At 39.4% G+C, this 58,931-nt stretch overlaps 8 protein-coding genes across 10 annotated transcripts; 4 read left to right on the top strand and 4 right to left on the bottom strand.

Moving 5' to 3' along the window:
• Window positions 1–14,760: 14,760 nt before the first annotated feature.
• LOC130176113 (transient receptor potential cation channel subfamily M member 1) lies at window positions 14,761–25,300 on the top strand. The gene is made up of 24 exons (XM_056387007.1): window positions 14,761–14,968; window positions 15,288–15,412; window positions 15,496–15,667; window positions 16,024–16,198; window positions 16,288–16,411; window positions 18,126–18,198; window positions 18,317–18,417; window positions 18,749–18,925; window positions 19,042–19,176; window positions 19,310–19,360; window positions 19,487–19,627; window positions 19,723–19,752; window positions 19,849–20,141; window positions 20,293–20,521; window positions 20,703–20,825; window positions 20,937–21,068; window positions 21,168–21,296; window positions 21,391–21,642; window positions 21,755–21,929; window positions 22,634–22,654; window positions 22,746–22,890; window positions 22,993–23,198; window positions 23,472–23,604; window positions 23,702–25,300. Exons 1-24 carry the CDS (start codon window positions 14,803–14,805, stop codon window positions 25,074–25,076), a joined length of 4,683 nt encoding a protein of 1,560 aa, XP_056242982.1. The 5' UTR covers window positions 14,761–14,802; the 3' UTR covers window positions 25,077–25,300.
• Window positions 25,301–25,402: 102 nt separating this feature from the next.
• On the bottom strand, window positions 25,403–28,724 carry LOC130176111 (ras-related protein Rab-8B-like). Its single transcript, XM_056387004.1, has 8 exons — window positions 28,254–28,724; window positions 27,593–27,653; window positions 27,436–27,496; window positions 27,262–27,339; window positions 27,034–27,123; window positions 26,855–26,920; window positions 26,712–26,762; window positions 25,403–26,602 (listed from the first exon to the last, which is right to left on the bottom strand). The coding sequence occupies exons 1-8, from the start codon at window positions 28,375–28,377 to the stop codon at window positions 26,510–26,512; spliced, it is 624 nt and encodes a 207-aa protein (XP_056242979.1). The 5' UTR covers window positions 28,378–28,724; the 3' UTR covers window positions 25,403–26,509.
• A 142-nt stretch (window positions 28,725–28,866) lies between these two features.
• Window positions 28,867–30,729, top strand: rps27l (ribosomal protein S27 like). The gene is made up of 4 exons (XM_056387006.1): window positions 28,867–28,987; window positions 29,645–29,753; window positions 30,221–30,331; window positions 30,474–30,729. Exons 1-4 carry the CDS (start codon window positions 28,982–28,984, stop codon window positions 30,500–30,502), a joined length of 255 nt encoding a protein of 84 aa, XP_056242981.1. The 5' UTR covers window positions 28,867–28,981; the 3' UTR covers window positions 30,503–30,729.
• Window positions 30,725–34,035, bottom strand: dnaja (DnaJ heat shock protein family (Hsp40) member A). The gene is made up of 8 exons (XM_056387003.1): window positions 33,880–34,035; window positions 33,312–33,454; window positions 32,609–32,783; window positions 32,377–32,481; window positions 32,058–32,285; window positions 31,723–31,953; window positions 31,495–31,595; window positions 30,725–31,373 (listed from the first exon to the last, which is right to left on the bottom strand). The coding sequence occupies exons 2-8, from the start codon at window positions 33,441–33,443 to the stop codon at window positions 31,158–31,160; spliced, it is 1,188 nt and encodes a 395-aa protein (XP_056242978.1). The 5' UTR covers window positions 33,444–33,454; window positions 33,880–34,035; the 3' UTR covers window positions 30,725–31,157.
• Window positions 34,036–35,452: 1,417 nt separating this feature from the next.
• Window positions 35,453–40,483, top strand: acsbg1 (acyl-CoA synthetase bubblegum family member 1). 2 transcript variants are annotated; one of them, XM_056387655.1, is made up of 14 exons: window positions 35,453–35,741; window positions 36,275–36,330; window positions 36,498–36,766; window positions 36,887–36,975; window positions 37,156–37,276; window positions 37,356–37,436; window positions 37,521–37,670; window positions 37,806–37,982; window positions 38,207–38,349; window positions 38,496–38,729; window positions 38,815–39,032; window positions 39,205–39,344; window positions 39,659–39,905; window positions 40,010–40,483. In XM_056387655.1, exons 1-14 carry the CDS (start codon window positions 35,695–35,697, stop codon window positions 40,084–40,086), a joined length of 2,049 nt encoding a protein of 682 aa, XP_056243630.1. In that variant the 5' UTR covers window positions 35,453–35,694; the 3' UTR covers window positions 40,087–40,483. The 2 variants fall into 2 exon arrangements, with proteins under 2 accessions (XP_056243630.1, XP_056243629.1); XM_056387654.1 differs by having other exon boundaries at window positions 35,455–35,741; window positions 38,207–38,376.
• Window positions 40,220–45,022, bottom strand: idh3a (isocitrate dehydrogenase (NAD(+)) 3 catalytic subunit alpha). 2 transcript variants are annotated; one of them, XM_056387657.1, is made up of 12 exons: window positions 44,881–44,964; window positions 44,464–44,529; window positions 43,657–43,719; window positions 43,456–43,539; window positions 43,240–43,354; window positions 42,833–43,020; window positions 42,448–42,581; window positions 42,241–42,343; window positions 42,069–42,133; window positions 41,515–41,599; window positions 41,122–41,274; window positions 40,220–41,033 (listed from the first exon to the last, which is right to left on the bottom strand). In XM_056387657.1, the coding sequence occupies exons 1-12, from the start codon at window positions 44,905–44,907 to the stop codon at window positions 40,950–40,952; spliced, it is 1,167 nt and encodes a 388-aa protein (XP_056243632.1). In that variant the 5' UTR covers window positions 44,908–44,964; the 3' UTR covers window positions 40,220–40,949. The 2 variants fall into 2 exon arrangements, with proteins under 2 accessions (XP_056243632.1, XP_056243633.1); XM_056387658.1 differs by lacking the exon at window positions 44,464–44,529 and having other exon boundaries at window positions 44,881–45,022.
• A 742-nt stretch (window positions 45,023–45,764) lies between these two features.
• Window positions 45,765–49,570, bottom strand: lrrc61 (leucine rich repeat containing 61). The gene is made up of 9 exons (XM_056387659.1): window positions 48,945–49,570; window positions 47,830–47,925; window positions 47,599–47,745; window positions 47,410–47,470; window positions 47,139–47,224; window positions 46,988–47,053; window positions 46,829–46,897; window positions 46,563–46,688; window positions 45,765–46,444 (listed from the first exon to the last, which is right to left on the bottom strand). Exons 1-9 carry the CDS (start codon window positions 48,970–48,972, stop codon window positions 46,338–46,340), a joined length of 786 nt encoding a protein of 261 aa, XP_056243634.1. The 5' UTR covers window positions 48,973–49,570; the 3' UTR covers window positions 45,765–46,337.
• cib2 (calcium and integrin binding family member 2) lies at window positions 47,933–57,327 on the top strand. Its single transcript, XM_056387660.1, has 7 exons — window positions 47,933–48,776; window positions 49,843–50,244; window positions 51,702–51,736; window positions 54,474–54,585; window positions 55,802–55,949; window positions 56,031–56,226; window positions 56,527–57,327. Exons 2-7 carry the CDS (start codon window positions 50,194–50,196, stop codon window positions 56,546–56,548), a joined length of 564 nt encoding a protein of 187 aa, XP_056243635.1. The 5' UTR covers window positions 47,933–48,776; window positions 49,843–50,193; the 3' UTR covers window positions 56,549–57,327.
• The last annotated feature ends 1,604 nt before the right edge of the window (window positions 57,328–58,931 follow it).

Below are 58,931 nucleotides of genomic sequence, written 5' to 3'. Positions count from 1 at the left end.
TCAAGTGGTGTGCAATGAACCAGTCCGCGAGCAGAAGCAGACATAGCTGGGTGTGCACAAAGCCTGCCCTGGTGTTGACCAGTGAAGTTGTTAGCCACAAGCAGACCTACAGTCTGCCACACCTCTTTCCTGTCTACTTCCCTAAAATCTGTTTTGTGCTGACAGTGTAGTGCAGAGAGACCACTCCTCTAAACATATGCCTTATCATCAGTGTTATCCTCATAAGCCTTAACCTTCTGGAGGGACCTGCGGCTCAACGCGCCTGCCTATGCAATCTTACCCTTCACCCCAGTCTGCCCCCCTCCCAGAGCCCCAGACATTGTAAACATCCTTTTTCTGACATCGGTAGACTCCACTGAGACTCCACACCCTGCAGCTGTGAGACATGACCCACAGGGGGCTTCCTCCTTCACCTTTAAAAAAAAAAAAAAAAACCCTCCATACCATTTATACACATGTACTTTCAATGCCACCGCATCAAAACAGGTTTGAAGAACAAAATGATAATTTCAACAGGAAGAACCCATGTCATCTTTACCCTGATAAGAAGAGTTGACAGCCCTGCTGCGTTTCCAGCTCCTGGGTGTTACCAGAAATCAGCTTTTATCTTCCTGTGCATCTTCAGTTGCATGGTTAGATGGCTTAGACCATGTTCCTGCAATACTGCAAACATTTGTGGGCTGTCATATTGTCATACACAGTCACTAGAGGATTAGACTGTTGGATTAGATTTTATTGGCACTGCACACCAACTGCAGTTTGGCACCTGACCAGAAAGTGCAAACAATAGCAAAAGTGCATTTACATAAGAGATACATGTATATAAAGATAAACAAATGTAGAGAATGAAAAATAAAACCAAGTGGTAGTGATAGTAAGTAGCTGTTATATGTAAAAAGTAACATAAAACAATATATAAAATGTACAGTTTGAATGAATGCAGATATGTCAGTCCTGTAACAATGATAGGCACAACTAATAAACAGTGTATCGTAGAATGAGTTCAGTTATGTTTTATACAGTATAAACAGTGAGCAGGTCTGTAAAAAGAAGACAATATGTGCAGTTTTATATGTTCAGAAACATTTGAATATGCCAAGACATAATCTGAGCTATGAATCAAACATAAGAAATAGATTTTTAGTTGCATTTTGTTTTGTGAATTTTAAACAACCAATGTTAAAGTGAGCCTCAAATATTTTGCTTATCGGCACGAAATGCAGCCATAAGTGACAATTATGGGAGAATGGTAAATGCTAAAATGTAGTGTAAGACAGTCAGCAAACTGACTCAACAATATCATTTACACTGGCATATCTAAAGTTAGTGTATGCTATCATTAGCCACCATAAGCTACTGGTCATACCAGAGCGAGTGTGGTTGTGGCAGCCAGATGCCTGAGTTTGTTGAAGTGCATTTGTAAGCCTGTGATTGTGATCTATCTCTCAAAAAGATATAGTGTGGCTTTAAATAGTAATTTAACAATATCACTGTTTTATGAGTCAACATTAGACTGATTTGGATTGATATTCACGACACCCTCCCACAACTTCGTAATGAATCCTTTTGTTGGGTTTCAGACATACAAATCAAGTTTTTACTGTGTCACGTCTAGTAAGTGGTTATTATGTGGGGGAGCTGAAGGTGCTACCACTACATGGACGAGCAGAGAGCTGAGAGGACATGTCCTAACATGACACTACTCATGATAAACCACTAAAGACTATTTCCTGCCCCTGTTTATGCAGAGTGTTTGGTCGAGAGAGATGAAATGTCAGGACACACGCATCCTTGTGGTATGTTATCTCCTTCTACACATGTAATGTAGTGTGTTTTTTTTTTTTTTTGGTAATCTATCCATCCATTTTTAATCTATCTGTGGAACTGAGTACATGTTGTTATCAGCAGAGTGTGTTTGTCCTTCCCTGCAGTACTGAGGGACTGAACACACCTGAAGCACCAAGGTCTCAGGTGAGGGTGTAGTCCGTTTCCTTAGCAACCAGGAGAAACACTGGCTGCTCACTGAGTCAAAAACACACAACTTTGATTGTTTTGTTACCGCAGGTCATTGCAGATCACCTTGATAAAAACCAGCGCACACGCAAACAAAGGCGGACGTAAATGCCTTTGTTTGGTGTTTTTCACCCGCAGGTTTCGGCGGCACGCTTGTCCCGTACATTTAAATGTTTGGGTTTCCTTGCCAGGGGTGGTGCCTGTAAGCACTTCACAGTAACAAAGACACTCTTCCACGGCTCAGCTGAACTGCACAAAGTGAAACATGTAGCCTTCTCTCCCTTGAATAGTGTCTCCTTCCAGAGAATCACATGTGGAAGTCGTTTCAGTTTAACCTGCTTTCCAGCTGTTGGCTTTATCCCATCTGGCTTAAGTGTTTAAATTAGTCACACGAGACATTTACAAATTATCAAGTAAAACAACTGAAGGTAAATTGATCTTGACTCAAAGCAGGAGCCCCAAACAAAATGTTGAGTATGGGAACCAGCGCACCTTCTCTGTTTGTGTCGAGTTTTACAGATCTCTGCTTGTGGTTCTGGCTGTACTGACGGATCTATCATAGAGATTACCTCTGAGACAACCTCTGAGAACTAAAGACAAAGTACTTCTTACTTCTGTGACCCCGTGAGCAGAGTTATGCACAAAGTCCCCTGGCCATACAGAAGTTCAGGGCGCTCTCTAGTGGCTGAAATTTGGCATCACATGCTTTATAGGCACTTGTGCCCACAGAGAGTTGTTTCAAATAGCTGCTGGGGTTGTAGTACACTGTGTACTCCAAGGAGACACTGTTAGATTAATCCTTGCAGAGGCTTAATATAAATCACATAAAGCTGCCACATTAATTTTGACAAACAAATGGACTGATGATCTGATTATTTGAATGAACTGACTTAAAAATCAACTTTATAAGGCATCATTTTTAATTTAATTTAATTTATGGAAGCCTCGAAGATCATTGAGGTTTCCCTCATTTGCAATGATGTTGAGATACAAAGAAATACACAGAATTAAAATTCAAGAGCAGGTTTGGTAAGGTCCTGAGGTCCAGTCCAGCATATATGTTATGTACGGTGGCGAATGTCTGATACAGGCTTTATGGATGAAAAGGTACAAGTATTTATCACTCCTCTGCACCAGAGAAGACCAACCAACTTTGTTACACAGAATGCCATGGTGAGTGTTATAGGGATCTCCATTAACGAATCTGATGGCAGAATGATAAACTGAGTCCAGGGGTTTGAGAGTGGAAACTGCAGCATGTCTGTAGATAATGTCGCCATAACCTAGGACTGATAGGAAGACCGCCTCAACTATATTTTTTTTTACAATGCAAAGGGAAGCTGGATTTATTTTTGTAAAAAATATCCAAGTTTTTGTGATGTTTGGTGATGAGATTTTTAATATGTTTAAATGTGAATGAGTCATCAAGCCATTCCTAGATATATTCTTTCAATATTGGCACCATTGGGGCGTCGTGTGGCGTAGTGGTCTAGGCAGGCGCCCCATGTGTAGGGGCTGCAGTCCTCGCTGCAGTTGGCCCCGGTTCGAGTCCCGCATCGGACGGCCTTTCGCTGCATGTCGTTCCCCCTCTCTGCCTCCCTGTTTCCTGTCTCTCTCCACTATACTATCAAATAAAGGCATAAAAAAAGCCCCAATATTGGCACCAATTGGTGTGGATAGGTGACTATTAAAATCAATATCTCTTGTGCTAGAAAAAAGCACAAACTTGGTTTTGCTTACTCACTTTAAGTTGATGAGTGCATATCGAATAGTGTTGTAGGTTCTCAACAGCAAGATGTGCAGCATCAGCAAGACAATACCAAATAGTGTCATCTGCGTAAAGATGGGCATTACAGTCAGTTAGAGAAGATACAATATTATTAATATAGATTGTAAATACAACAAGTCCTCCAACCTAAACAACCATACAGGTCGTTTTTTCAACCCTCGGATACGGCCCTGGGCCCAGAACTGATCCTGTTTTCTAACTACTGACTGGAAAGCAGTCACCTCCTCTACCCAACCATATCTTGTTCAATGATATATTCTTATCAGGTTGGACTGACTTTGGATATTATCTGTCGCCTGTGAAGTGAGATTACAGTATGTCAACATCCTGTTGTGTTTTTCTATCTTAGGTCTCACAGACCGGGGAGTTGTGTCTAACTTTGCAGAAAATCCCACGATGTCAGCAGTCCAACATAACAAAAATCAAAACTAACAACCAAAATTTTCAGCTCAAACTTAATTTATGCATGATTCTTGAAAATATACATGCACTTTAAAGTTGTATTCTAGCGACAAAAGTCATCCAGTTATTTAGCTTCTTGGTGTTATAAATTATAAAGGAGCAAGACTGGCAGCTTCTCAGTTAACTAACTATTCAAAGAAGTTCTGTGTGTCTGGATCTTTGTTCAAGGGACCTAAATATGCATCTGAAATATCTTTGAGCTTTTTGAGACAGCTGTTGATTAATACCCATCTTAATTCTAACTTTCAGTTTTTTCAGTTTTCAGCTTCACATATTCTGGTAGTTTCATCCATCTGTTTTTGATATTTGAGCAGGTAGCGCTAACTTAGTGGGGTTTTTTTTGGACCACACCACACTTTCAAATCAATAGCCCTCTTCGCCTCTGCTTCACTCAGTGCTGCACCTTCTCTTGGAGACAAATAATCTCCTCCACTGACACACACAAAGCCACTAACAGATGATAAAGCTCATTTGTGTCTGCTTACGAGGAGAAATTACGCATTATCCATTCTTAGAGGCAGACAACACTGAGACACATGGCTGCAATGGAGTAGAGAAAAAAAAAAGGGAAATCATCCATTCATGGTTGGCGTTGATTATTTCTGACCTCATGAAAACATCCGACTTTCTTCAGTGACCACAGCAGGTAAAGTTGTTGAAGCTCAAGCTAATAACAGTAAAATGGATGCTTGGGGATTTCATATTGTGGATTAGTAGATTAGTCACCTCCTTGGTTCACTGACATATGGTTGTTCTGTAGTTTAGATTGCTTCAACTTGCCTCTGTGAGCTTCCACTACAGCACGGGGGGGGGGTTCGGTTGATATCTGATCTGCCTTTTTCATTGTAATGTTGATATTCTGCTGGGAAAGCTGTCACAGAATTTCCTGCTTCTAGCACTAGTATATTTTCCTCTTCATGTTTTCTTGACAGTTTTGAATGTTGCTATGGAAATTTTCCTTCTCCCATATAACAGTTCCATTTAGTAACCAGCAGAGGGAGTTGCTGGGTATCTGATTTCTCCATCTAAACTTCACTTTTTTTCCATCTGTAGCTGAGATGGTTGCTTTTAGTATAATTTTCAGATTACCTATAGAAAGTCTCTGCATATGTTATATGTTGCATCCTGCAAGAGATCTGCTATTCACTAACACATAATTAAGATTCGTAGGAGTAGAGTTCGAGATACTTAAACATCACAATTTCTTTTCAGCTCAACATTCAGTAGAAATAACATGTTATAATGACAATGCATAACAGGGTGCAGTGATAATTATAGTATTAAAATAAGAGAAATGCTTACTGCTAATGGTTTCAGTTTTATTTTATTTTTTTTTTAAGTTTCCAAGCTCTGTTAATGAATAGCACAATATTTGCTCATTTTTGTAAGGGTTGGCCAAAAAGCAAAGTGGTATTAGGCCGTAATAGTTTTATTTTCCCATTAATTTTGTTAGTATTATGTAACAGGTCAAACTCTTAACATACTTAACATAAAGCTGCTCTAAATCTGTGTAGATACTCCTTCATGTGGAACAAAACTACACGTAAAATGCTGCTATCAAATGGAAATGAGAGATTATCCACCATGCATTATGCTTTTGAAAATGTAATGTTAAAAAAACTATAGTAACCATACAGAACACTTAGCTCTGGTATTAAATAAGGGTTGAGCGAATGAGTCTTGACAGAAAGTGTGTAGCAGATTCAAAGCATTGTTCACTGTGTTAATTCTGGATTTTGCCTCTGTATCACACTTTGTATGTGTGCATACCTTTGTGTTTGCACGCTGATGCACTCCTGTCTTCCCCCTGTCAGACACACTGAGCCTCATCTGGTGGGACAACCTTTGGCTCTCTGCCGGCTAACTTTAGCCTCACAGCTTGCATGGTCTCTCTCTAAGCCTTTTTTGGGGTTGTGGTGTGCCAAAGTAGATTTACCTCCAATAACCATTTATTAAATCTCTATCCATTAGACTCTGAGGCTTCGTAAGAGCCGGCTGCATTAAGCCTGATTATGGGATGCCCGGCAGAGGAAAAGGGTCTATGTGTCAAGTGTGTCATCGAGTGATTTATATCCCTGGCTGGGATCTCTGTCTTGTCAGTCGGGAGTAAGCTGCAGAGAGGAGAGAGAAGCGCTGAAACCTTTAATGATGGTGAAACTTTGATACTTTTTACTCGTGCATCCAGAGGCTGTTGTCATGCCGTGGTTCTGTTGTGGGTATCGAGTGTTTCTGTCTGTTTCTGATGTTGACGCTGCTGCTGAACCCTGACCTGTCGCTGCTCTCCAAGAAACCCTTTCTAAGTCAGTTTGACTTAAATTCTCAGTCTTCAACATGGACACCAAGGGCCCAAGTGGCACCTTTAAAAGGTCCTCCCTCAAACGCAGTGCATCTGGCTCACAGAAGGTAAGAGGAAGCCTGTTGCGCAGTCACACATTCAACAGGTGATTAAGTATTACCTTACCAAGTTGGCTCCAACCTGGCGTGTTTTAATATGTCTTTAAAAATGAGTTGTATGATACCCTGAGCTTTTCCTTGAATTATATTCATCATGGTATTAATAATGACAGTAAATATAATGTAAATGACTGACAACTGTGGTTTATCTTATGTGCTTTTTGTGAACGTTTTGTATATACCAGAAACTATATGATTATTCTGAGAATGACTTGTGCTGCACAGCTTGTGTCACATGGGACCATTACTACGGCCTGAGTCCATATTAGGAACCTAACCAATCATTTTAGAGTCTCTGTGTCCGGCATAATCACATGTATCATTCAGGACTGCTGGCTGTATATTGGTGAGCACATGGTCTGCTCTCCCAGCCCTGCAAACTTACTGTTAAGTGGTGTTTGAAGCTGAGCAGCCGCTTGCTCCAGTACGGCAGTTTAATCGTTCATAATGGCCCAGTATGGACGACCATGGACATGACAGATTATAGACTTTTATATCTTTCTAAAGTCTGCTTTCATGTGATTAACACACTCCTGTTAATATGTCCTTGAAAGCAGACAGATACGATTTTATATACATGCACGCCTCCCAGTCCAATGAGCAGTCTATGCTGGGATTACAGCACGCACGCACGCGCGCGCGCACACACACACACACACACACACACACCACTAACTAACTCACTTCGTGTCAGTGCAGAACATTAGTGGAAAAAAAAACACTTTCTCATTTATATAGTTTAAAATAAATGCAAAAAGTAAAACTAAAACTTTTTTAAAGCATTCAAAAAAATATAGACGGAAAATAGACTGAAGTATAAAACACATAGAGCATTTTAAATCCCTCCTTTGTAGATTACATATAGTCAATAAAATCAATAAAATGTTCCTGTAAATACACATTTTTCTTAAATACTGAGGATAAATGTTCACCATGTAGTTAAAACCAGCCCAGTGCCTGATATTATATTTCAACAGTATATCTGACGCTGACATCCTTAACAGAATTGAATGTGATGGGTTTCTATACATTAGAGCTGGCATTATTTGTGAGATTAATATTCTTTGTATAATCCACAGCCTTTTTTTTATATGAGGTTTTACTCTGTGAAGCAATCAGAAATGTCATGGATCTCAGCTGAACAGCGCAGCACTTTTAATTAGATCGGTAATGTTGCTAAATATAAACTCATTGGCTGCACAGACCAGACGGCTGAGAGATAACATTGTACTTTTTTTTTCTGATCATCCATATTTGCCATGTAGTTATGACAGTCTTTAATCATGGATTTATCTGCTTTATTTAAATGATAGGCGTATACTTCATTATCTACAGTGGGTCATGGCATGAAGGAGGATTTATTTTTCATCAGAAATAGAGTAAAGGCTACATCTCTTTGAATAGTTCAGATGGGTGACACTTGATTAGAAATGAGGGCAAAAGCCAGGGTTGCTTGTTGCGCTCTCCAACAGAGAGCACATTCAGTTAAATATGTTCACGTGATATCACCATGTCTGTTGCCATAAATGAACTTAGTAAAAGAATTCGTGTCCATCTGTGGAGTCCTTTCTACAGATAACACTATTGACCAGCAAATAGGCCAACTCCACTGACTTTTTCCCTCTTTTACTGAGAAACTGTAGCTTACTGCTCAATAGTGAGGAAAGAAATGGGCCGAAAGCATCGGTGGCCTGATGGGTTCCACTAATTACAAGTTGAGTTCTGTGCTCAGATCCTCAAAAACCGAATTGACTACATCAATAAAAACTGCGAAAGCATCAAAATCAATACAAATATGATTGAAAAATTCTAGAAATCATATGACTGTGTGATGTAAGCATGAGGCTCAGGTAAAGTAAGGGCCAAGAATCCTTAAAATAATGTCTGGGGCGCAGGACCAGGACCAGGGCTACAACAGACCTCTATGTGTGATGGTCTGAGATTGTAAAGCTTGTGAAAATTAAAAGGAGTATTAAGGAGTGATCTTCAAATGTAACAAAGATAAAACCTAAATGGGTTTTGCATTACTGAAGTACAAACTTTAGCAAAGAAGGGAAATTCTCTTGAGGATTTAGCAGGCAAACTCTTACACCGCATACAATTACAGGTCAAAAGAAGGTGACATATTTGCTATTTAATCTGCAGGATCATACAAAGGCTCAAGATCATATCTGTTAGTTGAGTGTTTTTTTGAAAAAATATATAAGGCCAACATATAAATATAACTATAATAAATAAAAACCACATTACAACTAATATGTGACCTGGTGTCAAACCCTATTATTTTATTTTTTAAAAATTCCATTTGGTGTCTTTTTCATTCAGACTTCTCTTTGGGGAAAAACACAGAAAAACAGCGTCTTTAAAACATGTCTTATGACTCCCTCAACTCTCGGGGATAATCAGTGACATGTTGGACTCATGTGATGGCTAACTGGATTTTCAAACCCAGGAGGACAATGAGTGCATTTACAAACAGGGCTGACTGAAAACAGTTAGCTTCACAGTTAATGCAAATTTCCCTATCCAGTGCCTGTAACTCGAGTTGTGTCTCTTTGCCCAAAAAATCTTTCCCCTCAAGTGAAAATACGTAAAAGGCAGATTGTTATTTGGTCCACGTGGGATCGAACATGAGTCTGGGATATTTTTTTAGACAGTAAAGGAGTGTAACACGGGTTTTCCTTCTTGTCACATTGCATCAACCTCTAACCACGTCGCCTTTCAATACTGAAGCCGAGCAATTAGTTGCTTTTATCTTCAACCCTGGTGACATCACATTCCTCATAGGACCCCCAAATCCTTTCTGATCCATTTCACTTGTGCTGATGAGGCTTCCATTGTATTAAATTCAATATTCAGAATAAATGATATATCCTTTGACACGTATAGTTTTTACTCAGCTTTACAAAGCTGCAGACTATAAACGCTTATAAAATGCAGTGAACTAGACCGGGTCAGATGTCAACATACAGGAATACAGCCATCTTTATACATTTTCCTTATGACTGTTGGGGGGGGGGGGGGGGGGTTGTCCATGTAATTGTAGCTGAACCAGAACAAATTTGCTGTGATTTAGCTGCTCACTAAGCTGCGGGTCAGGAGACCACGACCATGTGATTCAAGTGCAAAAAGGCATGAATGTATGGCACACAGTGTATGTGGACTGTAGGTGTCTCGACTACTAAAACATGATATCCGCCACATTGTGAAACTGGTAGAAATTCTTATTCTTATTAGAGAGAATTTAGGACAAAGTGACATGCATATTCAACCAGGGCGACGCATTGTGTTATAGTGTCAAGCCACAGCCAAAATTTAAGGAAAAGCACCATTGCATCAGAACAGCTAATTAGTGTCCTCCTCAGCAATCCAGCACTTATAATTTCCATCTCACACAGTTGTCTTTTGTTTTGAACGATCATTTCCTCAGAAAATTCTGCGTGTTGGAATGAATGTTGTTTATTGTTCGGAGGCTTGTCTTAAGTCTGGTTAATTTGCTTGGTGTGACACAATCTGATCCTGCAGTATCTAATTCTTTGAGGTTTTTGTTGTTAAGTGCTCAGAGGCAGCTCTTAACGAGGCAGCTGGTTGCTGACTGGATTTTGGTTTTAATTGCTGTGGTTAATGAGTTTAAGTAAGCTGAAATAACTGCGTCATACTGGCCAAACCCTTCTGGAAAAGCGCTTTGTTTTCTTCAGCTATAATTAACAGTGGCCCATGTGCGTTTTTTCTTTTTTTTTTTTATCCGAGCAGGACCAAAAGGGGGAAGTTGGGGGGATGTTAGGCTGCTCCCTCTCTCTCTCTGTCTTTCTGAGTCATCAACCCTTGTCTTTTTCGTTGAGAGTTACACTCAGGCTCAAACTGCTCACTTCAACCATAAAAGGAGAGATTATCAAACCATTTCACATGAGGGAGGTTTTAAATGAATGTCTATGACTTTGTGCTTTTTAACTCCATCTCAGCTTCTACCTCAGCTAATGCCTCCCTCCAGTTATTTAAGCATGCACCTGAAAGCCCGTAATAACTTTAAATAGTTTAAACTGAATTACTACATTAAATCCATCATTAATAATAAACTTAATTAATTTCAAACTGGTTTAAAGATCAGCTTTAACATTCCCCTACCCAAACAGAAGCCAAAATCCCTTTTTGAGTTAGCCTACACTTTAAAAAGTTGGATACCAAACTGCAGCAAGTAGGATAAAAGTAATTTATAAAAACGGTACCATCCTTTTTCAGCCTGCTGAGAGGTTATGTATTATACCCGATTTTAAATGCAAATCCACTTAACACTGCCAAAATTAAAACGCAAGATTAAGAGAATATTGAATAGCCGGTCTGTTGAGTTTTCTTTCCCTCCACAAAAACAAGGTGGGTGGAAATAGAGATTAACTGCAATTAGCATTGACTGACCTTGCCCCCAACTGGAGACCAGTCATGTCTTAACAAGGCGCCTTCCAAAAGAATGCCTGCATCCAATTCTCTCAATTATGCAAATTGGGTTGAAATCAAAGTAGTTGGAGGGGGTGAAAAATTTCGGATGAAAAGTTGGGGAGCCTCTGAACGAGACTGCAGTCCTTTTAGGTTGGCCACTCTGCTCCGTCTTCTCACACAAGCTAAGATCTTCCACACTATGAAGTGAACACAAAGAAAGGAGTTTAAACAAATTGGGAGATTAGGGGCCGGTTATCAAAGTAGATTTATTGTGCCTTGTTCAAGCGAAGGATGAAAATACCCTGTGGGCATGGAGAAGGGGGTCATGGGACTCCCAAAAGGATTACCTTGAACTGGAGTCATGAGACTTGGGCGAACAAAGACCCTGCTCACATGCTCATCATATTAACTGGCCCTCATAAAGTGAAGAAGTTTCATGTCCCTGTGGGATTCATTGAGAGCACTTGACTGGGAGTGCAGCACCAGGAGAAAGCTCTGGCAGTGGAGCTGCAGACTGTAGACTTCAACTCTACTCTCTAGGCTTAATCTACAGCAGCCTTAGAGACAGGACTCCACAGGTCGGACAGAAGATTATGTGTAAGTGTATCTACATTCTATAACTGCAACTTTATTTAATCACTTTTATTACAGCATTAGATATTTCTTAATGGGAGGAGATGCGGTACTATTATAGGTGAATGTGAGCAGGGAAGCACTGTATGAGTTGTGTGCTTAATGATGCATGATAAGACTGAGATGGAAAATTGCTGAGACAAGACAGCAACAACCACACTATGCCTTGAACACAACGGGATGGTAATATTTTTTGCAAATACCTACAGGTGACAGGTAATATTTAGGTAATTTACATTTCAAATTGGAAAAGGCAATAATGACACTAAATGGAGGAATTTCATGCATTTTTAAAATTAGTTATATTTTCTGATTAGGTAAAACATTACTTACTAATTAAAGCTGCTCAACAAACTCATCATCTTTTCAAATTAAAATGAGTCTGGTGAGAATACCAGTTCATTTTACTAACAAACAATATAGAGGAGCAAATAATAAAGTGTTTTAGTTACGTATGTATGAAGGAAAGGACTAAAAGTGTGTCCTTGCAGTACTGTTGCAGCTCAACAAAAGAAAATGAAGTATCCTTTTGTTATAAGAAAGTGTAGTTAATACTAATGGAAAATAAGTCATATTCAATATGCATATGTATGACATTAACGGGTATATTTATAGGCCATAAATATGAATTCATATTGTGTTGACAGGCTGTAAAAAACAATTAATTTGATCGAATAAGATTAGCTGGTAATATTAAGGTACAACACTTACAAAAATTTCCACACATACAGAAAAAGTCTTATTGCTTTAACAATTTTTTTTTTTTTAAATACAGAACATAGCACAGAGTCCAGGAGAGTTTGTGGTGCCGCAGCCACCCTCTTTCAGTTCCTCCTGGCTGAGGCCATTTGTGCCGATGAAGAGGGAGAGGGAGAGAGAGAGAGAGACAGAAAGACAGAGAGACAGAGAGAACAGTAACTGTACTGTGTTGTGGACACTGTGGTCACAAGACTTTATGAGAATTTATCTATGGTCTTTCATTTATACTCATATGACATTAAACTCAGGTAAAGTTAAAATACAGATTTTTTGAATATATTTTAAGCTATGAACGCTGTCAAATATTATAATTCTTTTTTTCTTTTTCTTTTTCTTTTTTTTTTTTGCCATTTAAGCGTTTCCTTGGAAAGATTTGCTTCCAGTGCTTCAGTTTTAATTGGGCTTCCACTGTCAACAATGGCCCTCAGAGAATCTTTGCTTTGAACTCAGGTTATTTTTGCTCAGCACTGGAAAACGATCAGACAGCAATGTGATGCTTTTTTACTGGCTGCTTATCAAACTTGAGCAGACAATAAAAGGTGTCTAATGCCACAGTTGTTAGTCATCATCAATACTGCCATAATATTCGGATGAATAACAGGTCATGCTTCAACCTTCCTGTGTGATATACTGTGTCTTTGCCTCTGTCTCAGCAGAAATATTTTGTCCTTTCATTTATGCTTTCTTTGTAGGATGCAAAAGGACCTCAACTTTAGCCAGGATTACCACTAAGAGGATTGATAGCGAAAAATTCAGATATCAGAAAGGATGATCTCCTTGTGACTATGGTATGACAGCATGTTATGTCAACTAACTTTTTTTCCTTTCTTCAATTTTCTCTTTACAGGCACAGAAAGCCTGGATTGAGAGGACCTTTCTTAAAAGAGAATGTATTCACATATTTCCCACCAAGGACCCGACCAGGTAATTAATGTCTTTAAAAGTCTTTTGTAATGGTTACTTATCACTTGTGGTAAACATGTGGCCTTAGGTCGCAGCTATGTCATTGTCATTCATTATGAGAGACGACATTTATAACATGACTCCAGAACTAATAACTCAACCTTTTCTGTCTAATTTTGCCAAGTTTGACTGAAAGTGTTGCTCCTTTTTCCTGCCCGAGACAGTTTGCTAAAAATAATTTTCATTTTTACTCAAATCTATTGAGTGAAGTATGAACAGAATGTGAATGCCATACAAGTCTATAAAATGGTCTAATCACAATTGTGATTACACTGGTAAAAACTTACTTTACTTGTCAACAGGGCTTTTGTTAGAAAGATAGAATGTGTAACTCATGACAGTGTTAATCAAATTAATATATGAATAATGCTCTATATTCATTATGAGTGATGTTTTAAACAGCTCAGAAATAATTGTGACATCTATGACTACAGGTTATCAGACAGATTAAAACAGATTTGAGTGTGTTGTAGGACGTGCTTACTGCCCTGGGTCCTGAGAGCAGCCAGGCAGTGCAACCCTTTGTTCGTCGAGGCACAAATTTCCCAGAAATGGGCACAGTCATGGAGGAGCCTGCACGATGTATGTTTCCAGGAAAAGACACAGCCTTCATGTGCAAACAAAACAACAGTCTTTGACTTGGCTCAATCACTTCTAGTCATAGTTCATAACCCTTGAAATCACTATAGTATACCACTCAGGGATTTCTATGAATAACCAACCCAGTTTTTAAGTTTAAAAATCAGGGCCCAGGCCACACAGCCACACGAGTGGGGACCAATACTGACGTGTTAACTGAGAGATTCTTGTTGTGTGATCTGTGTAGATGTGCCTGTGGTCAGCTGACAACGCAGCACGCGGCCATCCCCCCTGGTGCCAACTCAGTAGAGGAAACGAACCAGCTGGTGCAGATCGACACCCCAAAGGATAAATGGACAGTGATCAAATATACCAGAACGTATCCAACAGATGCTTTTGGCATTATCGAGTTCCAGGGTGGAGGATTCGTCAACAAGGCCATGGTGAGTCTCACCTACTGAAAGATGATGTCTATGTTAACGTAGCTGGTCCTGCAAGAAGTTACTACTGCATGAGAGAAGTGAGTGGATGTGATGTGGCCTTAAAGGGCGGTCTTTTTCACATCAGGCCATGTTAAAATATGTAGAACCTACAGCAGACAAAGTGACTGTGTGGTTTGATTAGAAGTAAGTCACATTACTGTACTGTTCCATTCTTTTCTTTACTAGTACATCCGGGTTTCCTATGACTCCAAGCCTGACAACCTGCTGCATTTGATGGTGAAAGACTGGCAGCTGGAGTTGCCCACATTGCTCATCTCTGTTCACGGAGGTCTCCAGAACTTCGACCTCCAGCCCAAACTCAAGCAAGTGTTTGGCAAAGGCCTGATCAAAGCTGCCGTCACCACTGGAGCTTGGATCTTCACGGGCGGAGTCAACACGGGTAGGACACTGACAGTTCAGAATAATGCTTTTAATTCTCCTTAACAAATAACAATTTGTGACATTAGAAGATTACCTTCGCTCTAAAATGTCATTACATAATATGTATTCTGCAATTTCCTGAGGGAGATTTGACCAACCTATTGTCACAGGTTTAAGCACCGTGAATTATAATTACAGCTTTTGAGGAAAAATTAATTGCAAATGACAATCTGTGTGGATTTTGGGTGCAGTAAACAGAGTGCAACCGTGATGCAGCCCCATTAAGCAGTTGAAAGAGTCATTATCTTTGAGGCTATATTTTGCTTATCACAACCTAGGGGTGATTCGTCATGTCGGAGATGCCTTAAAGGACCATTCCTCCAAGTCACGAGGGAAGGTGTGTGCAATAGGAATTGCTCCATGGGGGATCCTGGAAAACAAGGAGGACCTCATCGGAAAAGATGTGAGAACATTTTCAGCTGTATTTAGTCTCCTGGAATGACACATTTATCCTCATACTAAGATTTCCTCTTCTTCCTGTTCCAGGTCACCAGACCCTATCAGACGATGGCAAACCCACTGAGCAAGCTGGCCGTGCTCAACAACAGCCACTCCCACTTCATCCTGACCGACAACGGCACCTGCGGGAAGTACGGCTCTGAGGTCAAACTACGTCGACTGCTGGAGAAGCACATCTCCCTGCAGAAGATTAACACTCGTAAGTCACACAGTGCACCCACAGATGCCATAAATCATTTCTCCATCCTCCATGGTGTGTGAGTGTGAGTCACTCAGTCTTGTTGGACTTGTGGATGGAGAGCTCCTCTGTGACCTGTGGGCTTCCCTTTGTCATCCTATGCCTGGAGCTCGGATAAGGCAGGGACAGCAAAGGGATGCTCAGCTGTCACCACTGACTTCACTACCTCCCTCCTCTGGCTTTGCCTGTTGACACATCACATCGACGTGTTCTGCTTCAACATTTCATTCTCCAAGTTCTGTGATTATAAGGTGACACTTCAGCGATAAATGGATGGATGAGTTTCCAGGACTGACAATTTTTGCTGTGTTTTCCAGGTTTGGGTCAGGGGGTCCCCCTGGTGTGTCTGATAGTGGAGGGAGGTCCCAACGTCATCTCCATTGCCCTAGAGAGTCTGAGAGATGATCCTCCCATCCCTGTGGTGGTGTGTGACGGCAGCGGCCGAGCTTCTGACATCATTTCCTTCGCACACAAGTTCTCAGAGGACGGAGGGTGAGATTTTAGATGATTTCTCCTTCTCTGTATGCTTATTATTCTTCTGGTAAAAAGCTGAAATGTCATCCTTAAATCTCCACTTCCAGCCTGGTTAACGATGACGTCAGAGACCAACTGCTGGTGACTATTCAGAAGACTTTCAATTACACAAAAAGCCAATCGCAGCAGATCCTGCTCATGGTAATGGAGTGCATGAAGAAAAGGGAACTGGTGAGTATAAGAATAAACTAAGTAAAATCCTCATAAAAGTGATTAATAAGGTGTTAACTTATTAAGGTTCCTTCTATTTCACAGTTATCTTGTATTTGAAAATAACATGTCTGTTTCAATCAATAAATCATTTTTGAGCTGTGAAACATCTGGTCTCCATCGTCATTCATCCATTCCACTCATCTGTGTATTTCCCATTAACATATTGAATAAACATAATCCCCTCAACCTGCCTGTCATTTCTCCTTCTTGTTATGTTCATGTGTGGTCATGTCATGTAATCCAGTTCATTCGCAACTTCACTGTGGACCATCATCACCGCTCATGTATAAGTGCACAGCTGTAAAGTGGTGGTGGGTGTTAAAACTCTTTACTTTGATGTAAACAATACAGTTAAGCGCTCTATGATGAAGCACACACCCTGGTAAGAGTCTTCACAGATTAATCCCAGAGTGTTTGAGAGTGTTTGCTAGAGACCTCAGTACACAAGGGCAGCGGCATTTGTGCATCTTCAGCAGATTTTCGTAGGCGTAAGTGATGTGATTAGTAGTTTGTAATACCCGGCACATATAATCTCCAGACTCTATACATTTGGGTGGGAGAGATCAGAGCACACTACCACCTGCTTAGCAGAGGCTCTTACTTCATCTATTCACAGTAAACATGCAGCACACAGATGGAAGAGAGGATCCATCTCCCTAATCCCCAGTCAGGTTCTCTCTCTCTCTCTCCACTCCCCAGGCTTTTTTTTTTCAGTGCCCAGAGTGCTATCACTTCACCAGTGACTCTGCATCCTTTATCCCCGATGTATTAGATTGCCTAATGCCCCAAAACACTCAGATAAGCAACTTAAACTGCTTTTTCAAAGATCATACCGCTGTGGGCTTTTTTCCCTACCATTTATTTCTCACTGATACCCGCCCCGGACAATGTGACAGAACTTTATACACAACTAAAAGGCCACACTATTGCCTGCTCTTAATCTAAAGTGCCATGACTAACCTACAGGTGAATCAGTGTCGCTGTCTAGTTCCCCACATAATCCTTTCATCCTAAGTGCATCTCATGTGAACAGCTGGGTTAGATGAATAAAAACACTGATTTAAAGAGCTGAATTTTGCAATGATGTAACACCAGGATACAACATTTAACTGAATTAAGAGTTCACTTTTATAAAAGTCTCTTTTTTGCCAAGCGCACAGAGCACCCCACCCCACCCCACAAGTGTCTGAAAGAGCGACACAAGTTTTGAGTCTTCACACTGATGCACGCAGCTCATTATTAACGCATCTCCAGAACCAGCTCTGAAATCTCTGGCACGCTGCCACACATTCATGCCAACCTAATCCCATTTACCATGGCTGCACATGTGACAGGCCCGTCAGCGTAATTTCATTCGATGTAGTGGAGTCTAAAACAAGGCAAGTACTATCACTCTGTCTGACAAGTAAATTAGCTGTTTGTCCTTGAAGGGTCAAGCCACACAGAGCTGCAGTGAGAGGTCCTGCTGAAAGAATCTCCCACCAGTTGACACCACATGTTCACAGCTACAGTGGGAGTGGCAATACACTCCGTGGCACAAATTCATTTGTTTATTGATCCATCTATTTATTCATATCATATGTTACTAGCAGATTCTGCCATTATATCACTGTTTACCTCACGTTAGCAATTGTTTCTTCTCTTTTTCTTTGTTTTTTTCTCTCACATGTAGATCACAGTTTTTCGAATGGGTTCAGAGGGACAACAAGATATTGAAATGGCCATTCTCACTGCCCTGTTAAAAGGTATTAGCTATATCAACAGTATTTGAACTACTACATCAAGGCAATATTTTTCTTGCTACATACAACATACCTTCTCCTTTCTTTCTCTCTCTCTGTTCATCCATTTCTTTTGCATCAGGCACGAACGCTTCAGCAGCAGATCAGCTCAGTTTGGCTCTGGCCTGGAACAGAGTGGATATTGCTCGCAATCACATCTTCGTTTACGGACACAATTTACCAGTGAGTGGTGCTCACATCTAAATAGTGTCAGTTAATCATTCCACATGAGTGCACTACAGTTGAAAAGTTAGCAAGGATGTATTTAGGACTGAAGGAAAAGAATTTGGTTTTGAAAATAAAAAATATTGTAACAGAACAGTGTGTTCTCAACCTATATATGCCATATGTGGCAGAACAGAAAGAGCTTGTTTGAACTGATCTGTGTTTCTCAGATACACAGAATTCCAATGATTTAATGTAACCAAGTAATAGCAGAAAAAGAAGACTGATATGTTGATGTTTATACGAAGAGGAGCTATAGCTTTCGTCCCCTCATATTCCCTTTGGTCAGCCTGCTGGTGCCATGGCCAGCACTACAACCTCTGCAGCCCCGATGCAGGAGAAGCAGAAGAGTCCTGCCAGCGCTCCTCGCAACAAGACCCGGGCAAAGAAGGGGAAGGGTAAAGGAAAGGCAAAACCTGAACCTCCAGAGGAAACTGACCCAAGGAAGCTGGAGTTGATCCGTTGGGTAAGAGCAGGGTTAATGAAAAAAATGTTCACTTCAGATGGAAATTTGAGACAAGAGAATGAAGGCTGTATGGTGCAAAGAGTAAATGGTCTGTCTTATGCATTACCTTTTCCTAGGTGAACTCTCTGGAGCAGGCTATGATGGATGCTCTGGTGCTGGACAGAGTGGACTTTGTCAGACTGCTCCTTGAGAATGGAGTCAATATTCACCACTTCCTCACCATTCCCAGACTGGAGGAGTTATACAACACGGTGGGCCTGACTCACTGCAGCAAAAAAACACACTAAAATCTGAATGCCAATAAATACAGATGTGACAAATATGAAAAAGGGTTGATACTTATTTCTAACCTTCTTCCTCCTGTCCTCTCTGCTCTTCTCTCAGAAACTTGGTCCGCCCAATACACTGCATGCTGTTGTTAGGGATGTCAAAAAGGTGAAATGAGTTTTCCTGCAGTATTAAACACTTTTGATGAATCATGTCTAACATTTCAGACTATTTCATGTTTTACATTACCTTGAGACGCTTGCTTTGTTATATATTACTCTGGTGATTCTACAGGGAAACCTTCCTCCAGATTATCAGATCACTTTGATTGATATTGGTCTGGTGCTGGAGTACCTCATGGGTGGAGCGTACAGGAGCAATTACACAAGGAAGGCTTTCCGTAACCTCTACAATAATTTGTATGGACTAAAAAGGGTACGCCTGGTTGGAAAAACATATATGATAATGACTTGCTCATTGTATTAAGTAATATTTTATATTAACTATCGCCTTTTTTTCTCCTCTTGCAGCCAAAAGCTCTAAAGCTTCTAGGAATGGAGGTGGGGCTTCGTTTTTACGACAATACACTGTAAGTTAGCTGAGACAATACAACTCACACAGGAGAATAACCATCATCATTTATTTTATTTTGCCAGGATGATGAACCTAGGACAAAAGGCAAGAAAAAGCCAAAAAAGAAAAAAGAAGAAGAAGTGGAAATTGATGTGGATGACCCTGAGGTCTGTCGATTCAAGTACCCCTTCCATGAGCTGATGCTGTGGGGGGTGCTGATGAAGCGCCAGAAGATGGCGCTCTTCCTCTGGCAGCGTGGAGAAGAAGCCATGGCGAAGGCCCTGGTGGCTTGTAAACTGTATAAAGCCATGGCCCATGAGTGCTCTGAGAGTGAACTGGTGGATGACATTTCCCAAGACCTGGAGAACAACTCCAAGTCAGTACAGATAACATCTTCTGCATAGGTTTCAGCTGGAGTCTGTCTGTCCATCTGTCTGTCTGTCTGTCTCATCACCTCATCTGTGGTCTCAAACTCTTTTGAGAAGTACTGTATAGAAATGATTGTTATTGTTCCCTCTCTTTCACAGAGAATTTGGCCAGTTGGCCTACGAACTGTTAGACCAGTCCTACAAGCATGATGAACAGGTGGCCATGAAACTCCTAACATACGAGCTGGTTAACTGGAGTAACTCCACCTGTCTGAAGCTGGCTGTGGCTGCTAAGCAACGTGACTTTATTGCTCACACCTGCAGCCAGATGTTGCTCACTGATATGTGGATGGGTTGCTTAAGGATCGGCAAGAACCCTGGCCTCAAGGTTGATATGACAAAATGTTTTCCTTTCAAGCAACCATGAAAAATGTTTCACAGTGACAGCAATGACATCAGTAGTTGTAATACTTGTCATAGTATTGGTGTCACATTAGAGTAAAATAATTAACTGTAAACAAAGAAAAAAATCACTGTATCTTATAAAAACTGATCATTTTCTCACCTAGGTCATTCTGGGAATCATCTGTCCTCCTCTGATTCTATTGTTGGATTTCCGTCTTGGAGATGATCATGCACCTGGAGGCAAAGAAGAGAGAAAAGACAAGGATGATGACGCAAAATCCAGCAAGGTCCTGGTTCATGCTGACCTTGTCAGATTAATTTGTTTTCACATACTGTTAGTAAGATCTTTTTGTCAAGACTGACAGAAAAAAAGCTGAGAGTTTGCTGTTATTTTGTAGGACCCGAATAATGATACGACTTCCCGAAAGGGAGATGAAGAGGAGGGTAGCACTAAAGTCCACAAGATCCCCATTGGCAAGAGGTTCTTTGAGTTTTATGATGCACCGTTCACCAAATTCTGGTTCAACACTGTAAGTTCCCTTCTTGAGCATGAGAAGAATTATGGTGAGCATTTTCAAAACATTTATAAATTATAATAAAATTACTTTATGACTTTTTTCTTCTGACAGATTTGCTATCTGGGCTACTTAATGTTGTACAACTACATAATCCTCGTGAAAATGGAGCGATGGCCGTCTCTACAAGAGTGGACTGTCATTGCCTACATCCTCACACTTGGCGCTGAAAAAGTCAGACAGGTAATGGTGACAAATTTGATCAATTTGATCAGATTGTAGTCACTATGTGTATTAATTTTTGTTTTCTGCATGACCTTGAAACGTTGGTGTCTAGATTCTGATGTCAGAGCCGGGAAAGCTGAAACAGAAGATAAGTGTGTGGCTGGAAGAGTACTGGAACATCACAGACCTGTTTGCCATTTCCACTTTCCTTCTTGGGCTCATGCTACGGCTGCAGCATGAGCCTTACATGGGCTACGGCAGAGTCATCTACTGTATAGACATTATCTTCTGGTACATTCGTGTCCTGGACATCTTTGGAGTTAACAAATACCTGGGACCCTATGTGATGATGATAGGGAAGATGGTAATGACCTTTAGTGTTTCACTTTGAGTTCAACAAATCATATGAAAGTCACGACAGACATAATATATAAACAGAATGAACAAGGTAACACTGAGTTCAATTTTTTTTTCAGATGATTGATATGATGTACTTTGTGGTGATCATGTTGGTGGTGCTCATGAGCTTCGGGGTGGCTCGGCAAGCCATCCTTCACCCAGATGAGGAGCCAACGTGGCGCCTGGCCAGAAACATTTTCTACATGCCCTACTGGATGATCTATGGAGAGGTTTTTGCGGACTCGATAGACCGTAAGACTAGAATTCATAGTAAGATTCTGTTTCCTGATTCTGGGCAGATGATCAGTGTTACATTAATTCCTATGTCTTAAATTATGTGATGTTTAGTAATAATATATTACACTGTAATCCCTCAATGTTTTGTCTCCCTCTGCTGGCACATTTATAATAGTGTCTTACTTCAATGTATGGCAATACTTTTGCTTTGAGGAAGAGTAGAATAGTATAATTTTCACGCTTGATCATGATCATCTGCCTTCAAGTTTTTTTTCTGTCAGTGTTTCTTCTGTCAGGGTGAATGCAATAAGATGGTGTTGAAAAGGCCGAAATTAACGGCCTTATTTAACATTAAATACTTTTCTGAACAATTTGCTAATAGATTTGTTTTAATATACTGTATACTGATATTTAAATCAGCATGTTTGATTCTCCCAGTTTTTTTAAACAAAAGATATTTTGATATTTTTCATTTTTCTAAACAAGGCTTTAAACTAATCTTAAAATCTAAATTTCCACAAAAATTATATAAAGCAGAGCAATTACTTTTATCGTTTGATTACTGGAAAGTTTGAGGAACATTTTGATGACACCAGTCCACTCTTTCATGGACATCAGCTTGACCTTGACAGAAGTATAATATGAAAATCCTAAGCTTATTGATTTTAACGCTTTCTCCATGTTTCTGTGTGACTGTGCTTTTCGTGAATTTCTCAAAGTCTATGCGATGGAAATCAACCGTGAGTAGTTTTCAAGTCAAGAATGCAATTCCAATCAATTACCTTAAGTTCTCAGAATAAATTCAATAGCTTTAACCTCCTTTCCCCACAGCTCCATGTGGTGAACATTTATATGATGAGGATGGGAAGAAACTGCCTCCATGCATCCCTGGCGCCTGGCTCACACCTGCTATTATGGCCTGCTACCTCCTCGTGGCAAACATTCTTCTGGTCAATTTGCTCATTGCAGTCTTCAAGTAAATATATGTTCCAATGTCTGCCTGCTCTATTATTTTACAAGAAACATCTTCTGTGCTGTTGCAGTTTGTACTCACTGATCTGTGTTTCCTGTCCCGCAGCAACACCTTCTTTGAAGTCAAGTCCATTTCCAACCAGGTGTGGAAGTTCCAGAGATATCAGCTGATCATGACTTTTCATGATCGTCCCATCTTGCCTCCACCTCTCATCATCTTCAGCCACCTCTACATCCTCTTCAACAGGTTGTTTCGACGGTGTGCCAGGAAGAAACAAGAGGGAGAGCTAGATGAGAAGGACAGAGGCCTCAGTTAGTTTCCTCTCATGATACAAAACATATACACACAATTTAACTAAATGAATGACTATTAATTAATATACAATTTCACTGGCTAAATGACATACATGATAATTTGAAACCTTTAAAATCAGGACCTAAAGTGATTAAATTAAATTTTATCCTGGGTCAATAAAACTAATCTTATCATGTTTTAGCCATTGACATACACTTCAGGAACAGTTTTGGTCCTTTTACCTTAAGAAACAAACAGACTGACATGTTGTCTTGATTTGTTTCTACCAGAGCTTAGGCTGAATCCAGAGGAGCTAAAAAATCTGTACGAGTTTGAAGAACAGTGTGTAGAGGAATATTTCCGTGAGAAAGAGGATGAGCAGCAGTCCTCCAGTGATGAACGCATCAAGGTTACCTCAGAAAGGTGAACCCCCTAATCAAGTTTAGTTCTGACATTTCAGCAGGTTAATTACAGGTCATACTTACATACATGAATTTTGTATTTCGTGTCTTCTCGGCAGAGTTGAGAATATGTCCATGCGTCTGGAGGAGGTAAATGAGAGGGAGAACACTATGAAGGCCTCCCTGCAGACGGTGGATCTGCGACTGGCCCAACTAGAAGAGATCCATGGACGAATGGCAGTCGCCCTAGAAAAGCTCGCAGGAGTGGACAGACTGGAACTAACCAGAACCTATTCACGAAACTCCTCTGTGTGTGACCCTTCCTCCCTCCTTCGCCAGGGAAGTATTAACAGTGCTGATGGTTACAGCCTTTACCGCTTCCACATGGACATGGAGGAGTATGCATCAAAGCAGAAGGACACAGATGAGGCAACAAAAACTGGTCTAGAGAGACAGAGGAGTATTTGTACTCTCAACACAAAGGATGGTGGTCAGACCTTAGAAGTTGCTGGTTTGGAGAGATCGCGGCCCAGCTCTTGTGTGGACATTCTCATATCTCCATGTGAACAAAAGCCTGCCTCTGCAGCATCAAGTCAAGAAACCATAAGCAACATAAAACAAGGCAGCACATTGGTGCTAGATAGACTCACAGACAAGGATAGACTAAAGCCTTCTTCCCCTCCAAAAAGGACTAAATCCTTGAGATACTATCCAGTCGAAGACCAACTGACGTGTGCTCTGACAAAGAGGAGAGCTATGAGCACCATCATTGTCAGCCCTCCTGATGAACCAGAGGAAGCAGCTGAACCCACAAAGAAAGCCCAAATGCTGCTAGGAACCTCCTCTTCTCCAAAGAGGACTGAATCTTTGAGATATGTCCCTACCGAAACCCAAAGTCAAACTTCTCCTATCACAAAGAAGAGGGCTATGAGCGGCATCGTCTACAACCCAGCAGAGGCAGGTGATGATGTGCTGCAAACTGCAGACTACAGGTCACTGGTGGAGCAAGTAACTAAAACACCAAATCAATGGCCAGCAAACGTGGAGTATCAGGTGCACCCCAGCACTTTTGGTCACATGCCTAAAGTATCCACAGTCAGAGCTCTTGCCCAGCAGTTTCAAAGTAGCACTGCACCTGCAGAGCTTAAAAATGATGAGAATCAGCTTGATCAAATTCCTACAGAAAATAAGGCAACCCTTCCAGGAACAGAGCCTGTAGAAGATGGAGCAAAGATGAAGGCGAAGAGAAACCTCTCGGACGCTACCGAGTATCTGACTGTAGCTGATGAAAGGTGTTTGCCGTCTCACAGGTCACAGAGCTTTAATGCCAGTGAGAGGAAAGCAAAGTGCTTGATGGTTAGCAAGGAACCCAGAGCCTCTAGCAGTGAGAGAAACCTTGCTGAAGTCTGCAGGGTGGCAGCTGTTGGAGGGGAAGATGTGGGAAAGAAGATCGAGACCGAGAAGGGAGAAGATGATGCACAGGAAAAGAAATGAGAGCCACAAAGACATGAAGCTGATTGAAGCAGCAACAGAGGACAGTAAAACAGATTGAGAAAAAAAAAAAATTATACATATATATATATATATATATATATATATATATACACACATGATAAGAAGAGGAACTGAATGCTACCAGTGAGGCTGATAACTGAAATGTAAGATAGCCTGCCATCGGCTGGAGCCTACTACTGACTGTGGTTATGAAACAGTTTTCACAATGATGACAAAAACAGAATTCAGTGATTAACAAACTCTTCAATATTTTCAGTCATGCAGTTAATGTTAGTCGTCAGTGTAGAATAGTGAAAACCAACATATTTTCTTTTGAAGAACCACTTTCTTTACTGTTTTTACTTTTCATTTGTGTATCATATAGTAGCTTACAAAGACAATCATTCACATTACAGCTTCCCCACGTCAATGTATTTTCATGGTGATGTTAAGGGGACCTGTTGGATGTCTACAGTTTAAGGTGAAAATAAAGGATATACACAACTGTTGTGCTTACATATACACTATGCGAACAGCAAAAACATGAATTTCCTATATATGGTTGACACTTTGAAATACCATCTGTAAACATTTTCTTTTGAAATACTGTTAAATGTGCTTAATAATGACCCACTCAGAGGTATCCCTACAACTTTCATGCATATACTGACAACTGCATAACAATATGTATTAAGAACAGCTTCCAAGGAACAAACAACCCTTTCACAGTTTCATTTCATCACAGAAACCTGTATAAACATAGGTTCCATCAAAAAAAACAATAAAAATGAGAGAATACAGTAGGCTGTATTTCTACAGTGTCTTTTCTATCACAATACTGTAACCTTCTAGGCACACATGAACAAGCAGATATGTTGCTAGTGCAACTGGAGACCATAAGCCTATTAATATACATGAATTCACCCAGATAAATACAATCAGTGCTGGGACCTCATATGTCTATCTCACAGAATCATCATAGTAAATATGACAATAGGTAGTGTGTATAAAATAATGCTACAGTATATGAAAAAGATGAGTTTTGTTTTCATAGTTTTACATTTTATAAGACAACTATGTGTAACTGAGATATTTTCATGACATCCATTAGAGGTATTATAAATTCCAACAGAATCACTGCCTCCTGTGAGCAGACACTGCATGGCCAGCTACAAACTGCTGCTGACGATCACGCAAAAGTCTTTTGCATGAGCAGATATATAGTATCAGGCCTCATTCCTCATTGATGCTCCTCTGGTCAGCAGATCAGGATAGCATCCCAAGCACTCATGAACCTGTGAGCTTCAGCTGGAAGTAAGGCCCTGTGATTATGACCAGTGCTGTCGCTGCTGCGAGGGTGTCTGAGAGGCAGTAACCCTCCAAAACGACAAAGTCACGCTAGCTGTGAGCTGTGAACACTGGAGATGAGCAGCTTAGAGGAGTGAACACTTGAAGAATTTAATTCTCTTCGACTTCTTCTCTGTGATCTTGACTGGTTTGCCTGACCCTCCGGCACTGTTGTCAGTCTAGCACAGGAAGAAATCATAGTGGAGAAATGTAATACATACAGTATTAAACAAGTGTGCCTTCACAAAAAGTGCAGCATGTCCTATAAAGAAAATCTTAACCACTTACTGTCTTGGAGCTCAGATTGTGTAATATGTCTCTTCCCATAGTATAAAAAGCCTTGAGTGACAGAAAAACAAAAACAAATGTTAAATGTACATATTTATTAGTCAAGGTACACAACACTTTTAGGGTCAAACATTTCTGCTTACCTCCTCTACATTCAAGCTAGACTTTGCGCTGGTTTCCAAGAACTTAACTCCATAATCAATAGCCAGCTAAGTGAGATAAAAAATCAATGTTAGTGTCACTTAGTGCAAATTGGAAAAGTGCACAACATTTCAATCTGCTTGAGACTGCTTTTTAGCAATGATCGGCTTCAGAGACTCACTTTTTCACCTCTGTCTTTGGACACCTGTCGTCTGTCAGTCATGTCACATTTGTTACCCAGGATCATCTTCTCCACATCAGACGAGGCATGCTAGGAGAAATTAAGACTCTTTATGCAAAGTATGTTACTCTCGGTACGCAATGATGATATCAAACAGCAACTTTTAACAAATATAAATATATAACAGTTTTTGTTAAACTATTAATACAGGTTGAATTCAGAGCTCACCTCTTCAATATTTCTAATCCAGTTTTTTATGTTTTCAAAGGACTTCTCATTGCAGATGTCATAGACCAACATAATACCCTGTGAAGAGAACAGTCATCCTCACAAACAATTTTCAAACCCTAATATGTAAGATACATGCACAGTGAGAAAGTGGAGGATAAAGGGAGGACTCACCATAGCCCCTCTGTAGTAAGCTGTAGTGATAGTGCGAAACCTCTCCTGTCCTGCAGTGTCCCTGACAACATCAAATCAACGTCAATGGTAAATGAATGGTAAATCATGTTGAAGTCAGATTAAAAAAGAAAAAAAAGTCTGCTCAGATCACACTTACCAAATTTGAAGTTTGACTCTCTTTCCATCCAGCTCTATTGTTCGGATTTTGAAGTCTATCCCTGAATTTGAATAAACAAACACAGAGAACTGTATCAGCTGATGCTTTCTCCATTGATTAGTTACATGATATGATCAAATTTGTCACATGTCTACGATGCATAGTAAACCAGACACTTCTGTAATAAGTGGCGGTCATTTGTGAACTAAAATAGCTGTTTTTATTAACTGTTCATCCTGTGTCAATCTGTTGAAGGACATTATTTAATGTCACAGCTAAAGAAGCTGCAGTAGAATACTATACAGTTTTATTAGGGATATAACTATAACAATTCTTAAAGGCTTTACATTTCAATTACGCCTAGGTTTCCAAAAGTCAAACATCATGACTATAGCTTTGATCTCATTCTAAATTTAGCCTTCAGTGCCTATGAACCATCAAGGACATTAGATCATCACTAACTCTCAGTCCCATTGTCTTTCTCTAATGCCCCTTCAAACACTGTGGGTCTGTATTGTATAATACAAAATGGTTATAGGATACTAGTATTACTGTATATTTTGACCACCATTTACAGCAATGAGAGTAAAACATTGTATGCTGTTAATATGGACATGCATTTTGTCAGATTTATCCTTAGGGGCGGCTGCAGGGTACTCACCTATTGTGGATATGAAGGTGGTATTGAAGGAGTCCTCGCTGAATCTGAACAGCAGACATGTCTTACCGACTCCGCTGTCTCCGATTAGCAACAGTTTGAAGAGATAATCGTACGTTTTCGCCATTTAAATACACGATAGACTTCAACGTTTCGATATTAAAAGGCCGAGCCGGGATCCCCCGTCTGGAAATCCTCAGCTGTCTGTGGCAGACTAGCAGCAGACCGGTGCCGATATGAGTTACGTCGCGTTCTGCTTTGCATTATGGTCCATGTAGTTTAAAGGGATAAATGGGGTGAACCAGCACTACGTAGCTCTCAATTTCTTTTTTTTTTTTAACCATCACTGGCTTTTAAAATGAACAACTTACAAACATTGACGTTGGATGGAAATGCTTCTTATCTTTAATTATGACTGAAACTTATAATATCAGTATGGCTAAATAAGCTACATATATAAACATAAATGTGGCGTTTTTCCTTTTACCTCTGATACTGGACACATTATTTGTTATAATTTTTATATCATTAAAAGTTTGAGCCTGAGACGTAGCGTACATCTTGTTTAATGGAAGGCTGTTGTTATGTTTTTAATGATATCCTGTTGCAGTATTCAGTGATATCGTAGTCCCCCACCACCACCACCCACCTCCCTCTGCCGTTACTGCAGTTTCTGTTTCTTGTCCAAGCAGCCCACGTATACGCAGAAAAGCTAAGCTATCACGGTGAAAATGTCTGTAAGTTACAAAGTTTTGTGGTCATTTGTTGTGTTTGAGTTAACATGCAGTGTTGTCAGCTGTCATTGCCTTTTATTATTATCGACGTCCTACCGTCACGCGGTGCACTTACGAAACCTCGAAGTTGTGTTGTTGATAGGTAGCAGCAGCAACACATGGGGGGGAGTCAGCTAACATCTGATGCGGGTGGCGACTACTTGCTGAAACGCAACAGTATCAAACTTGTGCTATATAAACTGTATCGGGCCAAGAAACAGTCCGTACCTGTGTTTTATGTACTCAAGGCTCTTACGGTTTCTTTCACCAGGGGGATTTTGCGAACACAAATTCAATAAAATGACCATGACTTTTGGGGAAAAACTGTTGTGTGCGCTTAAGCTAGTGTTTTCATCGGCTGTGGTGTCGCTTAAATGTTAGCTATCACTTATTTGCGTTGTCTGAAGCTTAAACAACATAACAAAGGGCCAAATACACCGAGAGATGCAATTGCCTTTACAAACCTTTTATGAAGTGAGATAAGAAAAATATGTACTTCAGTTGGCTTCATGTACTATAACCCCTTTAAATCATTGCAGGTTTATTTGAACTAACCTGTCTTAGGTCTACTTACAAATCAAAGGTGACATTTAATTTGTATTTTCTTTTAATTAAATTTAGTTGGCCAAAGACCTCCTCCACCCTACCATTGAACATGAGAGAAGACAACATAAAAAGAAAAGACTTGTTCAGAGTCCAAACTCCTACTTTATGGACGTGAAGTGCCCAGGTAGGTTTTGTGAGAGTGGATTCAAGTCCTCCTAGGACAGTGATAAATGCATTTCACACAAAAACTCACTGAGGGTCTGGTGAAGTGTTTTTAGGCCATTTGTTTGCTTACACATTGACCAATTACTCCTGTCATGGTTTTCAGTGATTTGACCATTGTTTACATGACGTTACATGACATTCAGTGGTGAAAGGTATCTAAAAATGTATTTAAGTTCAGTTTTGAGGTCCTTGTACTTGAAATATTTCAATTTTATGCTACTATATACTACTACATTTCACATTTCATAAACTTTGAATACAGGACTTTGACTTGCAATGGAGTATTTTTATAATGTTGTATTGTTAATTTAACTACTTAGTCAAGGGTTTTGATTACTTATTCCATCACTGATGACATTCATCTGTTAAGTGCATTTATATGTTTAACCTAAAGTTTGTTTACAGTTTAACACTGTTTCCATGCAGGCTGCTACAAGATCACCACTGTGTTCAGCCATGCACAGTCAGTGGTACTCTGTGTCGGATGCTCAACTGTGTTGTGCCAGCCTAAAGGAGGAAAGGCCAGACTGACAGAGGGTAAGACATCCACATGCTAGTATCTTGATAGTGCTATTTACTGTAAAAGTCATATACCAGCTAGGTATGACTACCTTTACGTGGCATATTGTACACTGTAACTAGAAGGCAGTCTTAACTGATTTTCATTTTTGCTCTACAGGTTGCTCTTTCAGGAGGAAGCAACATTAAAAAAAGGACTACCCACTGATCATGTCTGTAATTAAGCCATGCTGTTGATAAATACCTTATTTTTCCATTGATTAAATTGTAGTTGCTCATTCAGTGAGAGGTTGTCACTGTACTAATGTTCAACTTTTATGACAAATTTCTAAACATACAACTAAAATTTTTAATATGTAAAATACTAAAAATAAAATCTCACTAAATCAATAAATAAAGTGGTTACAAAAGTTGAAGCATTCTGGGACTTTTATTGAGAAATAACCAAAAATGTTCATGGTGACTGAAATTACCTTCACAGAAAGCATACAAGTAGTCCTTTCAGCTTCTGAATGGAAAGAAAACATTTGTGTCACTGGTTTCTTAGGAAACAAAAACATAAAAAGATACGGATCTTAAATAGAGAACACGTGACAAAAACACCAAAGTACAGTTTTGATAACTGGGAGCACAAATAAAATGTGAAATGGGCATTCCACTTGCATATTTGTGTTTCAGGAAAGTAGCACATAAATGGCATTGACAACTGTCTTAAACTTAATGTTAATAATTTGTGGTGCCTTACTTTGTGAAAAACATTACTTTAAAGAAAAAATAAAGACAAAGAAATCCAAAACAATAACAACAAAAACACATGCTCTTCAACATTTGTTTCAGACTAAAATCACTGCGTCTGACATTGCACTCCCTCTCTAGGACCCTCCTCATCCTCCTCATAAGCTTCCCTACTGTAGTCTCTCTGTTGTGTCCGCACATCCACCTCACAGAGGTCCACCTCCTCCATCTCATCAGTAATCATTACATCCTCCCTGGGAGGAAGCAGTCTTTCCAGCTGGTACATGAGATGCTCTGGGAGCCAGTCTTTCTCTGGGAATTCCACCTGTGGGATAAATTAAGATTAGATGACCTGAGAGTTTTTCCTACAACACATGAATGTAACAAATAGATTTTAATCCAGTGTTGTCTAACACTGGTGAAATGTCGTGTGTTCAGTGTCTAACCTGGAAATGAATAATAAGCTGTCCTTTGTCACAAGGGTCCCTGTAAACTGGCATGCCCTCATTCTGAACACATCTGACAGCAGTGTGCTTGATTACCTCACCTGTTGATAAATGATAAAGAAAAACATTGATGAAATCAAATATTCACTTCTAAAAAACAAAACAAAAAAAACCAAAAACAAATCAAGACAAGCCAGCACTGGAGACCAGCTGATCTTACTCAGTTACCTGGGTTTGAGTTGATGACGAGCGTTCTGTTGTCTAATGTTTGAACGGTCTGCTTGAAACCACACAGGGCCTCGACAAGTTTGATGTTCATCTTCATTATTAAATTATCTTCTTGTCTCTGGAAAACAGGGTGCTCCTTCTGATCCAGCACAATGATCACATCCCCAGGCTCCAGCCCAGGTTCCTGGTCACCTTCTCCGTGGAATGTAATTTTCTGACCATCTTTCATACCTGCCCAACACATTTATCTTTGGTTTAGTTTTCTTTGCAAAGCACACTTAGTACCAACTACAATTTTTAAAGATATGACTATTTTAGATGGAGGGAAAACTTACCTTTGTCAATGTGAACTTCAAGAATTTTCTTCTTGCGTTCTACTTTGTGTCCATTGCAGCTCTTGCAGCGGTCTTTTGAGTTAAATTTCTCGCCCTGTCCCTGGCAGTCTGAACACATGCTTTGGATCTGCTGAATCATGCCTGGCCCAATCTGTTGCACCTTGACTTGTACGCCTCTTCCTTTGCAATTTGAGCACTTCTCCAAGGCACCTTTCTTACCACCATAACCTGTGATGAAGAGAATAATGTCATTCAGCTTAACTTGAACAAACTTGATAGGGTATGGGATCTATAACAAATCACAATACACAATACGTACCATCACATTTTTCACAAATGACATTCTTCTGGAGTCCAAGCTTCCTGGTGGTGCCATTGTACATCTCCTCCAGTGTAACACCTAGCTGGTGGACAACATTCTTCCCTATAGGAAAAGCACATATGTAACATTAAAGTTATATATAAGTTATAAATATTGGAATATACATTATAAACCTACAAACAGCCTGCCGCTAGACTACTTATAAAACTAATAAAATAAAAAAGCTTACCTTTTCTCTCTCTCTGCATCCGTCCTCCACCTCCAAAGAACATGTTGAAAATGTCCATTGGTGAACTTCCTCCACCCATGCCCCCCTCTTTGATGGCTTGTTCTCCTCCTTCATCATACAAATCTCTCTTCTTTGGATCTGACAGCACATCATATGCTTGAGATATAAGCTTGAACTGTGGAAATGAAAACTATTAATTCACTCTGGAAAGCAAGACTGCATTTAAAGCTTTAATTTATTAATCATTTTCTCACTCCAGTGTTCACTCATGTAAGTGGTAATGACTTATATTAAATGAATGTTTCCTGACCTTGGATCTTTATCAAGATTATTTTGCAACATATTTTATGATGACACTAAAAACCTTAAACATGTGCCGGCCTCTGTAATGTGTCAAGTTCTTTACAAACGCATCAGCCCCCTCTTTAAGTGTTCAGATATAGTCTACAAGGACAGTGAATGACCACTGAATTCATTTAATTTTAAACGTTAATTTCCCAGCCTCCTGACATAGAAGGCCTGGAACATTTCAACACAGTGTCAGGGAGCTAATCTTCCTGTACCCTGACAGAGGAGCTGGATCTTTCCAGAAAGTTCCTGCTGTCAATTCAACAAGGCGTGCAGTTTAAAATTAGAAAGGGCATTTTCAGCAGTCCATAAACGGCTGCAGGGACACCTGAAAGTTTCTCCCCATGTCACTCACCCTCTCTCCCTCACTGGGGTTCTTGTCAGGGTGATATTTCAGTGCGAGCTTCCTGTAGGCTTTTTTGATTTCCTCCGGTGAGGCAGTGGGACTGACACCCAGGAGGTCGTAAAAGCCGGTTTCGTGAACCATGATTTATTTACCTAAAACACAAAAAACGCATTAAAACACATAAGAATATGTCAACAAGCTGTGTCTGACTCTTACTCTCTTACCCTCTCCACGAGGGTTAACGTTAGGAATCCGAAGCTACCGTTAGCGAAGGACCCATATGTAAAACAAAAAATCTTAAACTAACGTTTGTTAATGTTTCCCTATAACAAAGTTCACATTAGCCAGAACAACGGTAAAATATATAATATATATAACGCAAGCTAGTGGCGAAAATACAGTAACGTATACCTCAAACTGTTAACGTTATTACAGGCAGCACGTGCGGTTGACCGACAATCCTTGTCAACCATACGTAGACTCACTTACCTTCCGTTAAGCTTGAATGAAACCGCTAGCGTTCATGAGCCGTACAGCTAAATATTCTTACACATGATATTACAGTGTACCTACTCACCAGGGGTTGTTAGTATCCTAGCTTTCGCTCGGGTAATTGTGAGGGTGGTGAGGGAAGATGGCTGGCTCTTATAGCAGCTCCACTGTGTAGAACTTTCTGGAGAGCTCGGAGGAGAGGAGCCGGATGTTTCGTTGGCTGAGACTGCAGAGTCTTGAAAAAAGACCTGACAGGAAAAAAAAAGGAAAGACGAATGGAGGGGGAGGTGGGGTCAGAGGCTGTTAGCCCAGTTTACTATAAATGTCTTGCACTTTCTTCTTTACATTACCTTGGCTTGGCATGGTGTTTTTAAAAACGGCAATGGGCCAAAGGTTTTTTCAAGCATTTTATGTAAAACAGCTAATTTGAACTATAAATATGAAAGTGTTATCTTCAAAATATTCCTACACTCTTGAGTAGGGGAGCTTATCGAAACTATGACTACAAGAATTAAAAACATTATATAAATGTCTTTCTGTCAGGTATGAACTACCTAACTGAGGGGTTAAAAATATATCAGATCATTTTATAAAGCTGTTGATAAACCATCACATATGCTCTCTGTGGCCTGATAAGAGTCTTTCCATTCTTGACTAATGAATTTTCATCCACTCTTTCTCCTGATCACTTCAAGTTCTGAAATATTATTTAGACTTTCTTGCACACACATGTTTAAGGATATATCCACATATTTCCAGTGATGTTCAAGTCAGGGGACTGAGGGCTTTTCCTAAAGATTCAGCTTGTGTTTGTTGAAGTAGTTCATGGTGGATTTTGGTTAAGGTTGTTCTGGTTGTTCTGGTGTAGAAGCCAACCTCTTTTCACGATTACTTCCTTAAATGACTGCAGGACATTTGCTTCCAGAATTTGCTGATATGTAGTAGAATCCATCCTTCCCTCTCTCCGTGCAATGTTCCCTGCGTCACTGGCTGCCACACAATTAGTTGTTATATGCTTTGTGCTGGCTCTGCTATGTTATGTTATGTTATGTTATGTTATGTTATGTATATGCTATGTCTATTAAAGTGTAGCCAACTTCTAGGATACACTTTAATAGAGATAGTACTGGGAAGAAGAACTGGGAATAACTCAGTAAAAGAATGGCAGAGTTTATCCAAATGAAGTCATTGACCCCTGGTGAAAGTATGCCTGTTTTTGCAGAGGATTCTTAGGGACCAAGAAATATTCCACACCAATGATTTCTATGATGATTGTCCGTTGTTGTTGCTGTAGATACTGAATTAACAGCTGCAAATGTTGCCTTAACTGGTCAATGATCACAGTTTTAAGTATGTGAATGAACTCCAAAGTGAGAAAATGATGTATTATGCAACCAACAGAGATTGATAATGTAGGAGCCTTATATAAACCCATTTGATCAATGTTTGGGATTCAAAACTCAAACATTGGCCTATTCCATCCAAAATAAAACTCATATAGATTTATGCAAGCTTGATCAAAGGTGGAGGTGTAATGTTGTTATGATTTGGCTTTTTACCTAGCTTTGTGTGACTTAAGAGAAAATTATAATTAGACTGTTTTACATATGAAAAGACTGAGCTAATTTAAATTCAGGACATGGTCTTGGGCTAGTGATCCAATACTGTGCACACATGGACTCGCAACCATTAACGACTTCACAAGGCTTGTTAAACCTCAAAGTCTTGTTAGTTTACTAGTCCCTGAAAAGATGTGGTACTTTCAAAGGGTGGACTTATCCAACAAGTAAATATTTTCTGTTTCACACCAGTCTGATTTTTAAAAGTGCCTCTTTTGAGCAAATCCACAGGCTTGATTCTACATAGCCTATAGCCAAACTACCAAGAGGTTTACAGCGGTATGGAATTTCTTGACGAAGAGAAAGTAGAGGATCAACTTGAGAGCAGGTAAGCAAACTGAAATGAACGTTTTTGTTTATTTAATCCAGAGTATCGGGAGATGCTATAGCCTCATCAGACTACACTAATAATTTTAAGAAGTGGTTAACAATTAATATGTTTATATTCAGTTTCGCAGTGGGATAGGTCAAAATGCTTTTCAGTTAAGCCTCATGAACCAGATTCACCAGTTAGCATGCTAATTCATTGTCACTATTGCCCAAGTTGTTGAATGACTGTTCCTGTCCATTTTGTATCAAAATGACCCCACTGAAGAATGAAAGATAAAAGTCAATGGAGTATTTACATATATGCCAAACAATAGTTTTTAATGAGTGGGAATGAGCAGCCCTTTGGCTTTCATTGACTCTGCTCTGTTGAACAAAGCAAGGCGGCTTTCGCTGTGCCAAAAGCCTGACACTGTTGAGTAGACAATGCTGCTGAAAATTAGGCCCATGTGATGAAATGAAAACAGCAACCCAAACCCATTGCCAGAATTTGAGGTGGAGTGTATCTGAGCGGTTTTCCTCTGTGTGTTTCAGCGTTCAGGAGTCTATGGAAAACGTGCAGGCAGATAGTGAAGAGCATGCCACTGTGGGTGAGTTATGAGCACATGGGTCTCCATGTGGACATCCCCTGATGTGCTGGCATCATGGTGGAAGTCCTTCATCAGCAGACGCTGCTGGTATTGAATAATACTGAATTGAAATCCTCTGTGAGAAGGACTACATTTGTTTTTCAGATTTGCTTTGTCTCTCATCTCAGGAAAGAAAAATATAGCAGAGGAGTTAGCTGGCGCATCTCTTGCTCCAACTCATTCTCTTTGGACCACTGATGCTAGAGGCTCAGTCAGACTGAGAATAGAAGATGGATGTCCAGAGGAACCTATCACAGTTCACCAAATGTTCAAAGCCTCAGTTGAAAAATACGGAAACATGTATGCACTTGCCAGCAAGAAAAATGACAGATGGGAAAAGATAACTTTCTTAGAGTATTATCAATTCTGTCGGAGAGCAGCCAAGAGCTTTATAAAGGTATTTTATTCAAAAAGAAAACTTGTGTATAGTATATTCTAACTGACAACTATTGGATACTATCAATGGTCATGTTTTTTTTTTTTAAACAAAAGACAAAAAAATGTGTTATGTGTGCAGCTTGGTTTAGAGCGATTCCATGGAGTGGCAATACTAGGATTCAATTCAACAGAATGGTTCTTCTCTGCAGTTGGTGCCATCCTGGCAGGGTAAGGAATACACATCTGATTTCAGACTGATTTAGTCTGGAACCGCACAGAGACTATACTGTATAGTTGTTAATGTGCTATAACCATTATATGATCTCCCATATTCTCCTGTTGCATTGACACATTCACTAACTACTTTCTGCCTCTTGTGTCTGTAATAACCTTTGCTATTCCTTACAGAGGGATAATGACAGGGATTTATGCCACAAACTCACCAGAAGCATGTCAGTATGTGGCTAGTGACTCCAAAGCCAACATTATCGTGGTTGAAAACCAAAAGCAACTGGATAAAATCCTGCAGGTACTGTTATTTAGATATACACAGTTCTTTTTCACATGCAAAACAATCAGTGCTAAATTTCTCACTCTTGATATCATAGGTATGTGACAGACTGCCACATTTGAAAGCCATAGTGCAGTACAGCGGGCAGCTCCAGCAGAAGCTCTCCAATCTTTACTCTGTAAGTCTGTCTGACAACACATGAAATGAAATGACTGTTTAGCTCAGGCTATGATCCAAGCTGCATTGTGCTGTTTTTGGATAGTGGGAGGATTTCATGGACCTGGGTCTGGATGTTTCTGAGAAGCAACTGGATGACATCATCAGCAGCCAGAGAGCCAACCAATGCTGCGTCCTGATCTACACTTCCGGCACCACAGGCAAGCCGAAAGGAGTCATGCTCAGTCACGACAATGTAAGCTTTCGTGTGACATTAGTTCATCTGTACTATTTGTAGTCATTGTTACATTGTAAGAGGCAGATGAAATAAAGAAAGTATTTCAAAGTAGGAGAAAGAGAAGAAACTCTTTTCTGTCTCAATCTTATTCAGATCACATGGACTGCCAATCATGCCAGCAGGGCCGGGGACATGCAGCCGGCCGACACTAAACAGGAGTCACTAGTCAGCTACCTGCCTCTCAGCCACATTGCGGCTCAGATCTATGATCTCTGGACAGGCATCCAGTGGGGTGAGCTGGTATACTTTGCACAGCCAGATGCCTTAAAGGTAAATAAACATGGCTTCATAACACAGTTGTTTTGACAGTTACAGGATATCTCAAATTCTACTACTTATTACTAAATTTGTTAAAACTGTTCTCCCAAAAGTCCCCCAAATAAAATTATATAAAGGTACTTCTGATGTTCTCTTAAATAATACTACACTATGAGCAAAACCAGCTGACTGAATGTATGTGTTTTTAAACTCTGTATATACTTAATTCTTTGTAGGGAAGCCTGATAACAACACTGCGAGAAGTTAATCCTACATCCCACATGGGTGTCCCTCGAGTGTGGGAAAAAATGATGGAGAAGATTAAACAGGGAATTAGTCAGTGTGGATATGTGAAGAAGAAACTGGTGACATGGGCAATGTCAGTCAGCCTGGAGGCCAATCAAAAGTGCATGCAAAACTAAGTGCTGATTAAGATGGAATTTTGTAAATACATTTAAAAAAAAATTTCTTCAAAGAGAGATGATTTCCTTCTATTGTTATTTAACTTTTTAAAATCTTTTTCAGGGAAGATGAGAAACCATTCCTGCTGTCCCTGACTGACAGTCTCGTGCTGCAGAAGCTTCGGACTGAGCTGGGCCTGTCTTGCTGTCAGAAGTTCTTCTCTGGAGCAGCACCAATTAGTAGTGAAACTGTGCAGTTTTTCCTGGGGCTGAACATCCGCTTGTTTGAGGCTTACGGTATGAGTGAGAGCACAGGACCTCATTTCATGTCAGGTCCCAAAGTTTACAAATTACCAAGGTAAGTGTTCAAGGATCAGAACAAAGCTAAAGTTTAAATCTAATGAATATCACATAACATAAAGGATTCTTTCTCTTACATATAGTTGTGGTAAGGTGGTGCCTGGCTGTCGATACAAAGTGGCCAACATAGACTCTGATGGGACGGGTGAAATTTGCTTTTGGGGACGCAACATTTTCATGGGTTTCCTCAACATGGAAGACAAAACAAGAGAAGCTTTGGATGAAGATGGATGGCTGCATTCGGGAGACCTGGGGAAGATAGATGAAGAGGGTTTCTTGTACATCACAGGGAGAATTAAAGGTAGAACTGTCTGAGCAAATAAGGCAATTGTGAGAAAATGTTTTATCAGCTCTCATTCTGTACATTATCCACATTTGAGTGCGTGCTGTCCTGGATAGCAGATAATGCTCCATTATCCTTGTTATAAGTCAGAATCAGCTGTAATGTCAGGGTGCCCTCTCTCTCTATTCAGAGTTGATTATCACAGCTGGAGGAGAGAACATTCCCCCTGTTCCCATAGAGGAAGCAGTGAAGAAGGAGCTACCGATCATCAGCAACGCCATGCTGATAGGTGACAAGAGAAAGTTCTTGTCCATGCTTTTAACCCTGAAGGTAATCTGCAGTTAGTTTTCCATCTCCACAGCAGCAAATGGAGTTGTACTGTAGTCTCTTTATATAAACATTTTTATCAATTTTCTATTCTAAAACTCATTTAAATGCAGCTGCTGAATTCTAGTACCGTGTTTTGCATTAATTTTCTTCTTGTCGAGCTTCCTCAAGAGATTTGTAACAAGCCATGAAGCATAAAGGAGGGGAAGCTATTAAGACAAATGGTTTCACAAATTACTGTAAGTGATGATTCTAAACTGTAATCATGATTTATGAGAAAATGCATGAAATCCTTGGGATTTCATTCTTTGTTTTAGTGTTGTACCAATGCAGAAACAATGGAACCAACAGAGGAGCTGAGTCTGGAGGCTGTGGAGTTTTGCCAGCTGCAACGAAGCCAAGCAACCAAGGTGTCTGACATCAGTGGAGGAAAAGACAAAGAAGTGTACCGGGCCATTCAAGAGGGAATTGAGAGAGTCAACTCTGCTGCCACGTCTAATGCCCAACGCATACAAAAGTGGACTATTCTGATGAAGGACTTCTCTGTTTCTGGAGGAGAGCTGGGTAAATTTAGCAGAACATCGATCCAGTAGTTCTTTTTTGTTTGAAAACCATGCAACTTTGAGACTGCAGTGAACTATTGCTCATCATGTTGTGTTCTTTTCCAGGCCCCACAATGAAACTTCGTCGCCCCGTTGTGTTGGAGATGTACCACAAGGTCATAGAGGGCCTCTATCAGGAATAGTGTCAGGTTGCTAGAGAGATTACTGTATAACTGTTAGTATGAAAATTACGTCACTTCCATATCTCATTCTTGTGGACATATATGAAATTTAATAATCTATCTTGTGTACAGAATGCAAAAATAACAGAGGAACCATATTTTATTTTTGTTTAATAATATTTAAGAGTAAACCAAGATAATGTTTTAAATACTGAATAATACTCACATCTTCTCATAGGCTGAAATATTTGTCTGTAATTCATTTTATTGCTAGTCAACATTAGTTACTTGCATTATAGGATCTTACAATGTATTTTGTAGTCTAATTACATAGATCATAGTCAGCATGGATCAAGTGGACCTTATAACACCAAGAGTAGTCATTTTCATTAACATTAAATAAAAAGTCTGGCATTTATGATGTATTATTCATTGTGTTAACTATACATTCATTATATTAGAAGCACAGAACACTATGATATGAAGAGAAGACTTGCAGCAAGGAGTGCAAAACATTTTCAAGTTTCATTTTATGGAGCCTAATAATGTTCAAATTATAAAAGCTCCAATTTGAATGTGTCTTGACAAAATAACAGTGTCAAAGACATTTGACAAGAAGCCAAATTCAGCCAATAAATAGACAATATACACCACAGATTTAGCAGTTAAAGAATAATTGCATATCACATATACAGAAACTGTTGGTCAAAAGTTTTAAGACAGTGCTTTGGGGTGTGCAAAAAAATAAAACAATCAGGATCTCAAACTCCTGAGTCTTTTTTAAAATACATATTTTGGTTAAAAATGTGCTGATACAACATGAAATGATGAAGTAAAGAGGCCCAAACTCTTAACACTTAACTCACGGCCACATTAGCATCCTTTTAGTCCATATCCCGCACTCGCTGGCATATTGCATCTGTGAATTCGGAGCACTTTGAGTTTCCTCCCAGGTCTTTTGTCAGAACCTTGAAGAGGGACAAAAAAAGCATTATAAATAAGAATGGGAACATATACCCACAACTGCATGTCTTAATTTCTTGAAAAGAACATTACCGTTTTGTCTCGAATGGTGTCAAAGCAAGCCATTTCGATCTTCTTGGCATGGCCATGCAGACCCATGTGCCGCAGCATCATGACCGCACTAAGTAGCAAGGCGGTGGGGTTGGCCATGTCTTTTCCCGCTATATCTGGTGCAGTTCCATGAACCTGACAGAAGAAATTAATCACAATCTGTGATAATGATCGACTTTTATAACTTTTCTATAAACATTAGATTTCTAAAAAGATTTTAAAAAAAAAACAAAAAAAAACATGTAGGCTAATAGTGTCTTCAGTAACTCATCCCACACCATGAATTCATATTGTGCAACTTGTACTATGATCATGAGATTAACTGAATAGTATGAGGAAAAAGTAGCCTGACAAATGGGAATATAAACAACATACCGACTCAAATATGGCAACACCATTGGTGCCAATGTTCCCACTAGGAGTCACTCCAAGACCTCCAATTAGTCCAGCACAAAGATCACTGTCAGAGTAAACGCATACAGTTACCTTTAGATTTATTCTAGTGCAGACATTGTAACCATATTAATTGGATGTACACATGTACATAGTTTTCAACTGATGCAGTCTATGTAAATGCTATTTGGAAAGGTGCATCCTCATCACAAAATTTCCACATCTACAGTATTTACTAAGTCCTTAGTCACCTTTTTTCTCTCATCGATATTAAATTGTTGTAGTTGAGGTTAGCCTAGGTACTTTGACAAGGTAAAGTGTTTGTCATTGTTATACATTATTATTTCCTGTTAATATGCTGCCTGGTTGAATCCACCCAGTCAGCACTACTCTCCTGATTTTAACACATTTCAACATGTAGATTAAAACAAATTGACACAATGCACAATTGTGTATAAATGCATATGCAAATATGGAGGATTTGCTGAATGATCAATTGCATTTTCTGGCTTTTTGTTGTAATTTAATGATCTTACCTCAAGATGTCTCCATACAAATTTGGCATCACTAATACATCAAACTGTGTGGGATCCTGTACCATCTGTAAAAACAGGTAGAGATAATGCCTTTATTGCATAGAATTATGCAAAATTTCTCACTAAACATCGCTTCTTATTGCACACTATTCTAATTCATAATGAGACTTACATTGAGACACACAGTATCCAAGTACATTTCAGTGAATTTCACATCTTTGTGCTTTTCAGCAGCCTCTCTGCATTTTCGGAGGAAAAGTCCATCAGACATGCGCCTATAAAAAATGTAACAGAAGACTTTAATTTCAATGAACAACTTAGTATTAGTATTAAATAACAGAGTATTAAAAGTACTAAATTTGTACTGAATACAACTTACATAATATTTGCCTTATGTACAGCAGTAACACTGGCCCTCTGATTGTTCCTGGCATATTCAAAAGCATACTCTGCGATGCGTTGGCTGGCTTGCTCAGTAATGAGCTTAATACTCTGTACAACTCCATCAACAATCTGAAATGAATAGTATGGATGTACTGTAGTAGTGAATGTGAGTATTATTGAATAATTTCAAAAATAAAATACAAAATATTCTATTCCTGGACATCTTAGGGTTTACGTTGGAGAAGCAAAAGTAAATAAATAAATAAATGAATAGAATAAGTTCAAATATAAAAGACATCAATATGAGATACAGTGTATTGATCTAAAAGAAATTTTAAATAATACAATGTACAAAGTAATGTGATGTTAAAGGTTTTTACCACATGTTCAATCCCACTGTATTCTCCCTCAGTGTTCTCCCTGATGGTGACCAGATTCACATCGGTGTAGGGGGTTTTGTAGCCCTCGATGGACACACAGGGGCGCACATTGGCATAGAGGTCAAAGGTTTTCCTAAGCAGTAGGTTCATAGAGGGATGGCCAGCAGCTATCGGTGTCTTCAAAGGACCTGTAGATTATTACATAATTCAAATTATTTACTAGTTCACCTGCAAACACAAACACCAATAGTTCATGTCTCCAAAACAATTTAATTACCCAAATGCTGTTGGAATGATTACTGGTATAGAGAGACTAGTTACGAGTCACTTGAAAAAAAATGATATTCAACATAATACAACACCATAAGAAAATCATCCAATTCTTTAGTGAATATAACTGAAGTTACCTTTCAGACCAATTTTGTTCCTGTCCATTGATTCTTTGGCATCAGGAGGAATCATCCACTTGCCACCAGGTCCTTGGATGGCAGTAACATTTCTCTCTTCCCACTGAATAGGTGCCTACATAAAAAAGTGTATGTACAACAGAAGCATTAGATTAGTTTATATAAAGGCGTTTTTGAAATTTAACAACAGTGCTTTGCTGTTCCAACAGTACTAACTTGAGCTGCTTCAAAAATTTTCATGACAGCACCGGAGATCTCTGGACCAATTCCATCACCAGGGATTAAAGTAACAGTTTGCATCTGTGAGGAAGAACAGAGACGAATAACATTCAGTGACACTGAAATATGAGCAATAAGTTACATCAAAAATCTTCTTTAATAAAAGTATTACTGAATCTCTAGAGTAAAGGTAAATACCCCACGGATGAACGTCCTGGGTTGTGGATTCTCTTTCATCAAAGCTCCAACCACCCGTGACATCTGACAATTAAAAAGACTCATGTTTTTACAGGTACATATCAAATACAGTGAACTGAGCACAGCTTGCTTAAGTAGTGAACATACTAGGAACAGAATGACCCAAGAATTGTGCACACTGGTGTTTTACAGCTTATACGGCTCTGGATAACTGTTTGCCGATAATGTATTTTTGACCAAAAAGCTTTATAATTATCGTTATGCCAATACTTGGTCACTCTAGTAAATCATCTGGACATGAAAAGCAGTACAATCACATGAAACACACAGATAGATAGATGGATGGATAGCTGGATGGATAGATAGATTTGCAATCTGCAAAGGACATTCTGGAAGAGGAGACTCCAGTACAAAGCATGCGTTAATTAAAAGTGTTAAATAGCATGTTCTCTTGTCTTCTTTGGTAATGGTTAAGGACCCCCATACCACTCCAAAAGACCTGCAGTAAAGGCGAGGGTTAAATAAGGGTTAATAATATAAACTTGAGCAAGAGGAAATGCGAAGCAAGTTTCGTTTTGAAGCAAAATGACAGCTTACAGTCGACGGCGTATCTTAGCCATGCAGAACTGTTGAAGTTGCAGACTTGCAATACCAAAGGCGTTCCGATTAAAAAACAAAATATAAATATGGCCGAACAAAATGCCCATTTCAGATTTGAGTGACATAACTACTGCGGGAGATTGCTAGCTAGCTCTTTCCCAAACGCAGCGAGGACAGTCAACGTTTTAATACGTATGCTTAACTTACTTCCTGTGCCTTGATTTTATCCTTGTCATTGACCGATAAACCCCACTTTCTTAGTAGATTAAGAATCTGTAGATGACAAACATTTGTTGCCATAATGTAGTTTTTTCAGAACATGTTCAACTTGAGCTATCAGCTATAAACTGTTACAATGCATTATAAAAGAAAAACATGTCTTCACATAGCTAGCTAGCTAAATGGCAGTCAAGAGTCAGGTTGCTATAGTAACTACAAGCAAGTCGCCTGAGCTGGAGCCTAGCTAGTTAGCTGAGTAGCTAATGTCTGTCTGTGGTATCCCAGTACTCTTTGAATGTATGAACTACAGTCAACGAACCTAAGATTAGTTGATGAGGTGAAACAGAATGTCATGCGTTTGGTGCAACATATATGAAAGATTAGCATTTTTTCTCCCGTACATACCGCTGACCTCCACGCCTTCCCTGCCATCCTGTTAGCCAAGGTCGATGCAGCAGCAGCAGCGGCAGCAAGAGCAGCAGCAGGAGGACGAGAAGGGCTTCTGCCTCTTCTTTGAGGTTTTATGGTCTCCAAACTTAATGTTGCATTACTGCCACCTTCTGGCAGTAATGAAATACTGTAATCAAATACTCAAATGATTTCTTGCGTTTCCACAGTGTTTGTCCTGCATGAGATGACGTGTTGTACTCTTTCTGCTTTCTGACACCTCTCTCTATGATCTGAGATGTTTTCGTATAATGAAGTGTGTTATTAAAATCACTATATCCGGTTCTCTTTCCCATCTTTTCCCCCTTGTTCCTCACCACCCCCACCCTTTTCTGTATTGAATGCAAATGTATTCCTTTGGCTTCATGATCCCAGTTCTGCTGCCACTCTTGATCAATTTTCCTCCAGACTAAATTTGAAAGTGTTAACTTTTCAACATGTGCGTGAATTTCAGTCTGTGAGCATTATTCTGTGAGGAAGATCCTGATGGTTTTTGGTAGTGCCGAACTCAATACTTGCAAGTGCAGAAACTGTATGCCTGCATATGGGTATCTTACTTGATCACCTCTCTCCAGCCCACTTTATAGTTCAAAATACTGAAGTTCTGTGTGGCTATACTATTCAAATACTAAAGAGCCTCAGATAGTTTTGCAGGAGTCTACCACCAGCAAGTGGCGCCAGTAGACTGCTTCTGAGGGTCTACAAATTTCACCATGAGTGACTCATTTCTTCCCTTAAGCCACATCATTAATACATGTTTTCTCTGGCTCTGGATGTGTAAACAGTGTATAGTATGTATGCATCAATATTAATAAACTGGAATTATGAGTAAAAATCAAAGATTTGCAGTCAACTTTACACCTTTATAAGCACTGTATTTTCAACAAGTTGGTCGTACACATAATAAATTTTATGGTATAAAACAAGTAGAAACAGCTGAAACAATCATTCAATCACATTTTGCAAAAGTTCAACATACCAAGAAAGCATACAGCATGGGACACATTAACTCCCACAATTATCCAGCAATGCAAAATGGAAAAGAGCTTTTAATTACTGAAAACCTATAGAAATTCTGAAGCAGCATAGCTCTCAGCATAAATGCAGGCTACTACATGGTACAAAATGCACACTGTGCAAGTAAAGACATCTTTGAACCAAACTGAGGGATGTCAGTATGGATAAAGGCTTTCAAACCACTCACATGTATCGTCAGATACCCAATGCATAGGATGCGATAAAATTTCAACAAATGCCTCACACTGCAACACAGAGCATGTGTGTCTGGCAATGATACTTATCAAGCATTTGGATATAGCTTAGTAATTTGAAAAGAACTACAGTACATTAGCCATAGTATATCACACAACAAAAAGTTGTTAAATGTTGCACACATGTGTCCAAATCAGCTCAACTCAGATGGCATACTGCTTTGGCTGCTTCTTCAGACTCATCGATCTTTCAGTTTGTGAAATTACATGAGTGGCTCTGTTGTTGAGGAGTCTGCATTCATGAAGAACGTCTGTAGAAAGTCAAATATAGGACAATTACATAGAATACTATAAACAAGGCACAACAGTCACAACCGGTTACATGCAACACAATTCTTTTAAAACACAGCTCTACAGAAAATGTCTTACCATTAAACTGTTTGTAGGCTTCCTCAATAATGGCATTGTTTGATCTCTTTATCTCCCAGTAACTATCTTCCACCCATGGCTTGCAATCAGGATGTTCAATAAGCTGTCCATTCTTGTATAAACCAGCTAAACATTCAAAGACAGAAAGACAAACTTATTGCTATATCGATTTATTGTTTACTAACATTTTGTAAATCATTCTGTAAATGCCACTGGAAAACATTATGAATGATAAATACCACAACCAACATCTTAATCTGATGTACCTTTGATGGTATCATCAATGTCTTTGCATAACTGGTACAGGTCGCTCCCACGCCCAACAACTCTTTCACCTACAATTTAAACAGAAACAAAGAGCTTGGGAAACATTCACATCAGTGTGATTGTTAATGTGCAAAAGAATAAATGAAAAAATATCTCACCATCCAGCACCTTAATGTTTGGGAACATCTCCAGAACTATGGTTCTATATGAAGTGTTCCTGCACACTGACAGAGAGAAAACCATTGTGAGTTTACTCATCAAGATTTTCCATCAACTGGATTGTTTTAAAATTAAGTCAGTGAAAATTACCTGGATTACTGTAATTGTAAGTGTTGTCTTTAAAACGTATATTTTCTAGCTTTCTCAAAGGCTGAAGGCAGTGAAGGCTCTCAATACTTGAGAGAAACAAAACAGACAAGAGAGAATTTTACACAACCAATTCAGAATATTGCTCTTACAAATGTAATTACTAGTAAAAAAAAACTGTTTTATGTTTAACATCAGTAACATATTTGTTTGTATAGTATGTTATCAACATTGTAATTAGTGACATATTTGGTCAATGGTTATATAGTGATACCTGGATATGATATTACCAGCCACGTTCAAGTTCTGTAAACAGTCACAACTGCGCAGTGGCTCTGAAAATACAAAAGCAATAACATTAAATAAAAAATTTAAAAATTTAAAAAATCTATTCATGATACTCTTTCTTGATAAGTGGATATACAGCATGAAAATTAAGACTATACTGCTCCTGCAATCTTACCTAAATTGGAAATCCTGTTGGCAGACAAATTGAGTACAGAAAGAAGCCGGAGAGATGCAAGAGGAGCCAAATTTGTGACGTTATTTCCAGAGAGATCCAGTCTCTCCAAATTTATACACTCCCCAATGCATCCAAGGTCATGTATTCCTAAAACACATACAATAAAAAATTTATAAGAAACTATAATGCATTTTTGAAGACTTAAATACTGAAATAGTAATTTAATCTTACCAAGACCTCTCAATTTGAGAAACAGTATTGACTCCAAATCGAATTCTCCTGTACGTGACTTGAGCAGCACAGCAGTTATCTTCTCAAATTCTGCATCTGAAAGAAGCAGAGCAACACGACTGCAGCATAACAAAGCACGTTCACTATTCCCGTCTTATTTGTGAGTCAGCACTGCAAAAGGAGAATGCCAGAAGCACTGTCTCTCTTCTGTTTGCCCATGTAATCATCTCTGAATAGTAAACACAAATTCAAGCAGCCCATGAATTTCATATCAGGCAGCACACTGAGCTTCTCCTCTGCCAGCTCCTGGGGGAAAGGGTCACAAAACAGGCTGATGTGCGGCTCTGTGCAATGTTTGTGATGGTACTGGCGTGCCAGTTGCATGCATGAATAACAACTGAGGGAGTTATATTTGGTTTAATTTCCTAAGGCAGCATCACTCCCTAACTCTGACTACACACGAATACTCCTTCATGAGCCTGTTCAAATGAAACCCTGATTCCCTGAAGAGAACTGCATCCCTGAAAGAAAGGACTCATCAGGTTGTCCTGCGTTAATGATGCTGGCGTTTAGTTCTTCCCATTTCATGCTGTAACATTTTCTGATTTACATCCACACAGGTTTTATTTGGTTCACTTTGTATGTAAATTATGTAAGAACTGGCCGACTGGTATCCATAACAGCACTACAAAATGGGGGAAGCGGTCGTGGGTGGGAAAAGTATGGCCACCAAACGCATATCTGAACACATATGTTAACACCTGCAGAAATATAGGTGATGGTGTTTGGTTTAGCTTGGCAGTCTGCCACCATGTTAGTAAATGTTGTTAGCTAATGTTGTTAATAGCGACCTGTATCTTAGCTATGACCGTCGTGAGGCGATGAATGCGTGATTTCACGAGAATGATTCGGCCGGATGAAGAGTGGGTGGGTTATTTAATGAAATGGTAATTGTTCTTTTTTTCTCTCTCTCTCTCTGATGATGACACACGTAAAGATGTTATGTAACAAACGATACGTTGTTAGCTACACCTTAGCATAAGCCACAGCTAGCTAGCATAAGCCGCTAGTGGCTAGCATAGCGACGTAGCAACAAGCTATCCATCACAACTTACCTTGGTCTTTATCTCGCTTAGAGTCCATCGTGGGCAACTTTGCTACTTGGAAAGCTACCTATCGCAATAAAAAGCGATGATTTTTTTTTAACCAATGCAGTGGAAAGGCAAGGCAGTGGTAATTGTTGGGGAACGTGAAATTGGCATCTGTCCTGGGGTACAGTTGGGACACGCTCACTGTACTGCTGTGCTGCAGTAGCACGCAGGTGGATGTGGATGAGACGGACCTCAGTCTCCGCAGTCCAGCTCAGGATAAGCAAAGAGGGAGGCGGTGCAACGACTGTGTTGGAGGGTGCTGGGTGATGTGTCTGCAAAAAAAGTTCCAGTATTTGTTAGATGTTGCTTCCTGAGCAACAGGTTCTACGTTTCATGTTTCAATTAGAAGTCTTATTCCTGTAAACTATCCCTCTGTGGTAGTCTTTGGGAGTCAACACTAGATAACAGTGAAATTAAGTAGTGATGATACATATTGATTAAAACAAAACGGTCAGACATCTTTTTATGAACGTGTCTATTACCAGCGGTGGAAAGTAACATCACTACATTTCATATGGAAATATTCCACTATATTTTATGATAGTTTAAGTTACCATACTTTACAGATAAAAAGATGAAAAACAAAACATATGATCAGTTTATGAAATATGATGCATTATAGGTGAAATGATCCAACATTCAAATTCAGTTTATATGGTAATGCAACAATAATAATAGGCTAATAATAATAATAATAATAATAAGCTAATAATAATAATAGGCTAATAATAATAATAATAATATCAAATGTTCTTATTACATTTCAACCACTGCCCATTACACCTTTTCTTCACCCAAAGTATATATGGACAGCGTCTCCCTTACCAGCAGGTTCTTGTTCTTATTTATTTATTTACCTCAGGTCCTATTGGTTTGTCTTGACTCCGGGACAGCAGCTGAGGGCTGAGGCAGATCAGTTTGCACTCCTTGGACTCTGCAGTCAGCCTCCATTGGCTCTGACACAACTGGACACGAGTCTTTTACTATTTTTTCTCTCTCTTTTTAAAAAAAAATCATCCTCTATTTGTAGTCATGGCGGACACCTCCTGGAAGGAAACCAATCACCTTTTTTAAGAGTTGGAAACGTCCTCCACTCATCTTCCTCCTGTGCGGAGACTTTGACTCCGCGGACCCCCTAAATGCCTTTCATTGAGAAAAGGCTTCGGACGTTCAGTGTTGTGAATGTGTACAAGCAGCAGATTACTTGAATAAGATGGGTAATAAGCAAACAATATTTACCGACGAGCAACTTGATGCCTACCAGGTAAGCTTGCATGCCCCTGACTATACCTGCATCATATATGTCCAACACCAGGTTCAGAAAAATCATGGGAAAGATTAAAATTTCTTTGCATCTAAATGATGATGATCTACCTGAATGTAGTTCAGTTAATAAAAAATTATAAACCTATGTAAAGAATTAAGAATATAAAGCATTAAACTTAAGTGCATGCATTTTTCCATTATAACTATTCCATAACTATGATAATAATAAGTATTGTAAATCACCCTATGACTTTTTTCTGATACTGACCTAGTCACTCCTGTTAGTGGAAACCCCCCATGTGTCTTGGATTTAATTGAAAAAGCAAAACATACTGAACATTTTGTGTGAGAGACAGAAAAGCAATTGGATATTTTCAGTATTGATCATTAATACAGCTTAGCCCCATTAATTAATGATAGGCAATAATCAGTTACCAGCTAGAGTGCCATCAGTTATGACTCCACTGTCTAAATGTTGACAGTCTTGAAAAGTGAGAATAGCAGAGGGTTTTGATCTCACTGCACACTGGAGGTGCTCACTGAGCTATAATCTGAGAAGAGCTGACCTTTTGTTCCCTGTTACAATAATCCAGGTTTTCCTGTGAAGAAACGCATATTCATGTGCACAGGTTTAAGGTGATTAGGTGTGGATTTAATTATTGATGCCAAGCCAGTGTGATATGCTGTGAAACTCTACTCTCAGGAGACAGTTTAGTTCTCAAGAGCCTCTCTGGTTACTCCTGCTACTCTTTAAAACTCGTTCTTAGAAAACTGTTGCTTTCGCTTTCTGCCTTAGTTATCAATACATCTTACTGTTTTAGGATCAAATATTTACGATATAACACCTGAGTGTTGTTGTACCCCAAGATTCAGTGCTCAAGTAGTTTAACTGTACGAAAAGCATATTACTTTCTGTATTATATTGTATGATGGAGACCAGTAGTGTAGTCAGATATTGCTTTAAATACACACACAATTCTAATTAACCCAGATATCTTCAGTAGTTGGAGCTCAGCTGGCTGCGCTCTGCTCCTCACACTCAGGAGCACAGCTCAGGCAGAGCGGATACAAGGTAAAATGTAAACTGAGGTGCTCCCAGTAGGGCTTTTGGATAATTCGTGTGCCAACACATGCATGTCAGACAACAGCAGATCATGTTCCCCTGCCTCATCGATCCTATTACAAGTGGCAGGTGACAATACTCACACATCATCTTCATTTAAGCGAAACCGGACGCCTCGACTTGCTCCTTACAGTAAGGGTTGTTCACATGACTTCAGAGGAACCGTAATGTTATTTTATGTGACTCACAGATGTGTCACTGAGAGTGAGTTCAGGTCTTTTATAGAAGATGTAAATAATTACTGTACCTTCAGCAATGTGTCATACAGTATAGTCCTTTCCCAAACTTGTATCATACTTGTGTTTTGACAAGCTGTTTTTCTCTCATTGCAGGACTGTACTTTTTTCACCCGCAAAGAAATTCTGCGGTAAGTCTTATGAAGTGTACCTCTTGATTCTGATGCTCACAGATATACTGTAGATCAGCTACACACTTCACCACAATGTGTAATCATAAAATCATACACAGAATGATAGTAGACATAATAACAATCATCAAAATATACCAAGGCTGCCTTTTATCTCCCTGTTTTCCACCTTGTCCTGTGCCATGTAGTTAAAATGTACTTTAAGTGACCACTGATTTTCATGTAATACTGTGTGTTCATTCACAACCCACACTTGCATTACAAGGGCCTATATAAAAAAACACTGCATTTGGCTCCTGTCTGCATGTGTGAACCATGTCCAGTCCTCTGACTCCTTCCCACTTGGGGAAATCTAATGCTGAAACTGATTTTGTTGGCAGCTGCCGGTATGTGGGCACTGTTCGGAAAAAGGAAAGGTACAAAAAATGTTTGCTTCTGATTAAACTGATTCACAACATTGAATTTAAAATGGGTCAAATGGTATATGTACTGCTGCTATAGAGGAAATACTGCATTTTGGCTTACATGCACAATATAATTGTTATGAATCATATGTGTATTTTAATCTATGCACATACAATTTTTAGTAATATATTTATAGGTTATAACATGCAAACGTTCAATAAAGAATCGGTCAATACTATAAATATTTCAGGCAAAACTGATACAAATTGATGCATATGAGGCAATAAGTGCAAAGCAAAATGAATGAACGTGGTCATTTTTTAATAGAATTAGGACACTAACATTTATCATTTCGTGGCTGCTAAATGTCTTTGTACAAACTGACATCTTAAATATTTCTCTTATCCTGTACATTAATGATCTTCTTCAACTGAACATCTCAGCAGATACAAACAGGCAGCATAACATAACAGCTAATGCAGACGCAATTACTGTAATTACAATGTATAATGTAATGACATTTATGAGTGGCACGCTATGGGCATTTATTGTTCATGAGGACTGTTATTATCCACAACAAGGAAAAATCTTTCAGTTATATGTCAGTGACGATCTGCAAAGTTCTGTTGAGCAGCAGTGTCACTATGTGTTACCTAAACCTTTGAAAGTCATGTTGACCTTTTGACTGTGGTGTTGTTTTCAGTCCCACCCAATATAGTGTCACGTTTCTACCTCTTTCGACATGTGCAGCCTCGACACTTTAAAAAATGAAATAAACATAAATGTAATATATACTCTTAGTGATTGTGCTAGGTATCATGGCTCACCGGGTGGCATCATTTCTCTCTTCCTGTCTGTCACCCCCTTCATTGACAGGCATAAATTAAACAAATCGCTCGCTCTTCTTTTTAATGGAATTGACCAGTGATGCTCATGTTTCGGTGTCTTTTGTCAGCGGTTCTACATGTTGGAGGATGAATAGCAACTTAAAGAAATGAACTACAGATACTGAAGAATGTCGCAGTGTAACATTAGATAAGGGTTATGTGATTCCATGCAGGAATTTGTTTGTTGATTTGCTCTCATGTTTGTGCAGTAAAGATTGTTTTTGAGACAATTTTCTAACAAAGAGGAATTTGTGTCTGTTGGTGCATCTGTTGCTATCTTCTAAAATTACCCGAGTTATCAAGAATTAATGAAGGATTAAAATTCAACAGATTACACAACATGCTTGTTTGAACCTACAATTTCTTTTAAATGTTTTTATCTAAGACAGATTTGGTTTTTTTTTTCTCCCTTTCCACTCATCAACAGATTTTCCCTGCACATGTTCATCCTCTTTGATATTGAATTGACTTTGATTCCAAGGCTGGCAGTGGATTGGAAACCAAATTGACAATCAGCAGAGGGCGTAATAGGGTCCTACACTTTATGACCTTCATAAAACGCTCTTGTTTCTGCCCCCAGCTGCAGCTGTTACAGCACAGTTATGTAACATCAAAGAAGCAGGTTATCACTGACTTAAAGCCTTAGGCCTATGTCATATCCAGCATTAACACTAGAACATTATATTTCAGTGTTTTTGTATCTTCATTGTGCAAAATATTTGAAATTGAAATGTTAATAGGCCAACTGTATATAACTGTAACAGTTGCAACGTTTTTTTATTTTATGATTTGCTATTGTAATTCAAATTCAAAGACATTTCAGAGCCAATGAGGTCAGAGAAGTTGTGCGTCCCAAACACTTTCAAGTATCGTAGTACATCAAAAAATAAGTTTGTCGTTTAAGACCAGTGTCCTTGCTAATGAGTGGCTCTGTTCTGGCATCAAATGTGACAGGATTCGTTAAGGGACAGTGTGAAATGGGGGCTGTAAATATTTTTTATCGTTCATACAGCCTCCTTATATTTCTTTTGACATTATTCTCAATAATAAATTACATAAAATTGAATGATTTTACAGCCCAAGAAAAGAGAGGGTCATGAGTGAGAAAGGTCAAAAAGTTGAATAATTGTTTTTTAAGAATGATTTGATTGTTCCGGTCCAGTATGTTGGAAAATTCACAATCGCCTTAACCCTTCTAGTGCTCCGTGTTTTATGGTAGGGGAAATATGTAGTGGTTTGCTTATTTATTTTTTCCAATAAAACCATATTCCATAATTGTTACACTGTATATGGGCTATTCATAAATCAATAGATTATTACATCATATTACATTAGTTGTGCTTCAGATTTGCCTGTGTCTCAGGGGTTTACAGCTACATGTTGAGTAGAAATCAATGTAATTTCTAAACTGCAGTACAGTAAGTGCTCTTTATTTTTTATTCCAGGTTGCATGGCAGATACCATGAGTTGGCTCCACATCTTGTACCAATGGACTACACCAATGATCCTGATTGCAAACTGCCTTTAGCCTTGATCGTCAACATGCCAGAGTTAAAGGTAAAAAACAATCCTTCTTCAGAGCACCTCAATATAGTATTAGTCCCGTGTCATAACAATATCCAAATAATCAGACACTTTTTACCCATTCTTTGTTTTTCACCAGCGGTATTGTGTTTCCTTTTTTTGGATTGTACTCTAAGCACACAAACATGGCACCCACTTCTCATGTGGGCCGACACCTAATCAATACACACTCTCGTCCAGAGGACAGAATTGATTTTTAACCATCATCATCACAGATCTGATTGTATGACACAGCTTATGAAAGTTAATGTGCCATGAAATGCTCTGCCTCTCTATCCTGACAGATGCATTCCCTCCTGTTTTTAAGCACCTGCTGTTTGAAAAGAACATCCAGAAATTTCTGAAATGGCATGTTGCGTAACATCACGTCACATCCTTATTCACCAAGAGGCTCATAATGTGTCATTCCTCTGGGTATAATTGGCCCTTGCCTGTAAAACTGTCGTGTGATTGCAGAGCTGTAAGGATGGCAGGAGGAAGATGGAGGCAGTCAAGGCAGGATTGATGAGGCCTGGGCAATACACAGTCATCTAAAGTCCTCTACAGCTTCATAACCATAAATAAGTTCCTATCTTGCTGGGGATTCAGTTTTAATGAGCTGTGTTGAGTTGACTGGACTGATTCAGGCTCCACTGACGTGATATCCAGTTAAAAATGGCATTGGTTTAGATGGCTGTTTATATAAATGGCTGCAGCTCAGCTTGTATTCAGCTCAAACATGCTAACTGCGCTCAGGACCACAGTTTTACTTATGTCGCTTACAGGTATAGAATAAGTGAGATTCTAAGTCACTTTTGATGCCCTCCACTTCAGTGTTAATTTATTACAACTTGCATCAAATCAGCTAATTACCTGGGATATAAAACCCCTAGTGGCAACTTATGGTTGAGCAACAGAGGAGAAAATATTGGCTTAGCTATACCAGCAAAAAGAAAGAGTCAGCCTTTTTAAGATGAACCCTGTGATCAGCAGAACACACCTAACAGTTTAAACCACTGCCACTCATGTACTGTATGTGAAACTCAGCAGCAGCATATAAAACCCCATGGTTATGAAACTTCTGATTTGGTTTCTTTTCTTATCCCAACTACACGCTCTATATTCAAATGGGTTCCTCATTGCAGTAAATCTTACATTTACATTAATATGCACTGATGTATTTAAATGTTGCGATCCCCTTCAACCGTAGGAAAACCCGTTTCGCAACAGGATCGTAGAGTCTTTCTCAGAGGATGGGATGGGGAATCTCAGCTTCAATGAATTTGTGGACATGTTCTCAGTCCTCAGTGAAACGGCTCCTAGAGAACTCAAGGCCATATATGCCTTCAAAATATATGGTAATGCTGAATTTCTAAAAGATACATTTAAATTTTGTGCCCAGATTAGCAGTTATTTGCTGTAACCCCTGTTACCCACAGATTTCAATGTGGATAATTACCTGTGCAAAGAGGACCTGGAAAAGACTCTGAATAGGCTGACGAAAGAGGAGCTGACTCCTGAGGAGGTGGATCTGGTGTGTGAGAAGACCATCGAGGAGGCGGATTTGGATGGAGACAACAAACTCTCCTTTGCTGATTTTGAAAATATGATATCTAGGGCTCCTGACTTTTTAAGGTAATTAAATGTACTTTAAATACGATTTTAAAAGCATGTGTAAATATATTGTTTACACCTCATTCTATGCAGTGGCATTTTAAAATCACCTCATTACCCTTCACGCTGTCCCTGCCTACTTACACGTTTCATTCCCCAGATAGCTGATTATCATATCCATCATTTAACTGTCACCCTAGCAACATCACTTTAACCCCGAGCCACCCATTCAATTATATGTAAATGGCCTCACTGCTGATTCCTGTTCCTGAAGTCGGTAAATTTACAATGCTGGTTCCTCATATTCTTCTGTTACTCCAGTACCTTCCATATACGAATCTGAGAGGGCTCCGTGGAAGGTTTCCAAGGTGGACGGCGTGATGAACCTCAGGACTCCGCCTGAACCACGTCCTGGCCACAGCACAGTGCCTGTCTTCCTCTCCCATCGTCAGAAAAAAACCACACATCATTGCTCTGTGGCCTCAGCGAAGTCTGCTTAGTTAGAAAGCAGAATACTGGATAAACCTGAATTCCCAGTACCCTGAATTTCCATACTGTGGATGAAAATGTTTTCTCCTCAAAGGGCTTGACCTGGATTGGTCTCTTGTTGGGAGAAAAGGTCATTCTTCCACATTTTATGTTTGAAAAATGGGAAATGAAACGAGTCTAAAATGAGCCAGACTCTGGACTGCCTCTTATTGAGCACATTCAAGAATGCATAAAATGCTTATCTACCTACAGTGTATTGCACGTCTTCCTACAATGACACACTAGATACTGTATAAGCTTAAGGACAAAGCTTGAAGTGAATGAAAGCACAGCATTAGTGTTAAAGGGCATACAGGTATTCTGTGTAAGCTATGCAATATTTGTACATGCAGTGTATTGCTTTTTAGTCATTTTAGGTTGTGTTTTTCGCTTGTGAAACTTGAACATGATGACAATCATATCGTACTGTTTTCCGGTTAAATGAAGGGCTCTGTCATCTGAATTCATTTTGGTAGCTTTCATCTGCCTCAGCCATTATCATGAGATGTTAGTTACAGCCATCTTTTGGATATATATTTTACTGTATTTAATGTGACTTCAGGTATTTGTCTTAAATAAATGTTTGTTTTTGTTTCTGTGTGTTTTGAGTGAATTGCTTTGTGTGAATGCATTTGTGTGGTTCATTGTAGTCTCTGAAAAAGCACGAAAGAATCGGGAGCTCCCACCTTACCTTCAGCTTTAATGCGCTCAGCAATATCCCGTCCTTATAACCAGTTCACCTCAACCCACCCAGCCATGATGATCAAGGAGTGTGCACAGTAAAGATCAGGAAATGAATGACCGTGCCTCTGTAGAGCCCATCATATGAGCTGTAATAACTTGTTAAGCAGGATGTGATCATTAGGAGTGAGCTGCCTCAGCATTCACGAGCATGATTAGATCCTGCACACACAGTTAATCTCAATGGAAAGCTGGAGGAAATGGCCTCAGTCACGCTGGTTGATGATTGATGGGTTCTGGTTTCCAGGCTCTGGTGCAGATTTGCATCAGGAACATATGGAGTACAGTGTACTTTGTTGATTTTGTGCGGTCAATATTTTCAGCGCAGGTTGCACCAATGAGTGTGCGCAATAGAGCTACACTGGTGAATGGCATGAGTGTTCTTATAGAAAGTCCCCAATATGGTAAATAAAGAGAAGTTGATATCGAGTGTCGCCTGAAAGGGAGGAGGATGGGGAAAGTCAGTTAAACATTGTGCAGTCTGCAGGGCAGCCAGTTAATTCATTCCATTATCTCCAGTTGCCCTTTTATGAGGACAGTATCAAATATTCAGGGCAATACAGCTCTGGTTGTGTGGCTGCATTAATTACCGGTCTCGCTGAGAACATCTGTTAATTATGATTCCAGCAGAGAGGCTTCTGGCACACTGTGATACTGGGGCTGTAAAGCAGCCATCACTGTAAGCAACTGTTTCTGAGGCTGAGAGGGAACAAACTGTGTGTGAAACTCACGCTGATCACTCTTCACGGGACCTCGTCTGTTTTCATTTGAGCTGATTGAAGATGGTGCCTCTAGCTTTCACAGCATGACGACAGTGGAGGATGTACAACGAGCTTGATGGCAGATAGAGATTCTTTATCACATTTTCTCTAGATATACCTTTTCTTATGGTATTCCTCTTTAATTTAGCATGTGTAGGCATTATATAAATGTGTATAAATGTCTTAATACACTATGACACACTAGTTGTAACCTAAACCGAGATATAACCCCTTTGCTTTTTCAAGACGTATTTATTCATTTGTAAATACCTTTTCCATGATGAGTGAGCAAACGCCACCCACTGATGAAGGCCATGATATAACTCAAAGTCCTATTAGAAATCCAGCAAGCGACCTTTGAGTTAAAATGTGAAACTATTTCCAGGATCAAGAAGAACAGTCAAGGTGCAACATGTCTTCATGAGTTCTGAACACATTTAGAAACAGTTTAAAACCAGAGGCAGTTGGTAACTTTTTATAACATGTTGTAAAATTTATTTTTACTGTGTTATCGGTTCATCATTAACTTAATTATGAATAATTCATAGTTGTTGACAAATACATTGATAAAAATGTCCCTATATCTGTATAAAACTCATTGCATAAACAATCCATTAAGTGTTGTTGTATATTGCTTATAAATTGCTCATATTGGTCATAAATGCTAAATTTAAATAACATTTAATGGTTAATGGT

The sequence above is a fragment of the Seriola aureovittata genome, chromosome 10, assembly GCF_021018895.1.
Source record: "Seriola aureovittata isolate HTS-2021-v1 ecotype China chromosome 10, ASM2101889v1, whole genome shotgun sequence".
NCBI lineage: Eukaryota > Metazoa > Chordata > Actinopteri > Carangiformes > Carangidae > Seriola > Seriola aureovittata.
This window is presented reverse-complemented; position numbering and strand designations above follow the sequence as displayed.

Bases quoted from the DNA above. Each gene is read 5' to 3' on its own strand.
- LOC130176113 (XM_056387007.1), top strand. From the start codon at position 14,803: ATGGTGAAAGACTGGCAGCTGGAGTTGCCCACATTGCTCATCTCTGTT. The intron at 18,418-18,748 runs GTGAGTGGTGCT...CCCTTTGGTCAG, and splicing joins TTTACGGACACAATTTACCA to CCTGCTGGTGCCATGGCCAG. The intron at 19,361-19,486 runs GTGAAATGAGTT...GTGATTCTACAG, and splicing joins TTGTTAGGGATGTCAAAAAG to GGAAACCTTCCTCCAGATTA.
- LOC130176111 (XM_056387004.1), bottom strand. From the start codon at position 28,377: ATGGCGAAAACGTACGATTATCTCTTCAAACTGTTGCTAATCGGAGAC. The intron at 27,654-28,253 runs GTGAGTACCCTG...ATTCAAATTCAG, and splicing joins CACCTTCATATCCACAATAG to GGATAGACTTCAAAATCCGA. The intron at 26,763-26,854 runs GTAAGCAGAAAT...CTGTCACTCAAG, and splicing joins CTAGCTTGAATGTAGAGGAG to GCTTTTTATACTATGGGAAG.
- rps27l (XM_056387006.1), top strand. The intron at 29,754-30,220 runs GTAGGTTTTGTG...GTTTCCATGCAG, and splicing joins TATGGACGTGAAGTGCCCAG to GCTGCTACAAGATCACCACT. The intron at 30,332-30,473 runs GTAAGACATCCA...TTTGCTCTACAG, and splicing joins AAAGGCCAGACTGACAGAGG to GTTGCTCTTTCAGGAGGAAG.
- dnaja (XM_056387003.1), bottom strand. From the start codon at position 33,443: ATGGTTCACGAAACCGGCTTTTACGACCTCCTGGGTGTCAGTCCCACT. The intron at 32,286-32,376 runs GTACGTATTGTG...TCTTCATCACAG, and splicing joins CATTTGTGAAAAATGTGATG to GTTATGGTGGTAAGAAAGGT. The intron at 31,374-31,494 runs GTTAGACACTGA...TTTATCCCACAG, and splicing joins AGCTTATTATTCATTTCCAG to GTGGAATTCCCAGAGAAAGA.
- acsbg1 (XM_056387654.1), top strand. From the start codon at position 35,695: ATGGAATTTCTTGACGAAGAGAAAGTAGAGGATCAACTTGAGAGCAG. The intron at 36,976-37,155 runs GTAAGGAATACA...TATTCCTTACAG, and splicing joins GTTGGTGCCATCCTGGCAGG to AGGGATAATGACAGGGATTT. The intron at 39,906-40,009 runs GTAAATTTAGCA...GTTCTTTTCCAG, and splicing joins TGTTTCTGGAGGAGAGCTGG to GCCCCACAATGAAACTTCGT.
- idh3a (XM_056387657.1), bottom strand. From the start codon at position 44,907: ATGGCAGGGAAGGCGTGGAGGTCAGCG. The intron at 43,540-43,656 runs GTATTTACCTTT...TCTTCCTCACAG, and splicing joins CCAGGACGTTCATCCGTGGG to ATGCAAACTGTTACTTTAAT. The intron at 41,600-42,068 runs GTAAGATCATTA...TTACTCTGACAG, and splicing joins TTGTATGGAGACATCTTGAG to TGATCTTTGTGCTGGACTAA.
- lrrc61 (XM_056387659.1), bottom strand. From the start codon at position 48,972: ATGGACTCTAAGCGAGATAAAGACCAAG. The intron at 47,746-47,829 runs GTAAGATTAAAT...TATGTGTTTTAG, and splicing joins TCTCAAATTGAGAGGTCTTG to GAATACATGACCTTGGATGC. The intron at 47,225-47,409 runs GTATCACTATAT...GTTTCTCTCAAG, and splicing joins GCTGGTAATATCATATCCAG to TATTGAGAGCCTTCACTGCC.
- cib2 (XM_056387660.1), top strand. From the start codon at position 50,194: ATGGGTAATAAGCAAACAATATTTACCGACGAGCAACTTGATGCCTAC. The intron at 51,737-54,473 runs GTAAGTCTTATG...TTTTTATTCCAG, and splicing joins ACCCGCAAAGAAATTCTGCG to GTTGCATGGCAGATACCATG. The intron at 54,586-55,801 runs GTAAAAAACAAT...CTTCAACCGTAG, and splicing joins TCAACATGCCAGAGTTAAAG to GAAAACCCGTTTCGCAACAG.